The 65,989-nt window shown below is 43.7% G+C and overlaps 3 protein-coding genes and 1 pseudogene across 4 annotated transcripts; 2 read left to right on the plus strand and 2 right to left on the minus strand.

The window, feature by feature from the left end:
• Window positions 1-2,817: 2,817 nt before the first annotated feature.
• Window positions 2,818-3,909, plus strand: LOC149273634 (adenosine receptor A3-like). Its single transcript, XM_089506067.1, has one exon. The coding sequence runs from the start codon at window positions 2,818-2,820 to the stop codon at window positions 3,907-3,909; it is 1,092 nt and encodes a 363-aa protein (XP_089362193.1).
• Window positions 3,910-29,782: 25,873 nt separating this feature from the next.
• Window positions 29,783-30,621, plus strand: LOC149273635 (tumor protein p53-inducible nuclear protein 2 pseudogene; annotated as a pseudogene).
• A 6,820-nt stretch (window positions 30,622-37,441) lies between these two features.
• On the minus strand, window positions 37,442-52,508 carry LOC149273636 (nuclear receptor coactivator 6-like). Its single transcript, XM_089506068.1, has 17 exons — window positions 52,440-52,508; window positions 51,611-51,697; window positions 49,293-49,381; window positions 48,919-49,085; window positions 48,615-48,770; window positions 47,513-47,635; window positions 46,485-46,610; window positions 45,057-45,860; window positions 44,586-44,732; window positions 43,008-44,082; window positions 42,551-42,660; window positions 40,431-41,937; window positions 39,106-40,382; window positions 38,899-38,964; window positions 38,774-38,801; window positions 37,841-37,977; window positions 37,442-37,488 (listed from the first exon to the last, which is right to left on the minus strand). The coding sequence occupies exons 1-17, from the start codon at window positions 52,506-52,508 to the stop codon at window positions 37,442-37,444; spliced, it is 6,015 nt and encodes a 2,004-aa protein (XP_089362194.1).
• Window positions 52,509-55,222: 2,714 nt separating this feature from the next.
• On the minus strand, window positions 55,223-65,053 carry LOC149273637 (glutathione hydrolase 7-like). 2 transcript variants are annotated; one of them, XM_089506079.1, is made up of 15 exons: window positions 64,927-65,053; window positions 62,582-62,808; window positions 61,781-61,932; window positions 60,172-60,289; window positions 60,019-60,086; window positions 59,785-59,858; window positions 59,340-59,533; window positions 59,100-59,187; window positions 58,654-58,781; window positions 57,929-58,017; window positions 57,192-57,344; window positions 56,977-57,094; window positions 55,878-56,015; window positions 55,625-55,724; window positions 55,223-55,386 (listed from the first exon to the last, which is right to left on the minus strand). In XM_089506079.1, the coding sequence occupies exons 1-15, from the start codon at window positions 65,027-65,029 to the stop codon at window positions 55,223-55,225; spliced, it is 1,914 nt and encodes a 637-aa protein (XP_089362205.1). In that variant the 5' UTR covers window positions 65,030-65,053. The 2 variants fall into 2 exon arrangements, with proteins under 2 accessions (XP_089362205.1, XP_089362207.1); XM_089506081.1 differs by having other exon boundaries at window positions 55,223-55,351; window positions 55,608-55,724.
• Between the last annotated feature and the right edge of the window lie 936 nt (window positions 65,054-65,989).

The following is a 65,989-nucleotide window of genomic DNA, read 5'->3' on the forward strand; positions in this document are numbered from 1 at the left end:
TTTAATGCTTCTATCGCATCCTCTCTCCATCTTCTTTCATCCAAGCCTCACATATTAAGATCTTTAAGTCGTTCCTGATCATTTTTATCCTGCAAACCATTTAGTTTTAGATCTCTAGTTTGCTTTCCTGAAACACCTGATGGCGCACGATATCGTATGCAGATTGCCAAGCATCCTGGTTTCAGGCAGGTGGCAGAAGAAGAAGGAGAAGAATGTGGAAGAAGAAGAAGAATGAGAACAAGAAGAAGAAGGATGTGGAAGAAGGAGGATGTGGAAGAAGAAGAAGAAGAAGAAGAAGGAGAAGAATGTGGAAGAAGAAGAAGTAGAAGAATGTGGAAGAAAGGTGGTCCTGGACCTTGAATGCCATGCTGCCCTCATTGATACTTGAAACCAAACTACGCTCCTACAGTCGTTCAGGATGTGGCCATACGTATCTAGCCCGTGGCCAACAGCAAAGGTAAGTGACCCACCAGGCATTTGCCAGATGGCCCGTCTGGGGCTTATTTCAGGTATGAACCAGCAGGGAATGTGTTAATCATAAAAAAGGAAACGCATCACCGTGTACAAACTGAAATATTTCCTGGTGCCAAGCAAGGATATGATGTAAAATAAGGAAAATGTTTTTGCTTTGGTCCAAAGGTTATCCCTGACTAATAAAAGTATTGCGGATGTCGGTAAAATGCTTATCTGCCAGGCTTTTGTGCCAGTGTGTTTGTTAAATATGGGCGATTCTCTTTATTACCGAGTATTTCATTATTCTGTCACCCATTCACCTCATGAGCAGCCAGCCAGGGTAATAACGAAGCGTACCTATATTTAACAACACGGAGTGCGGTCCCTAAATGTTTGTATTACTGAGCCACGTGTGCAAAAAAAAAGATCTAAAACTGTACCTTTTACAGTTCGGTGCACTGACCTCACCGATTAAAGTGCGGTTTAACGTTAAAATAAGCACTATACATGTCTTAAAACCTGTCTGATTCCATAGGCAGGGCCACCATCGGCGGGGGGTACCACCTCTGCCTGGTTATGGGTATACCTAGGAACCCTCCGGGTGAAGCACTACTTCCCAGGGTCTCCAAATCTCTGGAGTGTGAGGTGGAGCTTAGCCATGACCACTCCCCACCCCACTCCACCCCACTCCCATACACTTCTAGGATACCTCGGCTAGCCACACCCCTCACTAAGCCACTCCCCCGTAAGAAGGACCTGACCTCCGAAGTCTCCAGGTATGCATATAGCGCCTAGGCAAGCAGGGTGGTCCTGCCCACCATGATCCGTCACGGGACCCTTCACTGGCTGGAGTGGGCGTGTCTTAATGACCTGGAGATTTCAGGTCGTGACCCGGAGAAGCTGAGCTTCACCTGGAGTCTCCAAGTAAAGCGAGTTCCCAGGTATGTCAATTACATACATTATGCTAAGACCCATAAAGGTGCTTCTTTAAAGGTGCTGTCCCACTTCAATTGCTCTTTTTAGCAAATTTAGCAGCTGTCATGCTGGCTAAGGCTCATGAGAGTAGTAGATGAAGATCCACAATCCACCATTTTGCAATCTTTGCAAAAAGACATGCTGGCTGAAGATCATGGAACATACGGTGTAACAAAGGCTGGGCATTAAACATTTAGGCTTTTGCTTTTTGTACAATCTATAGGTGCCTGTGATTTCATAAAGAACACTGAATCTCCGTACAAATGCAGCTATCATTAAGTCACTTTGTTCCTTAATGGGAACAGCATTTACCGTCCTAAAGCCCACAACATAATTAACACTCTCCTGAAGGTCATTAGGTGACTTTGTATAAACCCCTTTAAACCTTTGAGTAAGTCCTTGTCAGCTGCTCACGTTGGGTCAAAATATTTAACCCATTAAAATATCACTGCTATTAGGAGCTTCGGGGTTTTATTCATCCCTCAGAAGGTAACTGTTAAACACTTATCAATTAATGGTTAATTGCACATATGGGTTTAAAAGCCCATGGCATAGAGTCATTAACTGGATCGTTAATATTAACTGGTTGTATCCTGGATTAAATAATCAGATGGAGTTAGTGAGTCACGCTGAGCTCCTGTATAAAGATGATGATGAGCACATGAAATTGGAAATTCACATCTGTCTATTGAATGGACTAACTTTTATATACCCAAAAAATAGCTAGTAGGCAAGAGAAGGCAAAATGGATAAAGGCATATTTCATATAGATGAAACAGAGGAGGGGAGGAAAGGGGTGAATGATAGGAGGAGAAAGAAAGAAAGAAAAGGGGAGGGAAGGGTTAGAGGCGGAGGAGAAAAGAGAAACAACATTTCAATCTACCTCTTCCATTTGAACTTAAGACTACATAGCGCTCCTGCTGTATATCCTCCAAGAGAAAAATATGATTTTATCTGGCTCCTGTTTCTAGCCATACATCCATAGTTGGTGAGTTTTGTTTATTTGAGCATTGATTTCCTTTTTTTGTTTGTTGTTTCAATGCAAACACTCAACGGTCCTCTTGTTCCATGGGAAGGAACTGGGCTAATAATGCTCTTGAAACAGTGATTGCGCTAAACGTCTCCATAAACCTCTTATCAGCATGTAGTGTTTAGATTGCTTTCAATTAGACTCAGAAATGTCCTTGTTTGCTCTGTGCTCAAAATATTTACCTGTGGACGGATGCTTTCCAGTGCTACGTGCGTTGTTGATTAGCAGCTCTGGGATGTTGCTGGAGTTGGAATCCTTATGCTGTTTCTTTATGTCTCTAAACATCTTTAGGAGTTTTGGACAAGCACAGACTGGATGATGGATTTAACCCTCTGCGATTAATTCATTCAGCTTTTCCAATGCTTGGAAACACTTCTTCCACATGGAATTGCAGCCTTTGCAACTCGGCTCTTCTTGGGGATACCTTGAAGATTTCTCTCATGGTGTTACTTGTTGTGACCATCACCGTGGGCAATGTAGTGAGTCTTCTTGTGTTTTTGAGGACCAGACAGCTTAGGACATCTCAAGGCTTCTTAAAGACCTCTTTGGCTCTTGCGGATTTGGCTGTTGGGCTGCTGGTGGTGCCTTATTCTGTATACAGGGAGGTTATGAGAATTGTATATGGGATGGAGACAGGTGAGGAGGCATCCTCCAAATTCAACTCCCTGCTCCCCTGTTTCATCATGGGACCCCTATTTGCCGGCTGCACCTTTGTGTCCATTTCAACCATATTCTTGTTGTCGGTGGAAAGGAGCATTGCTGTGCTGAAACCTCTTCATAAAAGAATTGTGATCACCAGAAAGAGGACAGGATGCCTCATCATCTTCTCATGGATTGTCAGCTTCATTTTAGCCATGGCTCCCATGGTCTTCAGTCGAGGCATAACTTTAGAGTACAACTCCTGCAGCAAGATGTGTAACTATGTGTTCACCACTGACCAGCCCCAGGATCCCGGATGGAACATCATGCTCATCTTCCCAGCTTTTGACTTCTCCCTCTTGGGTGCCACTTTTGCAATCAACATCATCACGTTTACAGCCATCCGACAGTACTGCAAAGTGAGGAAGCAACTCGAGGTGGATGTTCAGAGCACCTGCAGTAAGGTGTCCTTCTCAGACATCACAGCAGCTAAAACTATTGGCATCCTCACATTCGCCTTTTCCGCTTCCTTCAGCCCCATTGCAGTATTTGTTGTGGGTAATGTTCTGGGATACCGTTGGTGTGAGTTCTCTTTTTACGCCTTCTGGATACTCACTTCCAACAGCTGCTGGAACGTAGTCATCTACAGTGCGAGGGACCTGAGATTCCGACAAGGCGTCCGGGAGCTGTTCAGCAAACAGGTGCTGATATCTCCAAAACACCAGTCGCAACCCCAGTGCCCTCCTAAAGAAGACAGCTCCTCCCAGTACGTTGCTGCCCTGAAGGAGATATTCCGGCCAGAAACTGCCTGACCCCAGTGACAATAATCTCCTTTTTCCAGTATATAAGGATGTGATACAGCATCTGGCACATTCCTAAACCGCGCGAGGCAGGATCTAATCACTCATCCCATTCCTGTTAGATGGGATCCAATCATTGCACTGACCTGCTACAAGGGATCCAGTCCGTGTCCCGGTCTTGCAACATGAGATCCAGTGAGGCAAGTGTTTGTTTTTCGGTTCTCACATGAGGTGTCCTGTTCAGGATAAAGTTACATCAATTCACTCGTATTCTGTGTTTAGTTTTTTTTAAAAGAGCAAAGGAAGATAAAACTGACCTTGATCTGAAGCTGGACACTCAACCCCCAAAGTGCCAGATGTTTATCTGACGGAGAAGCGTTTACATGTCCGACGGCTCGGCAGAAGTAGGAGAGATCCGTTTTGCTAGCGGAGCAGAGTACTCGGATATCGGTTTCATTCTGTTCTGTGCAGGAACTCTCTAAAGTCAGAAATATAATTGTGTTATTATTACCATAGGTAATTACCATTTCTATTGCCAAACAGTATTTGCAGCATCGAATTGAACTTTACGATATGGGAGATGATCATGGATACTTAACATTGTTTTTTTTACTAGTGCATGCTGTGTATGGTTTAAGAAGTGCTAACCCTTTAAATGCCGTTGTGTCTGAAATGTAAAATCTCCTGGGACAGAACAGATAAAGCACTGTCTGCGATTCTAGTGCCTTGTCCTTCTTCATCACGTCTTCTGTTGTTCCTGATATCTTTTTCTTATACCTCGATTTAACCTCTCCCTTTAAACTCTCTTATTGTTCCATATATAACGTCCCCTATAATCCATCCTATTGCTCTATATAACCACCCAGAGCTAGTCCTGTTACTCCACACACCATATCCCTGTAACCCCTTCAAACAAATACAAAAAGTCCCAATTTCACCTGGCTTAGTTAGACTCGTCACATACCCACCAAACACCATCAAAAAACACCTATCCCGTCACACTATATAGGGGGTCCCGTCACACTATATGGCCGGACAAAAAAAAAAAATTATATACAGAAAAGGGGAGTGCAAAACCTAAAACGCATAAAAGGAACCCAAATTTACAGGACTGCTGTCAACTGCGCCCATGCATTGCTCACAGGGCATTGCATATGTATTAAAGAGGTTCATCTAGGGTGTTAGTTGGTACAACGTATGACATCATAACACTTAGCCAAGCGTGTGCCATCATCATCCCAACCAAGAAAACTTGTCCATATTTTCTTGTTACTGTTAGACACCAGAGCAAAGTATAATTATCTCTAACACAACTCTAACCCAGATGTGTGCGTTTATAAACTCTCAAAGAGAAAAAAAGTGTTTTTTTTTAATATTTGTAATAAAAAAATGAACACTGCTAATATTTCTATACTCTGCAATGCAATCACAGCACCTCTCCACTGATAACGGATCCATGTAACCACTACTACGCCGTCAAAGACAATATATCCACACAGATTTTAGCTGCTGTTCCATTTAAACATTCATTTTACCATGCTCAGCAAATAAACCTTAGCAGATCTGTAATGTTATTCTCTACTCTTTTAATAAAAAAAAATGCAGAAGGATTTGAGAAGCTTTTCAAGTTTCAATGGCAACATCCTATAAGTGCCTGGATCTGTGTCACATGACAATTATGTCTTCCTGGTAAATATTATATACAAAGCAAAGTTTTACATGGTTAAGGAAACCACGCCAAGCACAGGAAGGCTCGGCGTGACATTATTAAGTCCTATGAACTTCTCATAAGGTAACATTTGACCGATAATAAATGTTATATAAAATGAAGCCTCGAGAGTAAGGGATTTAAATAAAATTATTATATACCCCCCATTCCTGGGAAGTGGGTAGGAGAATGCAATCAAGGGTATAGAAATTAATTTGCCCTTTCAACTTTAATAGATCTTCCATTTTTTTCCCTATGAAGGTTTAATCACAAAAAAACGACACAGGAACTATCGCAACATGGCACATGACAATTACATGTTCCTGCCACAAAAAAAATAAATCATGTCATGTAACATGCATATTGGAGCCCAGGTATATTACTGGGGTAAGAAAACAAGACGCTTGTCTCATTTAACTAATCTACTGAAATCAGGAAGCATACTTAAGTACACTTCCTGTATCTACTCAGTAGCACTTCTATTGAAGCCAGTGGGAGCAGCAGCCAATCACATGAATGCAACCTGAACAACATGTGCAAATTGTATACTGTCACCAGGTCACGTTGATTGTCCACGGGACTGGGCTTTAATCATTTAACATGTCGCTGGGTTACTTTTTTCTTATAAGACTCCTATGACAGGTCCACGTGCCCTTCTGACTGCGCAGTTTCTTGTAGTGTGAGTGCCTGTCCGGACGCGCTGATCCAGGACATCTGCCCCCCGTGGGACCCTCCGATTAGAGCATCAAAAACCCATCATCTGGAAAGCAGATGCAGAAAGAGCTTATTAGGGGCATTTGTTACCTGGATGGACTGCGAGGAGTAAGGATTATTTGTACCGCTAAATGGAGACGATTTGGGGCCAACTTTTTTGTAACAAGGCTGTTAACCATTGCTATGAAGCAATAGTTGGAGTTATTGGAAAGGGTTATATGGAACTATAAGAGAAGAGTTATAGGAAAGGGTAATATGGAGCAATAGGAGAGTTATATGGAGCCCTAGGGCCGTTTATAAGGAAGGGCTGTATGGAGTTTTGAGAAATAGTTGGAACTATCGGGAAGGGATATGTGGGGATCAGATATACGGCGCAATATAAGCATTTAGGGATAGGTCATATGGAGCAATTGGGCTAATTGTATGTAGATATAGGGGGGCTAAATGGAGGGGTTATAAGGAGTAATAGGCGGAGTTATCAGGAGGGGGTATAAAGAGCGACAGAAGTAGTTATGCGGGTATAGGGAGTAATAGGAAGCATAATAAGGGATACTGGGTAGTTGTGGGGTTAAATGGGTGGATAGGAGTTATAGGGGTTATATGATGCAATAGGAGGCACTATAGGGAGTGGTTACAGGGAGCTACACTAGGTGTTACACTGACGATTTACATCGAGCGATAGGATTTGTGTACTCTGTGCGGTTATCATGCAGAGGGATATTTTTAGATTTAACACATCTATGATGTGGAGATAATGGAAGGGAACGTGTTAACCTGCATCAGCATCTGGACCCGCTCAGTGGTACATAACAGCTTTCATCCTTATCTCAGCTTAATTAGCGTGCGCTCTGATTACCGGCAGTGCTCGGCAGCGTGCTGCCAACTTTAACCCATAGCACCCCATAATATTCATGAAGGATTTAAAGGGAGTTCAAAGACAACTATTTTTGAGGAGCTACACTATATATCAATTAATCTGTGGGCTTCCCAAACTGCATTATATATCTTCAAGACCAGAGGACATCTCGCAATCTATGTACGGTGTCTTCAGAAACGTCTCCGCCACCCCTTATGGATGTTGGAGGAGTGCGGAACATACAATCATTGGCTCCAGATAGTTACCCCTGGCAGGACCAGACTCATGATTGATGCGTTGGTGTTTTTTTATTATTTGGAATAAGCACTCATCGTGTGAAACGCGTCAGTCGTTTTTTATTGTTTCTTCCGGCACCGAGACCGAACAGGGAGACTCGCCGCAGAGGAAAGAGAGAGAGAGGGGCGCCGAGCGGGTACTGACAGCTTGGTAAGCGAAAACCACTCGGCGCCCCTTTCTCTCTCTTTCGCTTTAAAAAAAAAAAAAAAAAAAAGGGGCTTGCCTGGAGCGGTTGTCCCACTCGGCTCCATTGTCGGGCCGGCCCTGACCAAGGTATGCAGTATACTAGGGCTGCAACTAACGATTATTTTAATAATCAATTAGTTGGCCGATTATTTTTTCGATTAATCGATTAATCGGATAAAAAAACAATATGCAAATTTTTCGTTTATTTAAAATAATTTAATGAACTGGATGTTAAAAAACAACTTAAAATTTACATTAACATTCTTATTTTGTTATGATGTAATAAAAAACAATATTTTCAAAGTACAAAAACCCAAACACAATATTTATGAAACAAAATAACCCCAAACATTCTGAAAAGAGGTGGACTATTACTGTTCAAGAAACTTTGCCCCAGCCCTGGCACTCTGCACTCAGCACTCTGCACCCAGCCCTGGCACTTTGCACCCAGCACTTTGCACCCAGCCCTGGCACTTTGCACCCAGCACTTTGCCCCAGCACTTTGCACCCAGAACTTTGCCCCAGCACTTTGCACCCAGAACTTTGCACCCAGCCCTGGCACTTTGCACCCAGCACTTTGCACCCAGAACTTTGCACCCAGCCCTGGCACTTTGCACCCAGCACTTTGCACCCAGCCCTGGCACTTTGCACCCAGCACTTTGCACCCAGCCCTGGCACTTTGCACCCAGCACTGTGCCCCTGCACCCAGTCTCCAACTCTGCCCTGCACCCAGCCCTGCCCCCACACTCACACCCTGCACCCACTCTGCCCTGCACCCACACTCACACCCTGCCCTGCATCCCCACCCCCACTCTGCCCTGCACCCAGTCTCCCACTCTGCCCTGCACCCACACTCACACCCTGCATCCCCACCCCCACTCTGCCCTGCACCCAGTCTCCTGCCCTGCCCCCACACTCACACCCTGCTCCGTTGTTGGAGTGCTCCAACAACGAATCGATCACTCGATTAATCGATAACGGAAATCGTCGACGTCCTGCCTTGTATTAATGGAGCGTTTCCAGCACCTTGTAGAAAGTCTGCCACGAAGAATGAAGGCAAAATGAGGTCCAACCCGGCACTAGCGAAGTGGCCAGTGTGTATAGATTATATATAAGACTGGGTACGTCATCTGTACATCATCAAAAGGATAGAGAATGTAGATTTATATCAGAATCCTGTCCCCACTTCCAGACTTCCACATCCCCCTGAGCCCATTCATACCCTATACATGCCAACAACCCAGAAGCCTACTGGCTACACGGCTTGGATGCCCAATGTCTGGGAGACTAATGAGGCCAGGATTACCTCAGTAAAGCTATATACCCACGAAATAATGAAAAGTCTCATTTTATTCTCTCCTTTAACAAAAACTATTTCAATCTCTGAAGAAAATACCATCCAAAAAGCCTCATTTGCTGTCCCAGACTTCTCCTGTCATTTTGCGGCCAGTTGGTTACTATTCGGTACCTGTGTGCTGAGGAATAATAATGCATTCTGTTCATACAGTTTAATTTACAAACCAAATTCCGGCTGTTCTTTTGCACATTATGTGACTTTTTGGGTTGTCGAAGGCTGTGATACATTTCCCAATAAAAAAAAAAAACCCACGGATTTGGGTGGAAATGTGGGACTATCCATCGTAAAGTGGGACACTTTGGAGTTATGGTTCTAACCATACTTTACAGTGCAGGGCCCCATATGGCAGGTCTCAATAGGTTTATGCTCATTTAATTTCAGGTGTGGGCTGCAACTCTCAGGACCCTCAGCCACCTGACTAGACACAGGCAGATAAGGATCATGTGGGGCTTTACTTCATGCTATCTAATATGCTTCTTCCTCAAACATTTTCACCTACCTGAGGCTGCAGGTCTGTTTTACCTCAAGTGAACCCCTCTGTAGAATAGACCTCACTGCTTCCGGTAGCTCAGCGCCTTCGCCCCGCCCCCTGACTTACTTCCTTTTCCTGCCAGGGGTCTCTCACAGGTCACTTGCTGTGGCGTAAGGCTGCTTTTTTGTGTCATTATGTGACGTCAAGATCAACAATAACTTCACCCAGTGTTGAAGGGAACCATGGCAGCGGGGCTTTATACTCCATTTTGCCCCTTGTGGGGTCCTAGTGAGGCACAGGGGGTAAGTATATTAATGCTTGTGTTAACCTTTAATAGCCCAACTGAAGGGAGGTGACCCAGATCAATGGGAGGCTTATTTTCACCTGAATTTAAAAGCTGTGTCCAAAGCTATATGTGATAGGTTGATATTATGGACGAACGTTCTAATGCCATTCCAAGTTCTTTTTTAGTCCTAGCTGTGGTTTAGCTCATCCGTTCTTTGTAGATTAGGGACTAATTCACTAAACCATTTTCTTGCTAAGCTAAGAGGAATATGGGCCACAGATAAGTAGGATCTCTAGGAATTTTATTTGCCAAGCAGCTCTATGTATTCAGTGGTGGGGGGGGGACACACATTCTGGAAAAAACAAGCAGCCAATCGGTATGTGTGCTTTACCTTTTGTAATTATTATTCTAATTATTTATTTGTTATTTTATAATTATTATCTTTAAAGCGCCAACAATTCCTGCAGCACATTAGGGAAAGAGAGCCCGACTTGCAAGCTTACAATCTAAAGAAAGTTCTTACAAGGGGTGAATTTTGTAAATCACTTTATAATAAATCATCACTATTACCATAAATAAAATGGTGGTTTTAAGGAAAGGCATTGTATCTTATATGAAATTATACTTTTTGATGGCTCATGGAGGGCTGAGATATTGCACTGTGATGGAATAAGGTAGTTTACAGATATCTAAACATTCCAAATGTTACCTAACATCAAATACTTGTACGTGTGATGTCATCAAAATGTACGACCTAGAAGTGCTAGCCAAGAAATATTTAAAAATCCAACTGAATATTGAAGTTAGACACTAAGGTTATTGATTCGAATCTTGCTGCTAATCTCGCACCCTTAGTTCATAAACCCCATGGTACTGAACGTGGAAGATGCTGTTGGATCACGGCATGTTTCCAGCAGAGCCTCACTTACGGTGGTGAACTCAGGGTAAGTTGATATAAAACTACCCCTTTCCTCTCCTGTAAAGGTTAATGTCTCTTAACACTTTTATAAAAAAAAACTGTGGGTTTGCAACATTTCTTCAAATATTTCTGAATCTCCTCATACTGAACGTTCCAGCGTTGTGTTTATTATACGTGAGCATGCAGTGATCTGTCAAGTTACATCTCTTAAGTGTTTCTGCTCTGCAGAGGACGTTTTAACGGTGTATGTTGGAATAGTCTCATTGTCATTTAACCCACAAATCACTGTTAACATACAGTAATACAAATGCTTATAAAACTCCATTGGGGAGCCTAATCCCCATTTTTTGTAAATAACTTTTTGTCCATTTTGACCATTCTTTAATTCATTATTGAAAATATATAAACTTTAGACTAATGTGTCATATAAGTCCCCCTCCAGCCTCAGCTGAAAACAGCGTGTGTTAGTATGTACACTTCTTGCACATGCTCAGTAGCACTCCCATTGTAGTCTCTTAAAGAGCAGCCAATCACAAAGTACTTCAGTTTTCAAAAATATATGGTTTGATCAGGGTTAATTGAATTGACTGGCTTCAAAGATGTCACAAATAGGACATGCGGACATGATTACCAGATTTGAAAAAAATTATTGCCCTATAACATGCAAAAAAACATAAAAACATTGGGTATTTCTGAACTCAGGACAAATATTACAATCTATTTAGCGGGTTTTTTCATTAGCTTTTGTAGATGAGTAAAATATTTTTAAAATGAGAAGTTTTTTCAACGTTTCACCATATTTGATTATTTTTTGTTATAGTAAATTATATGATACAATCAAAAAAATTGGATCTAAAGAAAGCTATTCTTGTCCTGAAAAAGACAATATAATTTGTGTGGTTACACTATATGATTAGAAGTAAAGTACAGCGAAACACAAGCCCTGCAGAAATGTTAAAAAAAATTCTGTCACAAAGGGTTCAAAAAGAAAACAAAAAACCAGCCCAGACCTTAAAGGGTTAAAATAACATGAAATGGATCAGAAATCCACAGCACAGACAATGGTAATGTTATTAATCACTATTGTAGCTGGAATCTCTTCATAGGTGTACAGAGGCCCTTTATCACTCCCATCGCTCCTGTGTTCCAATGGCCCTTTATCACTCCCATCGCTCCTGTGTTCCAATTGCCCTTTATCACTCCCATCGCTCCTGTGTTCCAATGGCCCTTTATCACTCCCATCACTCCTGTGTTCCAATGGCCCTTTATCACTCCCATCACTCCTGTGTTCCAATGGCCCTTTATCACTCCCATCACTCCTGTGTTCCAATGGCCCTTTATCACTCCCATCACTCCTGTGTTCCAAGGGCATATTTTGCTCGTTAGTCCAAATTTAAAAGGCTAATTGATTGTTAGAAAACCCAATGTTCTTGTTTTCAATGTAAACAGCTAAGTGACCCCAAAATTTGAACGGTAGTGTATATGTGTGTGTGTGTGTGTATATATTATATATATACCTTTACTAAAGTCCTCATATGGACCGTCATACCCTGAAAATGCCCAATTACATTTAATAGCAGTGAACCAATTCAAAAAGTCTAATTTGCATTAAAACCTAGAATTGTAAAGCATATTTATTTCATTCTAATAAACTTATCCTGTCCTCCCCTACTTGCATGTTACTGTTTAAAGAACGCACTCTCCATTTTAAAACGTAGCTGTCTCCTTCACACGACTAAATTCCACTTTTTACGATTACCCGTAGCTTGGACTTTGCAATCAGTGTAATTGTTTTACAGATGTTTGACTATTTGACATCAGAAAATGGAAGCCCAGTGTTGTTCCTTTTGTGGTAAAAAACTACTAATTAAGATCCATTAATGACCTTGGCGGCTTTTCGTACCAACAGTCAGAGCTCAAAGGTGCTTTATGGTAAATATAATGCGGCTCAACAGCATGTTCGAAGAATAGAGACAATACTATGTTATAATACACTATTAGGACATACAGTTTGTATCAATAACCACTATAGATATTCAGCTTTTTTTAGTAATATACGATTAATGCATATATTCAGAGTTGTTCTTTTCCTTTTTTATATGTATATGTGTATTTTTTCCATGTGTATGTGTGTACTGCACAGAATATATATTAGAGTATATATATGTAGGTAATGGAAACCCCATTAGCTCCTTATTAAAGTTGTTAACAGTCTTGTCTAATATCTTTGTCGGCTGAATAACATATATTCTTGTAATGGAAGAATAGATACACAAACAAAACGTGCTATATCTGTTCTCATAGTCGTGCTATAACTTGTAATTAACCTTTCTACTTATAGTGGTAAAATTATGTAAGTAAAAAAAAAAAACCAAAAAACCTGTGTTTTCTATACTTTGGCTGGCCAAGACCATTAATGAATGAATGTAACAAGGGGCAGGAGCCTTTTAAAAAGCTGACAGTATAACTTTGGATGGCGCTGACAATATGTTGGGGGTTCAATTTTTTTAAAAAACAAACAAAAAAACCTAGATTATTCCTTTTTAAAAAGGGAATCGCAAAGCTGATTGACCTGACGGTTGTAGTTTGAACGCAATTAAATCTCATTGTTCCCAGTGTTAGAGTGAACGTTCATGTTATTGAACATTCTGACGAGGTGTGTGTCGAGTGCGGCAAGGAAAGCGCTCTGGCTCCCTCCAGTGGAAATCCTGAAAATTGCTTCTATGGTTCTTGTTGGAGTATTCTGGTCATATAATAATTTTACATTGATAAACAGAGCCAGATGGGGTTTATTCGGTAAACGGAGGGTTTGCAGGAGTTGGGGTTTTTAAATTCCTCTCTTAACTATTTAGCGTGAATGGCTAAGACCCAGCAAGAAGGGCTAAGCCGGCCCTGTATAATGTATAGGGAAGTCAAGGAGCTGAAATCCCAACTCTCCCTTTAGCGAATAGACGTAAGGGGCATAAGGCTGTTTTTTTAAGAATCCTGCGATAATAGTTAATGCAAAGCAGCTCACCTGAAAATTCTTGGTTCAGTGAATTAACCTATGATGTTGTATTAACAAAGGCTTGGTGACGGGCAGTACATTGTTGATTAAAAGTCATGCCGTTGCCATTTGGAGAAACAAAACAAAAAAAATACATTGTGTTGACACAATGTGTGTACCGTGATTAAGTGATCTATACAATGATACATTATATACAAAGCGGTGAGGGTGTGCCAGTGACACGCGGAGTAGACATTCTTGTGGCACAGCATGGGGTTAATGGTAGAGAGGATGACTTGGCTGCGCTTGGAGGAGACTCGGTCACGTGTCAGTCATTAGTATGGGAGAATCCTGTCTGGCCGCTCATCTGGGAACAGGACTAGCATGTCTGTCAAACCCTGTAATTATTGGGGAACGTATCCGGGTTTGGCACGGACAGGTGGCAGGGAGTGTATGCTGAGCGTGATGTGTCACCTTCGGCTTATGTCGCAAAGTCAAATGAACGGATACATGGAAACCAAGTAGAAGTTATGTAGAGAAATATGGTGAAAAGTGTATAAAGTGGCCTTATATGGTGTATTAGTAGGAGTTCTATAAGGTGTAATTGTATAGGTTTTATGGGAATGAGTTAAAGTAGGAGGAGTTATAGAGAGGGGTTATATGGACCAATATGTGTCGAATCTGGATAAGTTTGGGTTTTTGAAGCCATTGTGTTGTTGGGAGGAGGCGTTGTGTATAGTTGCAGGGCTATGTGGAGTTATTGGAGGAGATATTATAGGGTTAAATGTCGGAAGACATAGGTGGAGATTTCGAAAGGCATCTGAATAATGTCATTAAAGCTGTTTGCAGAAAAATAAAAAGCTAACAATGAAAATTCCCCTAGGCCATTACCACCTGCGTCTTATGTTTGAAAGGACTGTTTTTGTAGGAACTTGGCCTGCTCCTAGCCTATTTACATGAACCTGATGACACCAGAGTTTGAGTCGTGAAACAGAAGCCAAGAGCAAAGTGCGGGAGGAAGCCAAGGCCGTACAAAAAGATAATAGCTCCATAAGCACTGAGCAAGCTGATAAGCTGCAAATAGTATGCCAAACGGGAATAACTTAGCGACAGTAATGCCTCATAAACAAACCTTTCTGTTAAGATATATATATATATATATATATATATATATATATATATAAGTTAAATAATCAGAACCCCATATTATGGCATGTTTTTCTTGGTCTTGGACTAAAATGTATATTTATTTCACACTTTGAGGATAATCATGAAACCCAAACATGTTCTGATTTTATTCTGTTCTGTTAAACTATAATCATTTCCCATAAAACTGTGCCTCATTCTGTGTTTGAGACATGAAAGCATGCACTGATGTGTAATTGTGCGTGTGTGAGCATGGATGTGTAATTGTGTGTGTGATTGTGCATGTGAGCATGGATGAATAATTGTGTGTGTGTGTGAGCATGGATGTGTAATTGTGTGTATGTGAGCGTGAATGTGTAATTGTGTGTGTGTGTGTGTGTGCATGTGAGCATGGATGAATAATTGTGTGTATGTGAGCGTGAATGTGTAATTGTGTGTAAGTGGGGGTAAGAAGGAGTGTGTATTAGTGAGTATGAGTAAGTGTGTCTCATTTGTGTAAGTGTGTTTACATATGTTGGAATAGGGGGCAAGGGGCAATGATGGCACAGACTAGCTGTTGAAGTTGGGGGGCCCCGGGGCAATTTTCACACCAAGGCCCGGTGGTTTCTAGTTACGCCCCTGTTGCCGTACATACTGAAAAAGCTCATTTATCTGAGTAGTTCTAAGGTAATACCCGTAGGTATAAAGTAGGGGAAACTGACTACCTTGACTTAAAGAAGGATTTTTTACCTTGATAAAAGTCTAATTAAGTTATGTCATCTCCTGGAACAGAGACCATCGGTATTTGGATGGGTGGAAGAATGTGTTTTTCTGATTAAAAGATTGCGAATCCTGCCCTGTTGGCTTATGTTCATGTATGATTAGCATGTAATACAGTGTATTATATATCAGTACTTCCTGCAAGCTGATCATATGACTATATGCGCACTTTATGGTCACGCATCTTAAATGTTTTTTTAGTAAAAAATTCCTGGAATACTCGTGGGCTTTTTGTTTGTCGGCGTAAAAATAAACGCTCTATAGTTTTTTTTTTCTCTTGTGCCGTATGTGGGAGCTGCTATATGGTGCTCAATGTGGGTCTGCGCCAATAGAGGAGGAGAGATAAAGAGATGAAGGAGAAAAGCAAGGACTCAGGAGACTAGACGATTACGAGAACACCAAAATGCTTCTTCCCAATGCTTAGTAGAGCGTGCAAGGCAACAATGGTAATATGTTAGTGTGAGCGAGCGCTTGAATCAAGGAAAGAACAGGGTAAAACGGATAAAAACAACCTTAAAGATTTATCTATGTATCAAAATACAGTATATTCAAACATAATCATAAAATAATAATAGAAATGGCGTATAAATAGTATTATTGCTAGTTGATAAGGCGATTGTTGTTCTGATATGAAAAGAAGGATGATAAAGATGATGAGAACAAAGGGTCCAGCCCAAAGAGGGCTGTGTAAATAATATTGGGTGACATTAATCTCTAGCGCTAAAGGCTGTGGTTGCCGCCGTTCCAACACAGAGTGCGGAAGCTTCAACGTCCTATAGGGTTCTAATGCGATCCACCAAAGGATCATGGGAGATGGAGGTGCATTTGCATGAAATGCTCTGAGTGTACTTTTTTACATGTAGGAATTGTCTATGTGTGCGTGTAATATATATATGTGTGCGTATGTGAACATACAACATGTGTGAATGTGTCTGCGTGTGATGTGTTAGATGAACAGCACATTCCCAGCCGTGTTTATCTCTGGCAGACGCTGGATATTCGTTGCCTCCATGATATCCATCCATGTTACCCAATGCTGCACCTTATCGTCCATCTGTACAGGGGTCTGCGGGAGCTGTGGGGTTAAATATATACTCTAGGGGGTCAAAACAAGGTGATAAATGTTGACAGAGGTCTAAAGGGACTGTAATACCATCCCCTTCATAGCTTTCCGCCTGATTATATTCATATGTGAAGACTACCTGCGGCTGTTTGCCAATCAGCGGGATTCCTTTGGACCTTGGAAAGAAAAAAATCATATGCAGTCAATTTCTTCATCTTATCTGCCTTCTGCTCACCCACCGTTACAAACACTCCAAGAACCAATCAACAACTTAACAACAAGGAGCCTATAACGTAACGGGGAGAATCCTGTTGAAAGGAAGTTAGTAGATGAGTATGTTTCGATGTGTCTATGGATGATCCTCCATGTGGTGGATTGGACGTCTTGGGTCAACTATGTCTTTCAATATAATTTCAGCATCGTGGCACTGTAGGATCTTTTTTTTTAATGGACGTTTAAAGACATTTAGCAGTTAAATGTCTGGTTTGGACCAAAGACCAATGTTTGGTGAGCCGTAAAACCTAAATATCTCTTTCGTTCTCAGAAAAGCTTCGAAAACAATTACCTGTGACTGAGAGACTGTTTACCGAAGCTAATAATTTTTTTTTAGTATGTTACCTTTGCGTGTCTCGTGGTTGCTAAAGAAACCGCAGATAACAGGAGGCAAGGTGTCCATTAAATCTCCCTAAGACCGGTGGTTATTAACCTTGAACGCTGCTAGTGAGGCCGGTCCCTGGTATTTACAAGGGAAAATGTTTTGATAATTTTAACCACTTTCTGTCCTTATTATAATGATCTATACATGTGATCAGTTCCATAACACTGACGTGTCCTAAAGAGTTACCGATGAAAATGGAACGAGCGCTGTTCATCACAGTGGATGGATAATGATCGGATACTCTCTGTATGTTATTAATAACCCTTCAGGGCAGATTCCTTGTGTCAGCCGTATACATCTCTGTGGGCGACGCGTGAGAGATGACAGCAGAGTCATCTTCCCCAAAGACTATAAACACATTGCATAACCGTATTGTTTATGCCTTGGACAGGGATCGCAGAATCATGGGATGCATGTACGGTACATAGAAAACATGTAGTTATCATTTTTTAAATTGTCTGTTTCAGCCATAAGACCTAAAACGCTGTATAATTCTTCAAAGACCTTCCTAGAGTTTCTCTAAAGAAGCCCCTCAGACAAGTGATCCATATGACCCATCATACTCTTATTGCCCCATACACGTGTAGCCATTAAGGACGCTCCATGGTGCCTAACATGCCCCCGGCAATCTCTTTGACTTAACAGATGGAGGGGTTGATATGCCTTGTAGCCCCTTCTACTGCCCCGTACCAACCCCTCAGCTGGAAGATTTCACTCTTTATGCAATCGTTAACAAATTAGTGACTAATCACAAATTGAATCGGCAGTGACATCATAAATTACAGCGTGAAATGTCAGACGCATGTTGGAAAGTTAATCACATAGAAGTTAGTTGCTAATAACGTGTTGGGAACGGTTATATCCCGTCACATGTAATGGGTGAATACTTGGCTTTAACATGCGATGCACTGAGGAATGGGCAAGTTTATCAGACTTGGGCCTCTTGATTACTGATTATCAGGACCGGCTCACGCAGTGCTGTGTATGTAGCCAATGTAAAGCAACACGGTGACTGCAGATTATCAGGACCGGCTCAGACGGCGCAGGGTTTGTACCTAATGTACAGGGACCCCCTGACTGCAGATTATCAGGACCGGCTCAGACGGCGCAGGGTTTGTACCTAATGTACAGGGACCCCCTGACTGCAGATTATCAGGACCGGCTCAGACAGTGCTGGGTTTGTATTTAATGTACAGGGACCCCCTGACTGCAGATTATTAGGACCGGCTCAGACAGCGCTGGGTTTGTATCTAATGTAAAGCAGCTGGCCATATCTGGCTTTCTGTTGAGCACGGGCTGTGCCAGTTGAATTGTGCTTCTTGTGTTTGTTAAATGAGTGTTGCTATTATTGAAAGACAATAAATCTGGCACGGTGAAGGCAATAACTGCAATAAATGACTTCACCACAAGGAATTATTTAATCAGCCGCAGATACGCACGGTGTACCCCACCCTCCATGACGAGACATCACACACAATTAAACACCGCATGGGTGGAGGGCTATGGAGAGGGGGTTTGGATGGACATGTGAGACTGGGTAAAGGGGGAACAGTGTGAATGAAACCCAGTGATATCGCTATATATACACACACACACACACACACGAGATTGACAGAAATGAGCGCTTGTCCCCAAACGGGGGCACACAAGTTGTAAAACATGACTCAAAGGCCCAAGACATGTAAAGTATGTGGAGTCTCGGCAGATGCTTTATTTAAAGCCTTAAAGACGGCATAAAGTTTTTGTAATTTTTGTCTTGCATAATAAGCCATGTTTTTTATGTTTGGCTCCCTTTTTGCTGTTTTTCCCATGTTTTTTATGTTTACTCTGCTGCTTTCTGCGTGGCGGAGAGCCGGCGGGCATGCTGATTACGACCCGCTTGGCTAATTTGTGATAGAAAAAAAACATGTGCAGAAAAGTCAGCACAAAAAATGTTTCATCAGCTGAATTTCAGGTGTGCTGGGAAAGGCAAGATCCACATAAGAACTGGTTAAACCCCCTATTACATCGTAAGAAGTGGTTACGAGGGCCACCGGTCAGCAGGAGCATCATTTGGGAATTCCCTTTCTACCGGTGTCAGCAGTGATCCAGCGAAAGCATCGAACCCTGAGAAAATATAATTACAATTTAAAAAAAAAGACATCAGACATTGAGCTTTATGAAATTAAAAAAAAACAAAAAACAGGCGTGTTCCTGTGAGAGTAGTAGAAAAAAATAGAATAATAATAAAAAATAATTATAACAAATTATAAAATTAATTTTGAGCCCGGCTCAGGTTAAGTGTGGGGTGTTTCACTGTGAATGTCCCTAAACAGAATATGTGTATTAATATTATTTCAAACGAAAACCCTAATTGTCCTGAAAAAACACCAAAAGGGGAGCGGGGACGTTAACATAGTGACGGCAATTTAGGTTGAAAACAAAAGACACAAGTCCATCGAGTTCAACCCCGCTGCTGCTGACCCAGAATAGGGTGAAAAACCCACTTTGAAGCGATTTCCAGTTGTGCCTTAAAATGAGGAAAATTCCTTCCTGACCCCAAAAAAGCCTCTGATTTCTCACGGGATCCACAGTGTTGGATAAACAATAAAAGAAAAGCTCCGATCTTCAGGGTATTGGGGGCATTTGCTGTTTTTCCGGTTGTGTGCCCTGGAGCGTTTTTCTCTTTAAAACCGTCGAACTGCAACTCCCATTATGTTTAGCCATCCTGCTCTTTGTTTTCTTAACTCTTGAGGTGCCGTATTGCTACCCTCACAATGGTCCATATCCAGTTGTTATCCAAGATTAAAAGGGTTAAACCGCGTGACATCTGAATTCGTGAATTCTTTAGGCTGCCGAAGGAACCAAAGCCCAGAATCCCTCATTGTTTTTCTAAATATAAAGGGGGACTGTGTTTGTTATCGGTTGTGACGCTTGGTGTTTACGTTTTTATTACTGAAATCTGTTATTTTTGTTACACGTATGTATCATATATTCTTCCGGTTTCTATTGTTTACTCAATGCATTACTTGTTTTGTTCTGTTGACCCTTGTACAGCGCTGCGGAATATGATGGTGCTATATAAATGAATGACGCTTATACATCGGACATACACACGAGCCATGAAATTGCAGGCTGATATAAACACACAAGCGGTTACAATGTTTCTCTATAGTATTGCACTCGCTGCGCCAATCCACACTTCCTACCAATGACGAAACTGCAGAAGACGGAGCCCACCCCCCCCCTCTTTTTGGGGGCCAGTCTCCGCCCCCTCACCAATTGGGTGGCTGTGATGTCACAGGCCAGGCGGGGTTGGGGACCTGTGACGTAGCCGTCAGCTGTTGAAGCTGCTCTAATGATTGAGCAGTGAGATGAGCCGGCAGAGCCTGCACTGTATACGGCACTGTACACCTACCTCAAGCTGGGCTTCTGTATATTGACTTGGACTTTCTCTCTGTATACAGTGACTACTGCAAAAGAAGGTAAGGTTTACTATATATATATATATATATATATATATATATATATATATATACACACACCTGGATCTTAAACGTGACCGACTGACAGAATCTCTCCTGTCTTTCTCTCCGTACTGTATATACTAATACATATGTAATATAATATGTTATATAATGTATCTATTCCATACAGTGTATCGTAATGTTACAGAGAATGATGGGTTATATAGATATGCATAGATACACCATATTTTATCACAACGATATGTTTAATGTGTTTATTCGCCGATAGACGTGATAATTATATATTTGTAGGGTTAATTTGTAGGGTTACGTGTGACATCATCTTGCCGGTATTAACCCTTTAGAGGGCTCTGTGTTGGTGTTCCTGTGCTATGAATACCAATAGCTGCTGTTATGTGTGCTAATCTCATTACACCTACACTGCATCGGTGAAAGGGTCAGTCAGGAGCACATACAGCAGGTTCTGAAGGGTAAAGGGCCTGTTCCTACTGTACCATTAACCCTCTGAGCGCCGCCCAGGATAGATCTGAACACCATCGTGTTCAGAGGGCGAGATGACCCCTGGCACAGAAACGGTTAGACCGAGAGGCTGTAGCATGGTCTGTTTCTACGTCAAGTCTTTGTACTGGAGGTTCGACAAACAAAGGGCCAGTGAAAACAGGGGACCCTATTTAGGGACATTGTTGGCACAAAGCAAGCTGAAAATTAACCATTTCAGTGTCGGCCTTTTCCGCGAGCTTGCTGTGCAGAACCAGCTGTCGCTAGATGAAAAGGCCTTTTTTAAAGTGTAGGCTACAAGGTGCATCCGGCTCGTCTGACACTTGGTGGTCAGCAAATGACCTATTAGGTAACAATAGAGGCTAGTGATGGGGGGGGGGGACAGAGGGTAGGATCTCGGGGCAGCTTTATGTCTGATGTGTGTACATACATCAGCAAAAATGTGTTCTGGGTGACCGTCCCTTAAATTCAGGGGGGGGGATTTGGCTCATGTCACCCCTTATCTGTCCCCTAACTCCTTTATTCATCCTGCTGTATCTCCATCTCTTTGTCACGGCCTCTGATTCTCTCACTCCCTTCTTCTTGCTGTTCTCCTCTCCCTCTCTCCTTCCTTTGCTGTATACTATTTTTCTCCTGTCTCGATAGTTCATCCTTCTTCTCTTTGCCCCCCTCCCCCTCGCTCCTTTTCCATTTAGCCTCTCCCTCCTCTCACCATTTAGCCTCTCCTTGTCCCTGAGTGGGCTCTGCCTCTAATCTGTGTGTATCCGTGGCCTACTGACGTTAACACCCCACTCTTACGTAAAGGGGGATCCTTTCGTTAACGTGTTCTGTATGTTAATGGATCAGGAATGTGGGCTCCTTCAGCAGAGGAAGAGTTAACTTTTTTCGGATTGTGGATATTGCTGGAGCTGAAGGTTCTGGTTATTCGACCCGCTTGTCATCATTACCGGTTCCGCACATCCCCTCCTTCCTCTTCCAGGCTTGTCCCCACGTCTATCAATATGCAAATACTTAATCCAGGTCTGGTACATACCCCGGAGACTGTAAGGTGGGGGTGGGGAGTCATCTGGTGGAAAAAATTTGCCTGAGATTTCAGACCTTCTATGGAAATTCACGTTACTGCCAGGTGCCTTCCCTGCGCTTCACCCTCAGTGCCCAACACTAACCTTTCAAGTGATCCGGCTGGAACGGAGTGCCTTCCACTGCTAGCAGGTTAAAACTCTGTCCGAAACCCTATATTATCCATAGGTGACTTACAGTATGCACGGTGACACTGGGCCCCTATATAATCAGTATGTAACAGTATGCACGGTGATGCTGGGGCCCTATATTATCCGTATGTAACAGTGTACAGTATGCAGGGTGATGCTGGTGCCCTATATTATCAGTATATAACAGTATGCAGGGTGGCTCTCTGCCCCTATATTATCCGTATTTAACAGTGTACAGTATGCAAGGTGGCTCTCTGCCCTTTATATTATCCGTATGTAACAGTATACAGTATGCGGTGACAAAATAAAACAATAGATATAAAGATGGTTTCTCTGCATCTAAGCGAAGGGCCTCTAGAAAGTTAGAGCGGGTGCTGTTTTTAGAGCCAACTTTATTTATTAAGCCTATATAGTGAAAAATCCTTACCACCTATTTCTCCATCTACCCCTATAATCTCTCCCGTAGGTCCATATACAGCCAGCTATAACAACTATGCTACATATAACCCCCCCATTAATGCCTCATATTGTTCCACATAACAGAACCTTACAACTTATGGCACCATAAATCCTTCCTATTACTCCATATAACTCCTACCTATAACTTACTCTATTACTCCATATAACCCCTATCTATAACTTACTCTATTACTCCATATAACCCCTACCGATAACGTAACCTATTACTCCATATAACCCCTACCAATAACTTACTCTTACTCCATATAACCCCCACATATAACTTACTCTAATACTCCATACCTATAACTTACTCTATTACTCCATATAACCCCTACCTATAACGTAACCTATTACTCCATATAACCCCCACATATAACTTACTCTTACTCCATATAACCCCCACATATAACTTACTCTAATACTCCATACCTATAACTTACTCTATTACTCCATATAACCCCTACCTATAACGTAACCTATTACTCCATATAACCCCCACATATAACTTACTCTTACTCCATATAACCCCCACATATAACTTACTCTAATACTCCATACCTATAACTTACTCTATTACTCCATATAACCCCTACCTATAACGTAACCTATTACTCCATATAACCCCCACATATAACTTACTCTTACTCCATATAACCCCCACATATAACTTACTCTAATACTCCATACCTATAACTTACTCTATTACTCCATATAACCCCTACCGATAACGTAACCTATTACTCCATTTATCCCCATACCTAGAACGCCTTCTTTTGCTCCATAAGACACCCCCTATAGCACTTGTTGCCCCATGGATCCCATCCTTATGCCTTTAATATACAGTGTTACAGGGAAAGGGTTATGGGAAGCAGTGAGGGCAGCTACGGGGGTGTAGATACGAGTGAAGGAGAATTTATGAAAATCTATATGATGGGAATATAAGCATGTGTTATATGCATACACATGTTATTCGTCTGCATCATCTGTTTTCGTACTGTGCTATAGAGTATCATTGCCTTAGTAATTTGCTCAGTATATACACGGATCCTACCCGCTGAGGCTTGCAAATAGAAGGATCCGATGACAAGCGTCCAATTTGCATATGACATTGAACGTCACGCTCTCCCGTCTGTCCTCCGCTGAACTGTCGGGATGTGCTCAGAATAACCCCAGTGTTTATCGTCTGCTCCCTGCCATCCCAAATAAAGCTGTTTACCTTCTAACCCCTTCCGCTGGGGCAGTACCACGGGAAAGGCGTCACCCCTATCCATCCCGAAAAACGTCTGCCACAGGGGCGCGGATCACGGCGCAATGTGTATTCCCAGGATCTGTCTGCTGTGGATAATCCTGTGTTATATTTGGTGCATAACAAATAGAGACCCCAATACATATACAAAATAAGGTTAAATAGGGAAAAATTATTACTTTCCCAGAGTACAGCAGCACCCAGAATTCCATACAATATACAATGGGGCGGATATACTTGGTGTATATGGCAGGTCTCGTTAGGTATGGTATAATGGTGGTTAAGGGGTGAACTCCAGCTTTTCATATTTCCGTTGCTAGAACCGGAATTCTCAGCCCTCGGAGGCTCTTGAGCCGTTGTCGTGTGGGTCAGATCCGTCTTCGCGTTTGACGATTCTTTGACGTGAATGAGGATCGTTCCGTTTTGTTGTGTGGCTGTTGTCGTGTTGCTGTGATTGTCAATATCTAGTCAAAGCTCTTTGTGGCGTTTCAGTTGTGTTTATACACGCGGGATAACTGTTACAGACAAACATCGACTAGAACACCAGAAGGCCGTCCATCTCAGAAAAGAGCTGCTTCCCCCGTTAAAAGGCTCCATGTCCCACCAAATGCATGTTCATCTTGGGGTTTATTTACTAAACGGTGAGTTGAGAGGAGAGTTGTGTTTTCAGCTCGTTGGCTTCCCTATACATTCTGAAGGTTCAAACCCAAGTGAGCTTCTACTGCAGGGAGAGCTTGGCTGACCCCGTTTAACGTATAGCTATACATTACACAGGGCCAGCCCAACCCTTCTTTCTTTAGAAACCTGGTAGACGTGGCCCATCGTAACGACTAGCGAAGGGATGAGTTAGAGCCAGTGCTTACACCTTGTGTAAGGAGCACCCACAATTATTTTCCAGTGTGGAGGACGGATGGCTTCTGTACCAATATTAAAAAACAAAAAGATGCTCTGCCGCTGACCCGACATGCTCTGCCGCTGACCCGACATGCTCTGCCGCTGACCCGACATGCTCTGCCGCTGACCCGACATGCTCTGCCGCTGACCCGACATGCTCTGCCGCTGACCTAATTTCTAGAACCTTAAGGGGTTTTTCTAAGAAAGCTTTCTAGTAAATTATGCATCGAGATGCATCAGGTCTACTTTCAGGAGAAGCTCATCATGGTTGGCCTACCATAATACGTAGCGAGGCTCATGATGATTGTAATGAGCAATTCTAATGTGGAGCAATCGCTATGGAAACCAGTAGAATGTTCATAATGATTGCTCCAGAGTTGGCATCTAAGCACTTTTTCCATATAATAAGCACTTAGATAAATCTAGCACGGTTCTAATCAGCCCAACGTCAGGTATGTTCTACCGAGCAGATAGCGTACAGTACTAGACTTTCGGTGTCTCGGTTGGGTGCCAGACCTCAGTACATAACGTTCTGCTCCTAATCTCCTTATAAACGCCAGGATTCCCTGTCTTCCTTTCTAAATGTGGCCTGGGAACAAGATGCCCGGTGTGGGATGGTGCAGGGCATCCATAATCCTCCCTGGGGTGGGGAAGACGGAGAATTCTGACACTTTAAAAATAGCTTCCTATAAACGTTTCACCCCAGCAGCGAAAACCTTATTCCGCGGGACGTCCGGTAGAGGTTAAATCGTGCGTTTCTATGATATAAAAAGAAGAGCCTATGTGTGCTAATCTCTAAACCCTGGGCCTGCAAAACTCGCAATCTAACAAATGGACGGCAAGCCTACAAGGTGACCTTCTCAAGGTCAGAGGACGTCAAGTTAGAGATCCTCAGGCTGACTTCTGTCTCTGCATGCAGGTATGTAAGGCTGCTCTATACGTGTGGACGCTGTTGGAGTCGTATAGCCGAGCCGTGTATCGCTTCTGTGTGACGCTGTATGTAACGTGATATCCGCCTGCACCGGGAAGCTGTGCCTATGGAAGAAAACATGATCTAGGTTTCTGCGTAGTTCAGTACGTTGTTGTGCAAGGATGTCGCTATTTATTCCTATAACGTTTCGCCATGGATGGCTGTGGATGATGGGAATTATAACGAATGCTGTTTCTTGGCCCACGGTGTAGTGTATTGATTTACATACAGCTTCTGGCTTGAATATGGTTGTTGTTGCCCTGGGCCCACACTGTGCGCCCCCCCGGGGTGTATCCCACAGATATTTGCCCCCTAAAGATCTTCACATACCAGTTGAGTGAGCGCTGGCACGCGCATGCATATTTGTCATTGTGTGTATGGAACGTGAGCTCCTGCCATTGTCTGAGTGAAAATGCAAAAGGTTCAAGATGCACGGCAATCATTAACCCTTACTGTGCCACAGTAGGGAAAAAGGTCGGCCCCGAAGGGCCTTAATTATTTAAAAAAAACCAAACCATGGCGTTCTGGAAGTAAAAAGCAAAGGTCGGCTTATTTACCTGTAATTTATTTATGCCGGTAGATTCCATACAGAATTAATATTGATTTAACCCACATAATGCAGTTCGGTACAGGAGGCCCTGCTCTACTAAATACTGAGAATATTAAAAAGAAATGAAAAGGCCGGTTTGTGGGATTTCTCGGATTGCACCGGGGTAGGCTGGAGCTTGGCAGGGATTTGAATGTCACAAAGCTAAATCTCTCTGCACCATCCATGACATTACTAATGATCATCCAGACTAGTCCAGACTTGTTCCTATGGACTATATAAAAAGCAACGCAAGGTCTGGACCTGATACACAATCTGAGATCTCGATTCCCTTCCATCGCCTAATTTTGGGTGTGGGGCTGACCCCATGATTTCTCGCACCCATCGCTCCCTTCCTATGTGCAGTGAGACCCCGGTGATGTTCCTCCAGACCCGCGGCGCTCTAGCAACTGCTTAGGGGCCTATAGTATAGAGCCAGCCTTGGGCCCCCCGTGTAATAAAAGTAGTTTAAGGACTTAGTGTTTACTTTATCCAAAGTACCCCATAACATGCAGGCCTGGACATCACAGCCGTTGTTGGGTAGGCTGGAGAATAGCAGGACATCTGCTGCTTTATGAAATCCACATGCAAACACTCAACGGAACGCAGTGACCCCAGACCGAGTCCGAGAGAGTAAGAAGTCTAGCGAGCCAACTATAACGTTACTAAACCTAAAAAGTGACCAGGAGGGCTATAGAAGAGTAACCCGTTATATTATCTATAGGTACCGTGTATATATGTATGTGTATATATGGTGTGTGTGTATATATATATGTATGTATGGGTAGGCAGGGTGGAGATATAGCTTTTTTCCGTCGGCTGCTGGTGTGTCCTGTTAATCCTGGCCGGTTCTGGGTCATTACTCATGCGCTAATCTCAAAGAAGGCTCCGTATTACATGTGATGGGGGAGGGTTGTCCTGCTGTGTAAGAGTTAATCCGAAAAGGGAGGCAGCAGTGACTTGTTTTAACCCTTTCTGTACTCCCTGCACTGGGTAAAAGGTCACATCTAACAGGGAACATGTCTTTGGGTGTGGAAATATCTCCGCTCTGTTGCATAATGTCGATGTTGTCCAGCCAGGGCGCCTTAATGTCACCTCTCCGTTGGCATTGAGATCGATGCTTTATTATGCATTTCGTAGAAACTCGATTGTGAGAGCAGATAAGAACTAGTTGGCTGTCGGTTCCCAGGAATTCTCGTACGAAAGCTTTCTTCGGAACATCCCCTGAAGCGTTTCGGGACGTTCTGTTTTATTCTATGAATGTGCTGAAAGTTCTTCTTCATTAAAGCACCTTTTAATTCGGTTCCAACTTCCATAATTGGACCAGGTTTACTCCCAAGGACACCGGGCGGTGGAAATTGAGGATTTGACTCCTGTCTTTCCACATTGAGGACTGAATCACGGTCCTCCTCTACTATACAGGCCAGGTTGTCCAACTGTTGGTTCAAGTAGATAAAAAACTTCTCCCCTATCGTGTGTTTCCTCCAAAGATAAACATTTTTCTTCCTGAGATAATATTGTGCGAGATCAAGTAGCCGTACTGCAGGAGAGCAGGCTGCCGGGACGTAAACAAGACCTACAGATGGGATTCTGTGACACACACACCACTCGTTCCATGACGCTATATTCCATAGAGAGGGAATTCATAGGAGGACATTTTCTTTATTGACGAGCCATTATGTCTTCTCCTTTTATCGCAGGGCTATTCTATCCAAGCCATACAGAAGCCTGATGTTTACAAATCCATCCGCTGGACTCTGCTGACCCCTCCAGACTTACAGAGCCCCCTTGTTTACAACCCTCCCATTATCCCCGCCAGAGGTTCTAGCAACCCCAGCAGCTCCTAACCATGTTCCAGCGTTTCACCCGACTCTTCTTCAGCGAGGGACCAGCCGACGAACCCAAAGAACCCAATGCTTTTGTGGCGGAGGAAGAAGATGATGGCTGGCTCATTATTGATATCCCAGGTTAGCTAATAACCTCTACCTTCCTATGGGAATAAACTTAATGACATGTTCGCTTTGCCGTGGGTATTTTTGATGTGGGCATTTGCTTTCTTCTGCTACATTTTCTGTGAGCGGCCATCTTGTTCTCCACCAGCCAGGTGCGTGGGAGCGTTTGTGATCACAGCTTATGTATAGCATTCCTTAACGAAAGGGTCTTGGCGCCAAAGCTGGTTAATGTGTAACTTGGGATAACACAAGCTACTGGCAGCCTGGCGCTCCTGGAACAAAATGGCTGCCCTAGGGACAAAATGGCTGCTATGAGCAGTGGTCTACAAGCACTTTCGTGTATATGTAGAAGAAAGCAGCAGATGTTCACATCCAGATAATTGGTGGCTCGGGACACTATTCATTTAATATCACGTTACATGCCTGGGTATTATATTAATTTAAAATATACCTTCAGAACATCCTGATTCCCAACCGAAGGGCTCTGCCATATATCATCCCAGAGGGTCTCCTCTTACAGACACTTTATATTGTTCTGTGGAAGACCAACACGCACGATTGTATATATCCCTGTTCCTAGTGCAGACGTGCCTGTCTGACAGACCAGGGAAGGGATTTAAGGTTTCTGCAGAATTAATATACTGTGCCTCAACCGAGAGAGAGTCTAAAGACTCTACGGACAGACGTGCAAATCTCAGATCTCATGGGCTGCTGCCAGGGCAGGATTGAAAGATATCTCTGCTTAAGCATCCTCAGATTAATTCAGATGACTATCCCGTTGGCTGACACACCTTAAATGACCTTGAGTGAGGTCTAGGTCCTATTTTAAAATGTTGGGTCTACTAGCGTGTGTAGCTTTTTTCCTTGGTTGTTCACTAATGGGTTACTAAGGAGTTAATAACCCCAATATGGTGAAGTTATTTCCTAAACTAATAATGCCTTCCTTATCATTTTTCCCATCCTACCCCTCTCCTTGGAAATGTATGCGTGTGATCCCCATCTTTCTCTTTACCTATGGCATGGATTACCCTTACCCTTACTTTGACACCCACACCACCCCACATCAGATACCTACACCTCAGGAGAGGATGATGGGACAATTGGCCAAGGAGACAGTAGGACTCCCAGCCCTTTGCCCCACTCTCTAGCTGAGAGGATTGGCTGGTCCATCCCACCCCACCCATCCCACTCGATGGACGAGAGCTGGTTTGTTACCCCTCCCCCCTGTTTCACCGCAGAGGGTTCGGGCCATGCCGTGGTGGGAAGTAGTCCGCTGGAAGACCTCCTAATAGAACACCCAAGCATGTCGGTTTACATCACAAGCGGAAGCATCGTGGTGGAGCCAGACACTTCCGAGATAACCAGAGACAGGTAAGAACGAGACTAAGCTGTAAGTAGTATAACAGGGTGTCAGATAGACGTGTAGTAGGGTGTCACAACGCCTCGGTTTACAAAAAGGTGCCAGAGATGGCAGTAGACTTTAAAAGAACGTTATTAACGGGGAAGAGAATGCTGCATTATGTAGAAGCGAGAGAATTAGACCATTCTGATGGTCAGCTTATTATAATAACATCAATAATAAATTAAGATTTGCTACTATGGAAATGATGCATCTTTGCTAACGCAGGAGGCTATGTTAGAGAGTTTATCAGTTGCTCAGTGGCTTCTGTTGGTGAAAGTGGCCACTAGGAATCTTTGATGAAACGAGGAATTGGTTACTATTCAGATAATATGCGGGCAAAGATTTAAAAAGCTGCTCACCTATCATGTCACCTTTTCAGGTCCCCGTCCAAAACCAGAGTGGAGCGACGCACACCTCACCATGCCACGTCCGTCTCTGCCAAAGCTGCCATCTTGGGGAAAGTTGGCCAGGCCGCCCGTCTGCAGCGCGCCAAGGCAGCGGTGGACAGACGCAAACTCAGCCGCAAGAGTCTGCAGAGGCAAAACTTGGCACGGCATTTCAATGAGCGCACTGCCATCAAGCATCGCACCTTCCTGTGCCAGCCACGGCAGCGCCAGTGCAACCACTGAACTTGTTCCTGCTGCTTACAGGAACATGGGCATTATCCCTAACCCCAATTCTCCTGTCATGCCTCATGGGTTGGCATTACCGTATCTTGCCTCTACCGCCCTCATATCCCATATTCATGGTCACCTTTGTTCTCTCTTCCTTTTCCATCCTATTGCTTGGGATTCTGCAAGTAACCAAAACAGAGGTTCTAGCTTGGGTTAGGAGAATCTGTCTACTTACTGGTAGACATCTTTAAATGAGTCTCCATTAACAGTATTGGCTGTAGGATGTAACCTGGACTAGGGCTGTTCCATTTGGTAAGTGAACTACTACTGCCCAGCTGCCTAAGGGGCTGGCAAAGGATTTAGTCCAACAGCATCTCAAACCTATGGAACAGGTTCACACCGTCCTAAATGTTCAGCGTCTGTATATGTTTCTGTACGCAGGTGGATCCATCAAAAGCCTAGAACTGATTGATCCAACTGGGCGCTTGAGGAGATCTTACAAACCAGCCCTGGTGATGAGGCCTGAGGTATTCTCTCTCTCCTCTGAGCTGGCAGGATTGTGAAGTCTTGTCCCAACAGCAACCTCACCAGCCAGACCCCTCATGCAAATTGTTAAAGTGACGCATCGCTTCATTTGCATACGAGGTCTGTGGTCACACGGGTGAAACAGAATCCAGTACAGTAAAGCACAGTAAGCAACCTATGGTGTTAGCAGACGTCTAAGCAAATGTATACATTCACAGAGGACATATTTTGAATCTGTTGACCCCCCCGGCTTTCTGATGGCTTCCAGCCCAGTTTGCAATGGAAAGAAAATCATCTACAAACGTGGCCCGGGGTAATCAGAACAGGGCAGTTTCAAGCTACTCTAGAACGATACATTTGCAGTTCTACGGGTTGTTTAATGTGCTCTACGTACCAGTCTCTTGCTATGTATACATAAGATGTCTTCTCCTCGCCTGTTCTTCCTCTTGATCTTTTCTCCATGTTCCCACACTCCTTCTTTCCCATTAGCCTCTTCCTGTTGGGTATTACTCCAGACAGTACAGTTAAAGTATTAATACGTCCACAGAAATCACCCACCAGCACTGGAGTGTCCGAGCGCGTATGTTTAAGTTATATAGTGCACTGTTTCTGCAAACGCTTGGCAGAAACTCTTTGAAACGATGAGGTCTTCAGTTTAAAACCTCGGTTGTGGATTTTTTGTTAAAAGGTGCTATTGCTTCTAATCAAGCTTGCTGGTTGCCATCATTAAAACGCCCCCCCCCCATAGCCCCCTGAGAGTTACAGATTCCACTGCATAGTGTTTGGGCAAAAATGAAGGGATGCGAGATAGAAATGAAGACCACTGTTTAGAGTGTGCGTGGTGGAGGGGAAATCCTGTGTAGGTGCTAGTGAGGGCTGCAATGATTCGCAAAAGGAGAAAGGGGGCTGTAGGTTGAGGATGGCAAGCGTAAGTCGTAACAAAAGGGTGTAAGGCATGGAATGCAGGAACATGACGATGTAACGAATGGGGGGGGTACTTTCTAAGGATCAGGTTGAAAATGAAAATGAGATTGCAAAGCTGGGTTGCTACAGAGGTGGAGACCTTCTTCACCTCAAACACAAGTCAAAAAAATCCTACTATCATTTTATGGTTATTGCCACCATTTGATTAATTTTATTACTATAATTTGTTTTAAACAAAATAATTTCCCGATTTAAACTTTAACTCCTTGTTAAGCATTTAATTTGGCGCCACGCTGCCCATGTTCTTTCCTGCACTTCCTAAATCAGTTTGGTCAGTTTGAGCCTTTTTTTTTATACTTTCCTGCCATCCCGAACTGGTAAGAGAGCCGCGTTTATCTTAGTTTTGTTGGGAATTCTGGTGAGGAGAGCGGTGAGAAGAAACAATGTGGCAGCCCAGGTCATGTGTAGGATTTTGGGAGTTCTGCGCTGGAGCATTGCAAGCCCTCAGCTAGCACCTCGATCATATGTTTACGGAAGCTCAGATGATTTCTGGGTTTTGGGATACGGGGTAACCCGATTGTCTATCGCTGTACCAACATGTCCTGATAATCTGAAGGGAGCAGGCCACGGTACTTCATGGAAAACCCAGTGTTTGTAGTCAGGGAGTTCTGGAAGACATAGGAACGCTGCCAACAGTCCCATCTTGGTCAAAATAGTCTTGACAGCGGAACTCGGGTTCCTCTGGCCAGCTGTGCCGTCCAAACTTTTGACCGTAGGATCTTCTGGTCACTATGCATGGGCGATTCCAATTTGGTGGTGAAACAAGTATTTTTCATATGTGGGTGTGTGGAGGGTAGCTGTGTTCAGCCCTACAGATGTATTGTTTAGAAGAACCTTGGTAAAGGCACCACTATTAATATATTGTATTGATGAATTATCACTTTAATGTTTATGTGAAACACAGTGAAGCGAATAATATTCTTGGTAGCTGATGAACACCACGCATTAGTCCTGATTTGGGGTTTTTGTACTGAAGAAAGGTTTTTACCACCGTCTTTAACTTCACCTCGGCTTCTAGAACCCTTAAAATGCTCAGTATATTCAGCATGACCCCGATGCCCCCCCCCCACTATTTCCAGTTATGACTCTTCAGATGTGTATATGAACACTAAAAAAAAAAGGTGCTTACAACTGTAACGACGTGTAAATAATTACGATCATTTTAAAAGCATGTGTGAGTATTCGGTGTATTAGCATTTTTTTTTTTGCACAACCTGTGTGTTCCGTTTTAAAGCGTAAATGGGTTTTTTTGTTTTTTTTTTAAAGGTTTGGATAAATATGGAAGTTGAACATATTTTTCTAAGGTTTGTGAGCATGTGTGGACAATTTCAAAACTCAGTGTGCACTCAGGGACCCTAACTGCTATTGAAAAGGTCTTTCTGTATCTGCATGTCTTTTTTTTTTTTTATTTTTTTTATTTATCATATAAAAATTGCTTCCATAGACTTTAAGCAGCAAAATTGATCATGACATCTTAAAAAAACGTCAATGCTTTGCTTTTTTTTTTTTAAACGCTTCTTGCACTTAAACACTAATAACAAAAAAAACAAAACACTTAATTTAAATGATTATCACATTGGAAATTAAAGATGAGTTCTTGGTGATTTCAGAGGACAGCTTGAAATCACCGTCAAGGAAATCCATAGATTACAGAGATAATCTTAGATTATCTAAATGTGATCTACGGAACGTAGATTGCTGTCCCTTTAATTAAAAGATTCGGAGAATACTCTGCTAATATCATAACTTTAGTGAGAATAGGAAATTGGCTAGATTTTTGTGATCGGAAAACACATTTGGAAAGTTCTTTGTGCTTTTTTTTTTTGTATAACGTGCTTCAAGACACAAACTTTGGGTTTGAAACATGTTGTTAGATTTAAAATCAGGAAATAATAATCTATTTTTCCGGGCTGTTTTGGGGATACATTAGGAGATAAAACTAAAAAAAATAAAAAATCATTATCTTAATTCACAAGCAATTAACCTGTTTAATTTGTTATTGTGTCTGAATATGTCCCCAAAAAGTATGAATTAATAGAACATGCTAAGAGTGGAGAGAGTTTATTGGTTTATGACAACTATCTGCACCAATCAAACTGCTCCGTTTTGGAAAGATCCATGTGCGGGCCGATTGGAGGGGGGACTTCATAGTTGTAATGATATTATTGAACATTTATAATAACTATCCTTCATACCAAAATAGCATTTTAATACCAGAATGCTGGCAGGAGTAAACCAGCGTGTACAATAAGCAGAGGTCACTGTTCATTGATTGTAAGATGATTACTTAAAAGTATAACTCACAATGGTGCTGTTTCATCTGTTAAATACGTCATCCCTGCCAATCGATACTTTACTTTGAAGTACGTTTATTGCTAATTTTCTTAAATGTGTAATATAAACCTGATAGGATAATAGAAAATATGTCTTATTTTGGGTGCTAAATGTGATGAACAAAAAAAAAAATAATAATTTTAGTATGTCAAGAGCTGAATGACATTTTAGTATAGAATTTCACGAATAAATAGTAAACTATATCCTGTTAGAAAAAGCAGCTAATATCCTGTTTTGTACGATGAAATCTGTTGCAGCAATATTAGAATTATATATATATATATATATATATATATATATATATATGCACACCTATATATGCATATATAAAAGCTGTATGTTAAATGCATGTGCCTTTATCATTTTTATTTTGCATGTTGGGTTTTTAAGTGCTGAATGGTAAATAAATTTTAAAATATTTGTGATCTTTCTTAGGGGAGTTGAGGAAAAAAATAATAACTATAAGCGATATGTAAAATAAAACGGAGGATTCGCCGCCCTTAGCTTTTAAGAGGGTCGGTCATAAAAGCGCTGTTCTGCATCCATAGAAATGTACGTTCTAACATTAAATACTTTAGCAAATCATTTATTTTCCCAAAAGCTTTAATTACGGAGGGAAAAAAATTATTGAAAAGCATTTTTGTTCGGTTGCTATGTTGCTTTCTAACCTCTCTGGCCTCTTGTCTTGTAGCACCGCTGCCTAAATTTAGGCTTTCCTGAAGGAAGTAAAAAGTAGCAGAATTTGACACGCTAGAGCGTTTCTTAGCCCGGTTTTAAACAGTTCTAAGAATGATGTTTACAGAAAGCTGGAACATCGCCTTTAACTAATGGGTTAAATAAATCAATACACGCCATTGCTTCTAGTTGCATATATATATATATAATTTTTTTTTGCAATAAATATGTCCTTCTCCTCTGGGACAATCCTTAATTATGAAATATTTTAGTAAATCCAGATGTTTAACCCTTTAGGACACTCCCAGCCCCTTGTGTAGTGTATGTGTATATATATATATATATATATATATATATATATATATATATATATATATATCCGAGTGTGTGCGTGTGGGTAGCTGGTATTTCAGTATTAAAGCATAGTGCAATTAAAAACATTTCACCCCTTAAATGTCTGGTGGTGAAGCCTTTTTATCCATCGTATGCCTTACAATAGCGAAACATCTTTAGGGAACTAGCAAGAAATATTTAGCGGGCGAGACCAGAATACGGCCCTTTCCCTACGCTTAGGGAATCACCTTCTTGCACTGAAAGGGTTACGATACTTTTTTTTTTTCTTTTTAAAAATGTATTATTTAATCCTTTCATTGCCAAAGGATCGTTATTTTTCTCATTTAGCGTGTTTTTGATGATTTTTGGGGCGTGTTAGCATGTGCGTAAGGTGATTCCTTGTCGTTTGTGGGTATCAGATAGTTGTGTCCAGCAGATAAATGATGGCAGTACGGCTGTGAGCAGTTTCTCTTTATGTTTTGGAGGGTGTCTGTTATATTGTAACTTGTGTCCTTGACTGAAGAAAAAAAAAAAAATTTAAAATGATAAAATGCAAAGAATAAAAAATAAAAAAATACTTAAAGCATTGCATGGTCTGTGTCTTGAATTGGGGGGGAATCAATATTATTTTATAAAGTATCTGGGATTGGTAGATACATTCAATGGTGTATTTTGGCCTAGGGGCCACGTTATTGCTCTACTGCCTGCTCAGTGGCCCAGTTGGGCAAATGAGAGCCATTGTATCTGGTACCTGCTCACCACAGAAGACAAGCGCTGCCCGATGCCAAGTATGTCCGTCGGGGGGGGGGGGGGGGCTGGAAGCAACGCCTGCGGCCAGGCCTAGGGCTGTTCCCCTGCCTAAAAACCCAGGATCATCCCAGGGGTCTCCAAGAAACATGCGAAAGAATTAAGTGCCAGGGTCATCCACTAAGCCATTCCTGGCGGAAAAACAATATCCCGTTTATTAGATTAAAGTACATTACAAGTAGTAGTTACAAAAAACAGCCTTCAGATTCTGGGTTTCAATCCCCAAAAAAGCTGACTTCATTGGGAGGGGAGAAGAAAAAAAAAACCAAAACCAAGAAGCAAATATTTTAAAAACATCCATGTATTTGTTACAAACATTGTATCCACTGGTCCAATTCTACAACAAATTAACCATACGAGTGTTAAAAATATGTACACCGTTACAGCCGCTTGGCTGCGGCCTCAGTAAATCGTCTGCTCTATAAATACAGTACTTTTTACGACACAAAATAAGTGAAGTTTTATTTATCTATTAAATTTCACAAAAGGGGGAGTGGGGTGTCTGCGCGCGCCGTGTAACGTATACACACGCGCATGCTCTGTGGTCTCGTTTTATTCGGGTATTATTTAAGACACTTTACAGTTGCAGTCAAGGGAGTTCTATAAAAAAAGGACTGGGAATCCGTAAAAATAATTTTCCCCTTGCCTTGCGGTAAAGTTTCTGGCGGCTTTAAAGAAAAAAATTTAAAGAAAATTCACATTTAAATAATAATAATTAGAAAAAAAAATCCTAGCGTTTCCCCATTCCATCTCTGTCTAAGGAACTAATTAACCAGCTCTGTGAAGTGCGAGGAGGATCTACTAAGGGACACTTGTAGCACTTAACTGCAGCTCCCATGACGCTCAGCCACCAAACTGCAATTCAAAGAAAGAAAGAACGAGAAAAAAAAAAAAGCTCTAAGATTGTTGCCCCTACACTTCTGTGATTAAAGCTATTGATACCCATGTGCACCGACCAAGTAATGGTTAACTTCACGAAGGGGTTAAGCACTGGATCAATAACAATATTTAAAAATATCTAAATTTATAATAATTAAAATTACCTTCACGGAAACAAAAACAAAAAAACTGTACAATAATTTTAAGCTCCCATAGATAAAAAAATAGAGATCTATCGCAGCGCACGCACATATATAGAGGTCAGAGGGTATGAAAAAGAGAATGGGGGGGCAAAAATCTACTTGGATTTCCTCCGTTTGGGTTGAGGGGGGCTGGCTCCGGATTCTGCAAGGGGACAAAAAGATGCATCGATTAATAAGCAGCACCGTGCGGAGGGTTAAAGTATTTTTTTTACAGGATTTATTTATATTTATTAACAATTTGCAGGCTGCTCCTAGAGGAATGTATTATTTGGTGAATGGGGGGTTCTTACGATGGGCCGAGGAGTAAGAGGTAACCCCCAAATCACAACAAGAAGACTAAGGGGATTATAACGAGAAATCCAGCTGCCTGGTATAACATGTTTTTCTGTGACCCCATATACATTAGGGATGCTCTATAAGACCTATTATACCCGCTCGAAGTGATGCTACTTTTTGCCCGTCCGCCTCTGGCCGGAAATCATATTTAATCTCACCTTTGGTGGAGCCGGAGGCTGAGCTGGGACGGGCAGAGCGCTTCCGCTGACCACCTTCTACTGTTTCCTGGGAGGCCGGAGACTCGTCGACTTTGGAATTCCTGCGACTCGGGGGCCTGGACCTTTCCGCTGGCTCGCTGGGAAGCACAAAAACGAATTACAACACTAGAACTCAAGTAACAAGCGAACACAGACAAAGGTAACCATGAATATAACAGACCGGTGTAACTGGCGAGCTGATCACCTGGTCCAAACCACAAACTTTTCCATACACATGGGTTCCTCCAGTACTAATACGTACACCTCCATACGCCCAGGGGCAAGAGGAGAGAGAGACAGAGAGCGAGAGAGAGAGGGGAGGGGGGAAGACGGGGAGAGAGAGAGAGAGGGGAGGGGGAGAGAGAGAGAGAGAGAGGGGAAGGGGGAGAGAGAGAGGGGAAGGGGGAGAGAGAGAGGGGGAGGGGGAGAGAGAGAGAGAGAGGAGGGGGAGTGTGTGTGTGTGTGTAGAAAAGGCTATGGGAAAAGGGCAAAATTACACTAATAATGAGTATGTATCTTTAGTGACCTAGAGGTATTAATAAGTCGGATCATCTTGCGAGATGCTTAATAACTAATGACATTTTATGTGTTTATGGGTGTCTTCTTAATACACACACACACATATACATACATATATATATATATATATATATATATATATATATATATATATACACACACACACACATACTATAAACATCTCCCCATGTGTTTTAACTCTGCAGAGGATATTTGTATAATATGTTAAATAATAATATCTTAAATCTATACCTGAAGAACAGAGTCTTGCAATTATACGCAATAAAATTTGCTTATTCTTTCTACGGCCAACACAGTACAGCGCTATACTCTACTGATGCTCTAGTGAGATGATGCGGGGTATTCCCTGCTTACCTTTCAGTGGTCTCTGGTGGGTCTGCCTCTGTAAAAAGAACACAGAGATGATCTATTGTGTGACAAAAAATGAGGGTTTTCAAACTAGTGCAGCGAAAGGAGTGCAGACGGCCAGAAAATATTACCTGCTTTTTCTGGAACGCTCTCCTTGTCACGTACAGCCGCTTCTTCCTGACTGGCGCACTGGGAAGCTTGTTATAAACAGAACATATGGGCATGAAGATTGTAAACAAGGATTTTGTCTACAAATCGCCCCCCCCCCCCAAAGTGTTACTTTATAATAGAACATAATATATAAAAAAGAAATACTCGCCATTAAAAAAGAGCCATACCTTTTTCTGGATGTTGTTCTGTTGGGTTGTCTTCCGAGCAGATGCCAGCCTGCTCTGTAAAGGCGACGTTCCGGCTCCCGTTTTCCCCCTCTAATGCCGGATGAATGTCGGATGGGGAAGCCATGATGTCTGCTGGAGGACTATTTGCAGGGCACGTTGGATCCAAAGAGAGCGTGGGAGTGTGGCTGATCTCTGAAACGGGCTGACTGGCTAGTGAGGGTGGCACGACAGGGTTCCCGGCGTCTGTGCCAACGGTGTGTGGGCTTTCAACATCTGTAGGGAGTTTATCTTCTGCGGATCCATCTTTGTTACCTGTCTTGACGAGCAGGAGCTGACTGAACTTGTCTAATGTGCACTGATCACTGGACGGCGCGGATGAACTTCTCTTGCCACTAACAGAGGGACATTGGCTGCTGTCAGGAACCGGGGGTGGTGTGGGTTGTAAAGATTTAGGAGAGCGCAGGTCAGGAGGTGCGCTTGACTGAGCGTTGGCGTCTTCCAAGCCGCTTTCCTTAACCTGCGCGTGGGCAGGAAACGCGGGAAGAAGTGATGGGGACGATGCGAGTTGGGAAGTGGTCTGCATCTGGTTAGAATGAACTGGTCGAGTGGTAGATGTGCTGGAGGTAACATTGGAAGGTGAGGCAGAGGAAGGTTGACCAGGAGGGAACTGAATATTCTGTGATATATGCAAGGGTCCAACAACTGTGACGGACTGAGACATCATGTTAGTATTCTGAGCCACGGAAGGCTGTGGCATGTTGCCTTGAGATCCTTTCATGACTTGGATGATAGAGGAGGAATTGAAGAACACCGGAGTGATAAACTGAGGTCGTGCACTAGATGTAGTACTTTGCTGAGCCTCGGATACCATGGCCTTGTTACCCATATTGGGCATATTCACTACTGTGGGCACCAAGGTTTGTTGAAGGTGAGAGGTCATGGGGGCAGACACGCTGGCAGAGGGAGTGATAGGATTCGATGTCACAAAGACAGTTATCTGGTTTGGAGGCATAGAACTGGAAAGTGAGGTCGGTCCACCAGTTCTCTTAAGCTGGGAAGCAGGAAGGTTCATTGAAACATTAGAATTGACGTCCAGTGCATCTGGCCTTGCTAGTGTTGTGCATGGCTCTGTATTTGGGGCTGGGTTAGGGCCACCTGTGACTTCCGTACCAAACACATCACTTGACAGTGCAGGGAGATCTGCTATTTTCGAGTCTTCTGTGGACATCTGGTGAGGGGAGCGTTCATTTAATTGACCAGTGGGTTTACTGGTGAGACTGGGGCCATTTGAATGTTGAGATTGTGAGGCACCTGAATGATGAGACTGGGAGACATTTGAATGGTCAAGTAATTGACTCAATGATGTTGGAGCATCTCTCATGGCGTGGGAGATACCAGTTTTGTTGTCTTCTGCAGTGTAAGCTTTACTTGCATCCATGGACTGGGAATCTTTTCTGGCCGATTCCTCAGGGGACGGCAGCTTCTTCTCTTGGTGAACAGTGTTGATGTCCAGAGAGCCTTGTTCCTTTCCACCCATCTGCATTGCCTGAGTGGAACTCTCTTGCGTTACTGACGGACTCTCTCTGGTATCGTCTGCAGGGTTGTTTGTAGTTGGCATACAGACTGGTGGGTACTGCCCAATTGTAGATCCAAGGGTTGGATTCTGAACTGAAGTCTGCCCAGCTAACGCATTTCTTTGCATCTCCATGCTGTGCAGCAGTCCAGGGTTCTGTTGTACTCCGAGCACCATCTTGGCTGCCTTAGAGTTCTGCCTGCCGGGGCTTGGTGTGGTTTTGCGACTGGAAGCAGGGCTCGAACGTCTGCTGTTGCTTGGGCTTGCCCTTTTGCTTCCCCCAGAATTGGACTGTTTAGTTCCCCCGTTATCCACCTTGTTTATGTGTTGACCAAAACTAGACTGGTTGTTTACAGTCAACCCTGGAGGAGCTTGTCCGATGGCTTTTAATGTTGTTGGGTTCAAACCTTGTTGATCAAACCCCCTGTTTAACGTTGGCCTGGGGGGCAATGGAATATTAATCTGAGGAGGGAAGAGGCCGGCAATAGAGGCATTGAGTCTTTCCGGAGACAAACTAATCTCGGAAGGCTCTGTACTAGGAGGACGATTGTTGGGTGTTTGTGGATAGTATGGTCTAGGACTTGCCCGGTTTGGTGTCTTGGGCCGTGATGTCTGTGATGGAGTCTGCACACTTTGGAAATGGTGGCCATGAGATCCGGGCATGGCGTTAGAGTGCTGCTGTTGCTGGGGACTTGCGCCTTGTACCATCGACATTGACGAAGAGGCTCCTGGCTTGGATCCAGCCATCATAAGCTGGTTCTGGGAAAGAAGTAAATGAGGGGCCATGTTGCTTTGCGGTCCAGGCGTTGCAGGAAGTTCTGGAACATCCGGAAGAGATGATGCAGACGAACCCTCACCAAGGGGTGATCCAGACTGATTCTGGCCACTCTCCGGGAAGCTCATCTTCCTTCCACTGTTTGCCAAAGACACATTGGCTGCCATAGGCATTCTTTGCTTGTCCGGTGAAGGTGGTACGGGGCCAGAACCCTGCAAACTCACCATCACGGGCATATTAGCACCTTGCTGCATGGGCATCCTCTGTGCATCAGAGTTCATTGTCGGTCTAGGGTTGAACACCCCTTGCTGTCCGGGAAGCCTCATTGGTTTCTGCTCTTGCTGCATCATGAGCATCATCATCATCTGTTGGGGAGGTGTAGGCTGCTGAGCCTGGCCACCCTGGCCCTGCTGCTGTCCCAGCTGCATTAGCTGGGGAGGAATCTGCTGTAGCTGCCTTTGCTCGAGCGACTGAGCTGGATAACCTGCAACCAAACAGGACATTTACTACTGAAAGCGCTATAAAATAGTTGCCAAATTTTTTTACTCACAAAGCGGAGACCTGCAATGGATTGGAATTTGTGTATTAGAGCACAATAATAATAATAATAATTTTAAAACAGAAAAAAAAATCTGACCTATAGTGCAGTGCTACGGAATACAACGGTGCTACCTAAAATGACTAAATAATAATTGTTGAATTTTTTTCTATTAACGACACTGCAACAATACAGGTAAAGAGCAAGCGATTTTGTATAGCAAACAGACTGAATTTTCATTTACAAGGTAAAACTCCTCTGTTAAGGTAAGTAACGGGCAATATGTGCAAAATAATACTTTCCCTTTGTTTTTCTCTTTTTTGTGTTACAGACAGGAGAATTTGCACACATCTCACTGAATGTAAAGCATTTTTCCCAGGCAGTAGTTGTCCAGTGAATTCAACAACAGCCAAGTACAAGAACAACGGGAATTATTCGGGACTCGCCTAAAGGCTGCACCGCAAGAGCCCACTAAGGCTTCATGTGTGTGATATGCAGTTTCACTTCATCGGAAATCAGAAAGAGTATATTACAGAGTTAAACGATTGTGAAGTCTCACCTGGTGGCCTGTTTGCAAATTCTGAAAGTTTCTGGCCACCATCTAGGGAACCTCCTTGATCTCCTGCTATTAAATTTTGGTCAGAGTCATCCATGCGCGCCTCGGTGGAGCTGTAGTGAAGGTAGAGAAGAAGGCATTGATAGTCAAAGTGGTTTGTTTTCCTCCACAAACATTGGTCCTCAAACAGAGAAAAGGTGCTGTACACCCGTCCCATTCCAAAAACTCATTGAAAATGCTTGAAATTGCCATAGTTTTCTGCAATTTGCATTACAAGAGCCAGTGTATATTTTGTACTAAGAACCGTTAGGCGATGGCCTGCTCTGGAAACGCATACCGAGATTACGCCGCTTTTTGGGCTTCTGTATTACTTTCAGGGACTAAAAACTAATCGTGACAAAATCAGCAAATCATAGCGATTTGGGCAACAAGGATTCTAAATAAAATATGTTAAGCGTACCTCATCTGTTCTTCCCCTTGCGGATTCTTTTTCTTCCGCGGAGGCTTCTTCTTCTTGGGTTTGGCCGCATTGGCGTTGTTCTGCTTGCTGTTCACACCAAAGTGTCCGGCCGAGATATCACTCTGCAGGAGGTTGACCAGCAAGGGGCTGGTCAGCGTGACATCTTTATTGACCGGAAAACTTGGATTTTGTCCGCAGGCCATCTGGCTCCCATTGCCGCTTTGAGAAAACGGAGAGCTGAAAGGTAGACCGTGACCAGCAAAGTGTTGCCCGAGTCCACTGTTGCCCGGCATATTTTGCATGTGCTGGGCTGCCATGTTGCCAGTCTGCTGCATGGAGAGGTCTGGCATCATGGATGTTAAGTCCCCACCAGCTTGATTGGCCGTCTCTCCAAGTGGTTGCTGTAGATGTTGTCCAGGAACTGTCTGCCTGAGAACCTGACCCTGCATATTCATCCCTTGTGGTGGATTAGTGTTTACCGAGCCCTGCTGAGAAACTGCTTGTCCTGAGAACTGAACCATATTGTTGGTCATGTTTGGCGCTTGTCCTCTTATTATCGAACTAGGCCCTGACATGACACCTGCTTGGTTCTGGGTGTTGAAACCCTGTTTACCCTGTATAATCTGCTCCACGGCAGGGTTCTGCTGCATTAAGGCTTGACCTTGGGATGTCATCAGCTGGTTGTGAGAAGAAATCATTGGTTTGGGTGGCGTCACTCTCTGAGGCGCTTGGCCTATGTTCTGGTTTTGAGATGTTCCCATCATTTGTCCTTGGGTCATGAGAGGTGTCCGAGAAAGTACCAGCTGACCCTGTGTGTTCAGAGGGGCCTGCCCCTGAAGGCTAACCATTTGACCTTGGGAGGGAATGATTTGCTGATGCATACCCATTAACTGGGATGGTGGTCCTTGCTGGCCCTGTGCGTGAAGGCCAGTAACACTGACCTGGCTCACCCCACTCGCACTCGTCTGCTGGTTACTCAGGTTGTTATGAAGAGCCATCATGTTGGTCTGCATAAGATTAGGACCCCCATTTGTACCTTGCATCTGATTGTGGGATGATCCGTTTGCCTGACCACCTACAAAACAGAACAATAACAATTAAAGTGATTGTTATTGTGTTTGTACACAATACACAACACAGTAAACTCCAGAACAGCCTCAACAAAACCCCAAGGATAATTGTAAATTGATAATACAATCCCACATACTATTTTCTTGGTCGCAGGGGTCACTCTAGGGGTCCCGATTGAAAACTTGTGAGCCCCTTTAATACCGCTAGGTGCTAGTAATACCTGCAGCTTGTTGGGTTTTCAGAGCTTTTGAAACTTGGGTACGAGGGAGAAAGTGTCACGGAACAAGGTAGGGAATTCCACAGAAGGGGTGCACAGCACGGGGCGGAGTGAGAAGAGCTGATCCCCCCTCAAACCATGGAATCCGCCAAGGAAGACCCCAACTCAGCTTGCGTAGGTGGCACAACTCAACAACTGAGATTGCATGTCCAGGGACCAGAGCATAGGAAGGACTCGCGATAGTCTGCTACATACTAAGAACTCTGATGTTATATTTCTAGCCTGCATACCTGTTCCCTGTCCAGTACCGTTCCCTTGCTGCTGCAATGCCGTGCCATTGACTGGCGATCCTGCCATGCTTGGAGGGGTTTGGCCCGCAACAAAGTTTACGTTTCCCTGTGCTGACGGGAACCCTGGGGGAAGCCTTTTTGGGACTCCTAAGACCAAAACAAAAAGTCATTTTGTGACATAACAGAAAACACTAATGATACTACACAAGACCACGACCAAAGAAACAATTCACAATTAAAACAGCAATACGTCATGATCTATAGGCTCAGATAAAAGAAAAGTGAGGTAGCGGAGTGATGGAGCAGAATCCCAGACACGAAGACAGTTCTCACCAAACAATACCACCACTACTGAACTACTACTACTACTACTCAAAGTTTAGCTTAAGTCTATACAAAACTATTTCAATAAAATCCAAAGACTATATAAGCTATAAACGTATCCTTCTCATCTGGTTACAGTTGCCGTACCTGAATGCATTCCCTGTGGACCCTGATTCTGCATCATAAAGTTTCCGGGCGAAGTCCCCTGGGGCATCATCCCGCCGCGGCCGGGGGAGCTCACTGGCTGCTGCTGGAAGCTCTGCTGCATCCCGCTGCCCGGAGCACCGCGTGGTCCCATTGCTTGCTGCTGCTGCTGCGTTTGGTTCACTGTGGGGGAGGACGCCGGGGAGCTTTGTTGAAAAGACGAAGGTGAAGAGGCCGGGGACTTGCTGGTGAGGTGAGGCTGCTGCAGAGGAGTTGGAGCCCTGGCTGGATTACCCTGCAGAGGTTTCATCGGGGTCGCGTTAAACTGATTTGGGTTGGAAATGGATGAGAAGTTAGCGTGCGCCTGAGACGCCTGCTGGCTGCCAAATGGATAGGGGGGAGGAGGATGTGAGGGGGTCTGCACCGTAGACAGGGAAGGTCTCTGCTGGAACTGCTGTTGCTGCTGCATGGGACCTCCACTCAAGGGAGACTTTTTCCACCCTTGGTTGAGGGTCACCGCTCCCATAGCTCCCTGAGCGGGAGGAGGCTGCAGTGCTCCAGAAGCTAACTGGTTCCAACCTGGGGGAACTGGGACTTGCGCAGGGGTTGCAAAAGAGGGGCGCAGCCCCTGGGCAATCTGTTGATGTTGGGGTAGCCGAGCTTGTTGCTGAAACTGTTGGAAATTGGCAGGATTAATGGGTCTGTTAGCTACAGCTGCCTGCATGGGATGCAGTTGGGGTGCCATTGAGCCAGATGGATGGCCCTGCTGCTGAACCGTCATGCCGGATGTTAGGGGATCCATAGCGTCTGTTGGGTACAGAACAAAATGAGAGGTGGCATGAGCGTCCGTAGCATAAAAAAAAAAACCAAGCAGTTTCTTTATTTTTACTTTCATGTCTTTTGGCAAGGTGAATCACAGACATTCAGGATACTAGAATATTAATATATGTAAACTACATAGTTCATAGCATCACATCGGACCTCCTGTCCACCTTGGCTTATCTATATCCTTTTTTTTATCAGTTACTGTTATCAAAATTCATAGCAATCCTTCTCTACATTAAAATGCAAAATGCCTGACCCTGTTCAACGGGGTCATCATCAAAATATTAAATGATTACAAGGTAATAGGAGAAATGATAACCCCCTGCAAGAAGGAAGATTCTCCAGACTACGGTTCACCAAAATATTGATCACTTGATGGATGGACATATTATTTACACTACATTTATTTATACCGCACCAGTGCAATAGAGTCAGTAAAATAAACCGACACAAAAGAGGGCCCTGCTCCCGTGAGCTTACAATCTAGTCATGGATAGAAATGTAATAAAATATATACATACACACACACTATATGGCGATTTAATCATCGTGATTCCCAACAGTAACCTCAATGTTATTCCTATTAGTACATGTGGGTTTGTGTACCTTGTTGGGAAGGTCTAGGGGTCCGTGGCTGCATTTCGGAACTGCCGCTGGCAGCCATCATAGCAGAAGATACATGAGGACCCTGGGACATCATAGGTGCTGCTGGATTGTTCATCCTGATCAGGCCTGGACAACAGAAACATAAGGGGCTTGTACCAGACCATTAACTATTATGTTCTAGTAATGTTATGGAGCATCAATGATCTCACATGCGATTTTTTCCTCTAGCGCTAGTAGATTCCTGCACCATAACAGATAAAATGAAGCTGGTTATGTGTAGCTGTGTCCCCAGCATAGGTTTTCAACTAGATGCAAGTTAGAACCCAAAATCGAAAGGGGGCGTAAAATACTTCATCCAATAAAAGTATTCTGTGTACTCGTTTAATTCTCCTTTCTCTATCCGGCACAGCCACACTTCTTTGATTGTCTTTATAAGAAGGCTCCGTCAACAACTTGAAATAAAATCCACACCAGAGTCCAATTCGCAAAGGACTCCAGTGTATTTTACACACATGCGTTCAAACTTTCCTCTCCCTTCCTTACTCAATTAAAACGAAACCCTAAGGAGTTCAGTGATCTGCGTGCGGTAAAATGCACTGGAATCCAAGAAAAATAGACTGGCGTGTCCCTTTAACCTTTTCGCCACACTCACATCTGTCACCACCAATTCCAAATCTCAGACCATGCGCGCCCTGCCTCCACTTCTCACCAAGATGCCAAAACCTTTATCGCTATTCCCCAGTCTCTGGGAAGGGCACAAGCGCTTCCCAAGTTTTCAATCTCCAACTAATGTGCTGAGCCATCATCTCTACCCCCTGAAAAAGACTCCCATTTCTAAACCTTTCTTCTTGGTCTCTGACCGAGGCGGCTACTCTTTGATCTCTTTCCCTGTGTCTAATACGGTTCTTGCGCCGCCATTTGTCTAACTTTCTGAGAAAGACGCCCTTGGCTACACATCCAAGAGAGCCGTTCCACCAGCTCAAGCACAACGCGCGAAAGGAAACGGGAGACCCTTTTGTGTTACCCACCTGTCCCGCTTTGCATAGCAAACCCAGCATCCATTCTCATTGTGTTGTTGGCTCCCAAGGGCCCATTCATCCGCACTTCTTGACCTCTATTTTGAGATAGTGCCAAGTTAATAGCGCCTTCCCCTGGAAGAAAAAATATGTTTAAGGGGTTATGTGACAAGTAATAATGAAATGACAGACTTAACTGATCTCCATCTACGAACTGGTGCTTGCCTGCTAAAGATTCCATTATCCATACCTGCACCTGTACACACGTTACTCTGCGATCTGAAACTTTCTAAGCAAACACAGAATGACAGCAGATATAGGAACCCCCCCCCCCCCCACTCGACTGCCTACAGTATAAAGTATTTTTATGGCCATCGCATAACCACAGAAAAAGGGGAAAGAGTGTCTGGCTTTCTCCCCGATCCTGCTTGTCTTATGTCGGCCAAGAAAAAATGTCGGTGCGCTAAGCTAGTCTCAGGCTCAAATAATACAAACGTATAATATGAGGCCTACCAAACAGTGTGAGCGCGCTGCAAATACAGTGTATTGGCTGTACAATGTATACGAAAAACAAAATACTGTCTGCGCTTATGTCGGCCAGACTATCCGCAATGCAGCCTGTCCTACCCTACAGCGGCGACATGCTGAGCGAGGCATTACATGAGCAGAATCTTCTAGTTTCCAGAATCTGCGCGAGCGCACCTAATGTCCACTAACTACGCACGAGGGGACCGATGCAGACCTAAGTCAGGTCTGAGGACCACCCCCCTTGCACCGGGGTAAGGACATCAATCATGACCTGCTACTTATCCAACAACCAGACATCACTTAAATCCTTCAGCCTGAACAACAATGAACGTGTAACATGGTATTTTGTAAGCCTCCATAAAATAATTCCCGATAACTCCAACAACTTGCCGGGCCCATCATTTATCTAAAGGCCTCCTTTAGGACTTTACAGCACTCTCTCAACACATCCACCACACGCAGCTTACCCTCAGAGTGTCCCCTCTAACATTACATGTGGTTCCCTTTACTAATAGAGGGAGGGATTCCGCAAAACTCCCCCCTCCGCCATATGCATTTTTTCAAAGGCCGGGTCTCGTCAGTGTACCTTCTATCTGGACAGACAGAATTCCTAGATCCCGCAGCTGCTGGTTGTTACTCTGAGCGAGGAGCCGCAGTCTCTCGGCCGCTTCTCTCGGGATGTTGAATGTGACCCGGACGCTGTTCCACGGCTCCACCTTCTGAACCTTCAGATGGCTGGACTCTAAAGTGGGAAATAAAAAGCATCCTGAACCAGTTGATAATATTGGGGGTATAAAGGGTAGATACTGAGCCGAAGGACGTGAAGAGTGCGTTTTAAGGTGCATTTAAGGAACCTGTGAATGAGGAAATACAGGGGCATCTTTCCATACCCATGCTAATTAGGTTGGGCACGTTATGCAGGATCTTCGTTAGCTTCTCCTTAAAGTCTTCGTCTCCGATATTTCCTTTGAAAGCCAAAAAGATGGTAGAGTCTTTTCCTTCCTGTCTGAGTTCATCTTCTATACCGGAGTCATTGTCTCCATCGAGTTCGATCTCACTAGAGGATGGAAGTTTGTGTGGTTCTTCAGGCTCAGAGAGATGCTGGGAGACCATAGCTGGGTGCACTAGAGAGCGGTGTTCAGGGTACTCTAGATGAGAAAAGAGCAAAACATTGTGACCCTGAACCTCCCAGATACAATCCAACGCAATCCTTTTCATGAAGGCCAACTCACCAAACACAGCTCCAAAATCTTCTTCACCCTACGTTTCTACATAGTTCCCGTTCTTGAGTCGGAAGGCACAGGTAGACATCTTCAGAGCGACGTTCCCCACCGCGTCTTCCAACCTAACATTCTAACGGAAGAGTCAATAAAACACAAATGTTATGAACCGGCCCAAACACGCAGGCCGGGATTAATCTGATACGAGGATGAAAGACGACTAGATGTACCGTGCAGAAACCAGAAGGTGTTAGAATCGGTCTCCATCCTCGTGTTGGTTTAGAAGCGGAGATGATTTTATTAAACGACGGTTCATCACAAACAGTAATTTACCTTTTTATAGACTAAACAGCATATGTTCTATTCCTCTATAAACTATACATTTTATAGGAGATTATATGCTGGGGTTTGTTCACCAAAACAGAAGTTTGCCGCTTAAACTCGCTGACTTCCCTATGCATTATGGATGGCCAACCAGGCAGAGATACTCTTGTCCCCGTAAAATGTACAGTTAACACCTTCACGGCCGAGGGTACCATAACAAGTCGGTCTTATGAGACGTAATTGCATGTAATCACAGAGATATCATGACTATGTCTAGCCCAGTAACCAGCATGCGACAGATAATGGACAGTATAGCAGCAAAGAAGTGCTGCAGAGTGTTTCACATACAAGAAGCTGGCCGGATTCTCTAGTATTTAATTAGAAGAAACAGATATATATATATATAACTATATATATAGCTGATATGCGTGTATATTAAAATAAGTAAATACCAGTAACTTTCCGGTAATGCACAGCACGCGTTATAAACGTAGATTTTACCCTACTCATCCTCTATCCCAGCGTGCTGATCAGTGATCGCACATTGTTGATTTTAAAGGACACTAGTATAATTTTTTAGGCCGCATAGCTTAGATAATAAAGCATTAATATAGTTTACTCTTGGCGCTTGAAACGTAGAACCTGACGGCGGATCAGACACATTCTGCCAGATGTAAGACTCAGGCCGTAATCAGTCCTCAGTCTCGTCTTAGATCGCTTTATGCCTATATGCTTAAGTTCCAAAAGAAAGATCATTTACAGGTCCCCGTACCGTGCCGTTTCTACATTCCCACTGCGTCCGTCCGACAGCAAAAAAGCACAGAATTTCCCATTTTATTTAAACATTTACTTAAATACGCTGGTGTGCTCCGACTGAATAAATTATGATAATTCACCAGAGTACACGATGCATATAAAAGGCATGGCCTTTAATCTTACACTCGCACAAACGATAGCAAATTAAGGCTAAATGGGGTTTTTCCGTTTAAATGGATACCAGTGGGAAGCAAGTCATTCGCTGAGCATTTACATGAATAACAAAGCCAACCATTAAACATTTATTTACATAACAAACCCTGGATATAAGGTTTCTACTCCTCTAACAAATACAAAGCGATACATATTACAAATAAGACCCAACAAGAACGCCTTGCCTTATATATATATATATATATATATATATATTGTTTCTGCAAGTCAAATTATTACATGATATACTACATGTTATGTCCCGTCTACCCATTGTACAGCACTACGGAATATGATGGTGCTATATAAAACAATAAATAATAATATATATATCAATTTGGGGGCACGGGTGTATCTATATAACACATGTAAATAGTGTATAGACATCTAAGAAAATGTATCTATGTAAATTACACACGTGTAGAAGATATGTGTGTACATTATATATAATATATATATATATATATATATACACACACACACACGCCAATACAAGCACTTACAGTAATTTAAATAATTAAGCGCTTAGATTTTTATATTCATAATTATATGATACCCCCCATTGTACAGGGCTACGGAATATGATAGCGCTAAACAATAATAATAACAACAACATATAGACCGTATTGCACATAGCTAATGCAGACTGGTGTACTCATATACTAGTATATATAAAAAAAAGCACATACAACCACCGGGGGGAAAAAAAAACATTCCGTTTATTGTCTTAAGGACACCCTGCCCGCACGTTTCGTCCCCGGTTTCCCTATCCCTTACCGAACACTCAGCTCCTTCCGTTCCCGGGAACAACGAACGGCAGCGAGGCCCAGGATATACCACTACGAGCTTTCAGTGGGGGGTGATGACCTCAGAGGTAGAAGGAGGTGGAGCGAAACAAAGAGCCCAACTTTGACGCGCACCCCTACCCGAATGGTAGAGTCCTGCCGACCAATCGGCGGAGGCCTGGTGCGTCACACGGTTCAGCACTGGAGAGCGCTGTACCTTAGTAGGAGGGAAATGCCAGTGAATGGGCGGGGCTTAATGTGAAGGCGTGTTAGCGGTCGCTTACCTTCAGGCTCGGGGAGGGACGGTGACACCCAGTGACCTCTACGGTAGAGGCTTCGTGGATGCGGGGTGTGGGGGAGCTGTGAGCCACCTAAGCGTGCGCAGGAACCTCATATAGCGCATTATAGTGAATATGTAACTCTTTCTATACATGGTTATTTAAGGCGGAAGTGACTCTAGATAGAACGCGTTCATACCTCCCAAGTGTCCCGATTTTGGCCTCACATGCCCCCATCCCTCTTTCCTACCCTGATGCCTCTCTTTTCTAGGAGCTCAGAATGTTTGCTGGTTATGGGGGTATCAGAGGGTTCTACAGCCATAAAAGTAACAATAATGTGTTTATAAACAGCAGGGAATTAAGTTGTGTAAATAAAATACATTCTTCCTCTTATCGCCTTACCCAATTATATAAATATCTACACCCCCCTCAAAGGTGTCCCTCCTTGGCCGTTGGAAATGTCGGGAGGTATGGACCCGCCAGGTAGGACACCACCACGATCACCCTCAGCCAGCTGGAGTTTAGTTTGATGCCGGATAAATGCAGTTTATGAGGGGGGATACAAGATACAGGGAACTAAAGAATCTGGGGGTCTCTACACCTCAGGACTGTACGTTTTGACCCCTGTCACGTAACTCTCGATATTTCCAGTGGACACAGATTCCCCCTGAAGAAGAGACCCCTAAGGTTCTGTAGCTTTACTCCTTCTTCTATGTTGACCCAATACAAGGTATCAGCTAAAGACTCCATTTTCATTGGGGTGACCCCACTACATGCGTAACCATGGACGTTATTGTGACATGTAGGGCTCTAGGGCACGGTGATCCCCCCATACCTTCCCAAAGAGGGATATTTTGGAGATATCCTGACCCGAAAGAGGTAATGGGCTGTGGCGAGACTCCATCGCTTCAAAAACTTATCTTTATTTATCACGGCTTGCCATCTGAAGGGTCTCAAGTCATTAACTTAGCATCAGGTGACATTGTGTGCTTTACCACAGGTGTTTTCAGAAGAAGCTCCCCAGTGGAAGATGTCCTGAAACAAAGAGCAACATTGATCTTGGGGCCGTTACTACTTATTTAGGCTTCAGTGACGTCCTAATAACACAAAAGCCTTTTGCATGGGGATGAGCCAAAAAAAGGCCTAAATATACCCAACCTGCCAAAAATAAGCTGCTTCAGTGACATCATATTAGAAGCATGGCAGTTGATGACATCACAACAACGCAATTAGGTTTCCAGATTCAGTACAGAACGCCATCGAGCTCCTCTCTCTCGCAGCACAGATCCATAAACATATATAGCAGACACGCAAAACCAAAAAAAGGTAATTTTAGGCAAGAACTACACAATTTTTAAACAGTGAATTCAATTTATTATATAATGCATGTTGTGAAGCACAGCGATTCCCTGGGGTCAGAGGGAAAAATCATTTTAACCCCTTCCGAGATGCTAACAACCAACCAAGAGCAAGGAGCTAAAGAGAGCAGCTCGACGCACCAGACCTAAAATGAATAAACAGTGTGTGCGTTCCCTGACCGGTCCGGAAAGAGTGTACATTTGGCACAAAGTATGCTACGCAACACGTATACCTCCTAGCAAAACATTGGCAGCCACGGAGTTAAAGATCTATCTGCCCAATGACAGGCTGGTTGGGACAAACAGAGGGGCACTAGACGTGGAATTTACCCTCTAATCACCCAAATCTGTGCTGGAAGAAGCCCCGGGACGTGGAGTGTGCCGATAATCCCCGGGCATAGACACCAAAGCAGGGTATTTGATGTGTGTGGGGGGGCACCTATATAAGAGTCCTAATGCTCCAGAACCTACATTGTGGACCACATACTACTCATCTTATTAAATACCTCCCGAGGGTCTTCTTCTCGGCTCCAGTTCCATGCGATGTTTCTGTACATTGTAGGGTTTAGAGTTACACGGTAAGGATGAAAACATACAACATCCCATCAAGTTCAGCCTCTCCAGGTTATCTCTGCATTAACCCCTTAAGGACAACGGGTTGTCATTAAACCCATGAAGAACAAGGCATTGTACAGGATATCATAGCACTAGAAAGGGTGCAGAGGCGGGCTACAAAATTAATAAAAGGAATGGAGCACTGTAGTTATGAAGAAAGGTTAACTAATTTAAATCTGTTTAGTTTAGAAAAACGTCGCCTAAGAGGGGATATGATAACATTATATAAATATATTCGGGGCCAATACAAACCATTGTGTGGAAATCTGTTCATAAACAGGACTATGCATAGGACACGTGGTCATGCGTTCAGACTGGAAGAAAGGAGATTTAGACTAAAGCAGAGGAAAGGGTTTTTTACAGTAAGGACAATAAGGATGTGGAATTCTCTGCCTGCAGAGGTAGTTTTATCGGAGTCTGTACAGACGTTTAAACTGCAACTGGATGGATACCTGGAAAAACATAATATTCAGGGATATAATCTTTAATTATGGGGAAACAGCTTATTGATCCAAGGAGAAATCTGACTGCCATTTTGGGGTCAAGAAGGAATTTTTTTCCCTGGTTAGTGCAAAATTGGAAAGAGCGAAACCGGGGGGTTTTTTTGCCTTCTTTTGGATCAACAGCAACAAATTAACAGATATAGGAAAGGCTGAACTTGATGGACGCATGTCTTTTTTCAGCCTATATAACTATGTAACTATGTAACTATGTACGGGCTGTGTCATGAAGGGGTTAAAAGCTTCGCCCCCTGTAAGCGTTTCAATTTTGTCCAGGGGGCCAGCCCCAATCCGTCTGTATGTGATTAATTAATTATTTGCGGTTATAATAGTGAGGATGCCATTTTTTTTATTTTTTTTTTAAAGGAAACAGCTTTTACTCTAGAAGTTACGAGCTGCTTTCTCAGGTTGGTCGCCGACCGCCACTTATTCATTCTCTGTTTCTCATTCTCCTGTCTCGTTTTTTTATATGAACCATCAACGTCAAGCGAGCATTTAAATAAGACCATAAACCCTGCACTTCTCACTTGGCTCTTTTGGAAATATTTTCTCAAATATGGGTATTTTGGGGGGGGAAAAGAATATTTTAATCAAAAAGGTATAACAATAATATCCAGTATACTGTTACTCTCTCAAGCGCCATTAAGTGGGCAGTGCTTTATTAGGTTGCCTTTTTTTTACCCTTCTTGTACATTGTGATAAATCAGATTCTAGTTATTATTCCTCCCCAATAAGTTATTGATTGATTTTTTTAAGTTATTACCCCTCTAATGTGTCAGCGAATTTGTTCAGATGGCCTTCATAATGGTGGTGGAGAAGAATTTGTAAGTAAATTGAATTCATTCAATTTTGTGCCATCTTCTCTTGCGGAGATCGCTGCTTGATGGTATATCACTGTTAGATTTGAGTATAAGAACATCGGTCACCCTACTACTGACCATTTAAATACTTCATGTGGCCCTCGTGGAGACTGATCCCCAAGAAAGTCACCATCATTAGTAAAGTTGAATCATGTGGGTGACTAGTCTGCATATATCATGTGACCATGGAAAAAAACAATGTCCCTGCAAAAAAACCTTCATTATATTCAGGAAGAACCATTCCTCGAGCGTCTCTTAATGAGGACAATTACAAGCTCACGATGTTTATAAAATGGTGGCAGCTTCTGCGTCTTTGCTCCGTGGGTCCCTGATTCCAATAATGAGATCGTTGCTCCTCCGAGAGCCGTGGACCAGTGACAGGAACGGCGTCCTGCGCATCAGGTGGCCCCTGGACTCGAGTCCTTCTGTGACATTCTCCGGGAGGTCGCCTGATGTCACAACACAACAAAATATCAGGTTTTGTTTAGAGTTGGTAAACTGGGAATTTGGAACAACTATGGCAACAACTTTGAGGCGTAGTTATACAGAATACAGAGCAAAGAACCCTAAACAAGTTTGTCCTTCATAGGCATCCTGAGGTTCTGCGTCGAGATCCTGTCACTGGGTTTAGGAGAGAGGCGATACAAAATAACGGCACAACAAACTCAACAACAAAAAAGTTCTCACCATCCACTTGCAGGAGGTTTGACTGGAGATCGGGGTGCAGCCTCGGCTGCGACACGCTATCACTTAGGTTCTTGTTAAAGGACAGAACATTCAACAAAACCTAGAAGAAGACGGTTATTGGTCAAATAACACGACTGAGAAGGGTAAGAAGGATGACGGGAAGCGAGGGATGGTGTCCAGTAACGTGAAAGGTTGGTATCAAAGTGATGATCATTCAAAAACATGAAACCGTTCCACGTGTTTTCTGTCCTACCTGGGCAATCCCGGTGAGAGCTCGTTCTCCGTTTGACCCCCCGAGAGACAAGTATGTTCCGCAAAGTCCCTGAGCGGGACGCACAAGCGTGGGCAGAAGAAACGACAGGGGCCTCTTGCCTGGTTCAACGTTATTCCTCTGGTGGGGGAAAAAAACACACATAATAAGTTATGATGCTGTAAGTCTGAAAGCCCCCCCGTTTGTTAAAAGGTGTGGAAAGAGGTTCCATCTTCTCATCTTTTATGAACATTCTCAGGTTTCGATGAAATCATGAGGGGCAGCGCATGGGCAGCCGCATAATCATGGGAATCATAGATAATGGCGCCATCATGGATGCAATATCTGGTTCTAGCCGCTATGCTTGTTAAGGCCAACAGATTTAGCAAGCTGACCCACAAAAAGGTAAATTCCCCCGATGCTTTCCCTTTTGCAGAGGAAAAATTCTGTCTGTGTGTAAAGGGAAGGGCATTTTACATCAAAAACCGTAAAAAGAAAAACTAGATATTAATAACTAACAGCTAATAAGATCTGTATCTGAGCCATTGTTTTACAGGCCGTTCCATTTTGATAAAACATTAACTGCGTTCTCAAGCGTGAAATAAACCTGATCTGCCATTTTCTTCTTTCCTGACTATCTTTAAGTATTTAAATGTTTCTGTCATACCCCCGTCTGTCACGGCTTTCTTCCAGGCTATATACGTTAAGATCCTTTAACCTTTCCGGGTAGGTTTTATCCTGTAATCCATGAACCAGTTCAGTAGGCCTTCTCTGAACCTCTATATCAGGGGGTTCTCAAACTGCGGCCCTCCAGCTGCTGCAGGACTACATCTCCCATAATGCTCCTTCAGCTAAGGGGCTGGCTGAGGAGTATGGGAGATGTAGTCCTGCAGCAGCTGGAGGGCCGCAGTTTGAGAACCCCTGCTCTATATCCTTCTGGAGATACGGTCTCCAGGACTGTGATTTTGGTTCATCTTCAGGACACAACTTGTTCCGGCAAGCCTCAGGTGCCAAACCAAGAGCCCCAATCTGACCAGGAAGAAACGACCCAAAGGAGACAAACAAGTGAAGTCCCGCTGTTTGCCCAAATCTAAAGACTTACAGGGCTGGAAGAAGACTGGTCGGCGCTTCTATTGGGCCAGAAGAAATCTAGAATCTGACTATTCAGGAGGATGCCAGACGGTGTCATAATCCCGCTTCCAAACGGCCGATTCAGGGAACTGTTAAGAAAGAGCAGAAGGAGGGAGGTTCTTTACTTTCTAGACAATGGAGATAATGAAGGACGTACGTCCCACCTGACCACCACCTGTTCCTCACCTGACCACCGCCACGATGAAATCATCCGGACCCACCACCAGAGCCTGACTCGCAGAAGGACCGACGTCCATGGCGTAGCAGTGCATGTAATGCTGAGTGGGAGCCGCAGAGGATTCATTAATTTGCTGCCGAAGGAAACTGGTCTCAGACTTACTGAAAAAGGATAGTTGAACACTTTTATTAGATATTTTACCAATATATACAGTTCTGGGGAAGCTTTTGTAAATATATATATATATATATATATAACTTGGTATATAGTATTATATAATGTCAACAATATTCTTGGTGAGTTATGCAGGATTTTGTTTTCTTGCAAATAAGTTCACCCTATTCTGGAACTTTCTGGGAATTGATCACTGAAATCTGTATTGGTAAATAATGGCCGTTAGGGGGAGCAATTTCTCCTTTATATTTAATTTATAATCCATTCCCAAACACACATTTCACATTTCTTTACTTCTTTTTATTGGAAACCGTAACCAGACAGTAAATTAACCGGTTGCCACAAAAAAGGGGCCAGTAACAGTGGGAACATTATTATATGGGTTCATTAATTGTAATAAAATGCAACAAAATGTAAAAAAAAAAACCCACAAATATAAGAACCCATCAGAACTCCCTTTTAAAATGAATATAATTAGTTTGTGGTACTAAGATTGGCAAGTAAAGTGTGTATATAAAATAAAGGTATAATATCTGTAAATAAATGATTAGGACATCGGGTGTACCATCACCTCAGTAGCTCTTTTATGAAGCCGACCAAGCTTGGATCGTACGAGGGGTCCCCCAGGGTGCTGGCAGTAGCCAGAGCAATCTTCAGGGTCTGTTGAGAAGAGGAGAAGGTTGGCCACGGGGTAATGTAAAGCTGCATGTTTTGCCAGAATCGCTCCTATGATTATCACGCAACAGGTAAAACAATATCTATGGCTTTATAACACGCCGGCGCCCTATGGTATGGTCCAGCAGGCGGTTGGCCTTCAATGCTTGCTCATCTCTTGTCGGTTCCTACAGGTTCTAGGCTCTGTGTGGCTTCTCCACTCTCTATGCAGAGCCGCTAGGTGCTGTGCCCATCACCGTGTATCACTAGTGGTGCTAGTCTCTGGATTCTTGCTTATTCTCCGAGGAGCTAGCTGCTTTTCCTCGAGGTGACCATCAAAGCCCTGGACCTTGTTAATTGTGGGAGAGCCTGTATTCCTTTTAAGTTTCCTGCCCATCCCGCGGTTCAATATCCCTTCTCGTTTCCTTTAGTTCTATGATAGTTCTTTGCTTCGACTCAAACCCTTATGTATTTGCATAGGTCAAATCCCGCAACTGACCAAGTTACAGACTTCAAATGTAGCCCGAGGTTCAAATACTATATAAATAAATATTACTTAAACTGGGGGATACCGTGATCAAATGTCTTTTTCGCCCATCATACCAGAAACCCAGTAGAGAAACAACAAGGTCCCAAACTCACCTCAGCAATCCAGTGCAAGGAGCTAGATCTGGGGGTGTGCTTGGTTAAATTTGCCCCATCCAGGATGTTGAGGGCAGTTATTAGAGCAGGACCTGCGTGTGGAGCAGGAGGGGCAAACACCAGATGACCTGTGGAGGTAGAACTAGGATCTGATACAATGTCTTTACCTTATATTATTACAATATTGAAATAATTTATTCCCAAATATCCGACATTTTATATGTGCCGCGTGTTGTGCAACCCTGTGATGTATGTGCCATGTCATCATCGCCTGATAAATCACAGGAGCCTAGAAGACAATCCTCCAACAGAGACGTTCCCCTGGCTCCTAGAACACCAGGATGATGCAAAATCTCTCTCTCCCAAAGTCTACAAATATACATCTAACCTTAAAAGGAGAAAAAAAATTAAAAAAATGCCTATTTATAGAGATCTGGGGAGGATACCTTGATATATAGTTTGCACAGGCTTCTGTATGGAGACGCTATAGTTGCTTAAATCATCATCAATGAATACTCCACCGTACATGTTCACCTGCAGACAGAGGGATGGAACAATAAGAACCTTTAAGATGTAGGGTCTTCTGTGTTAATAGAATGGTCTACGTTCTCTGCCCCGGAGTTGTTATTTTCCAGTTTCTTTAGAAGAACCGGTGTCATTTCCTCAAAGAAAATGGTCCTACCCACCTCGGCAACCATCTCCTCCGTCAGATTGCCCATATAGAAAGCCTCCACTCCTCTCGCTGCCACGTCGTCCAAAACTGCCGCCAGGTCAAGCCTTGTGGCAAACGTCCCTGCGGTCAGGGGCTGTCCGTACGGGAGGAACGCTTCTCGAAATGTGCTGGAGAGGTTTTGGTCTTTTACATCATTGATGGCCTTGGCTAAAATAGCGAAGACCACAAATTAATAGATTTTTTTTTTTTTTTAAACAAATTCATTTTTTCCTTAAACTTTTGGTTAAATAAAAATTGGTCAGTTTCTATATCTTTATGAGTATAGTTATTTATTTTAATGCCTTTCCTAAATTAGACTGTTGAATGTCTAGTATAGTAGAAAGAGGAAACGTAAACCTACCTGGGAACGCTTATTAAAATAAGGACCTGTATTTAATCTGATTATAAATATTATTTACCTAAATCGTAGGTCACATTGAATCCACGACGGGCAATTTCCGCCACCTTGGTGATTATGTCTTGCCAGGGTAGTCTGTAACAAAGACAAACAGGACTTAATGAAATAACGAGGTGGAATGATCGGGGGTAACTAACCAGTACGAGCTTCCAGCTCTCTGATGGACGTAGAGTCATGAGTGATACCAGCATGCTGGTTACTATGGATTATCCCCATCCGTCTCCCAAATACTCACTTTCCATACATCTCATGAGCTTTGGCCAGACCCTTCAGCATCCCAGGAACCCCAACCAGAATCCCGGGCTGAAGGACACACAAAGAGGTGATCACGGGTCCAACAACTGAAATGTCTGGCATAACCACCCCCATTACAGGAGGTCAACCATACCTTTTCTCTCCAGTACTGTCTCACCAGCTCTTCGTGGATTCCAGAGGGGGCAGTCTCTCGGAAATCAATAACATCTGTCACATTCTTTCTGATATCATGGATCAACATCACTCCTCCTCTACGACAAACAAAAATCAGACGATATTATCATTATCATTTGTTTACATAGCGCCGCCGTATTCCGCAGAGCTGTAAAATGGCTAAACAGGACATAACATCACGATTGTGACTTCTTGAAACAAAAGGGAGGAAGGGCCCTGCTCCAAAGAGTTTACAATAAACGTCCAAACCGGTTCTGGAAACAATTATTTCATCGCGAAAAAGTTTGTCTCGTTTCTGATTTTTTGCCGGCGCCACTTAATTGTCATGTGACACAAAAGCAAGAACTGATAGGCTGTTGCCATAGAAGCTAAAATATACTTCTTAAAAGTTAATTTAAGAATGTTCATTAAATGTTGTTCTTCAGTAGACATTCTCCTGGGTTTTGTGCCCTTTAGGAGCTTTTATCACCTAAAACAGCTGCATCTTGTAATAATAGTTAATGCCAACCAAAAGATTTAGTGCTTCTATATAATTAGCTCTACCTGCTAAATCCAGTCTGTGGGTAAGGATTTGAAAGTTGAGATCCTTGTGTGTTAAATCTTCTTAAGTTTCCATTTAACTCATTTCACTAGTAGGTGAGAGTACGGCATAGAGACGTCTATTGTCCTACTGCTCAAAAATAACCGGTAACCAAATGTAAATTGGTCCTAAATCCTTGAAAAGTGATAATTACGAGTGTCTGCTGTACCCAAAAACATCGGTGACCTGATGTGCCGATGTGGTTTTCAAAGACTTTGGCGCTGGGCTCAGATGGAGAACAAGGACATTTTTCTGGGTCAGAAACAGAAGCTCAACTGGCCACCTAGAACATGGTACGGAGACGTATACATTGGTGGACTTGATTTGTCCAGAAGGCTCAACCCTAAAACATTAGATACCAAGTAAATACCGCAAGCTGCGCTGGCAGCTAAGAGGTTATTGGAAGGTTATCTGATACGTCAATGGCTTCATCACTCATGCCTTTAAAGTGTGTTTCTCAGCTAAAGGTCTATTGAAACCTCTCATAAGGTGACCTATTGTGTTGAAGTAAAAGAATCCAAAGCCAAAATACTAAAGCCTATAATGTAGAGGAGGGAATAGTAATCACAATAACATACACATATAAAGCGTGTTAATGTGTCATTCAGCACCGCGTGTAAGGAGATACATTGTATGTCCTGCCCGTTCCTCAACTAGTTAGAGTTATCATCGCTTCCAACTGTCTGAGCCGCCATATCTTGGGAGGGCCGTCATCTAAATAGATTGGATACGTTTCTTTCATGTCTTATTTTGACTGGAAACACAGGGTCCCACCCAGAATCCCTGGCCACAAGAGATGGGAAAAGACAATCTTTGGGTCTGCCAACAGAAATATTCATATTATTTAGTGATTTATATAGCACCATCATCTTCTGTAGCGCTGTACAATGAGATTTGGCATTACACCAAATAGTACATTATATAAGACCACAAAACCTATAGCCGGACATTCTCTCTCCGGTATAATCCACCCTGCCTCCGTACTTACCCCCCAATGCCAGACGTATGCGGATTAACAATCCCCAGACACAGGGTGGTGGCAATGGCTGCATCCACGGAGCTACCTCTCTCCTCCAAAATCTTTATGCCCAAAGCGGTGCAACTGGACGCGTCGCTCACCACTGCTCCCTGGTGGAAGATCTGTGAAGGGGCAACAAGAGTAATAATAATTAGGACCCAGTTGCCCAGTATGGACACAGTAGGATCCTGTACGGCCGGACACCAGCTTCCACAGAGAAGACCAGAAGGTGGCAGGTGGGGGCAGGGGACGGCTAGCACCTTCTGGCCCGGAGGACAGGTAAAGCCAAGTGACACACTGGCAAACATTTGTATGCACACTTACGCAAACGTACACATTCACATTAACACACAAACTGTACAGGTGCTTACACATACTTACACTAACATATGCTTACTCATACTCATTAATACACATTTACACACTCATGCTAACACACACTCTCACATCACTTCCACATCCACATTCATGCGCACACACTTCCACATCCATGCTAACACACAAACATTTACACATACACATCCATGCTAACACACAAGCATTTACACATACACATCCATGCTAACACACAAGCATTTACACATACACATCCATGCTAACACACACTTACACAAACCTACACACTCTAACACACAGACAAGTTCACACATTGCCAGTCCGACCTGGAGCGGCCCGGTCAAGTGGGCAACTAAAGGGGCTTTTTTGTATAATGTATACGATCACACAAAATACGGTTAAGCTTTGCAATCTCCTGCTGCGGCGTTCTCTTACCTGAGGATCCCCGAAATAGATTTGCATGATGAGCGCGATGGTGACCCCCATGGCAAACGTGATACAAGCTGTGATGATGACGGTGAGACCATCCTGGCGGCAGATGCAATCTGAAGTGAAGGGGTCTTTGACGGTCTCTCTGAGGGGGGAAGCGTCCTGACTCCCCATTTCAGAAGACGAGGAGGGAAGCCGCTGGAGCCGGGCAGACTTGAGGAAGGCGTCTGGGTCTGCAGGAAGAGTAGAAGGACAGCAGATGGTTAAACGTTCCTCCTCACCTGTCCTGAAAGCGCTATGTGAATATACGACGCTTCTGGGAGCGATTTGTGGCAAACGTGGAAGACCTGAGTCTATAAACCCCGTAAACGCACAGCTCGGAACTTTCCTCTCCTGAAGACGCCTCTGTTCCCAAAACCAGAAAACCGAGACAAGCAAACGTCCTCAGCAGCTATATCACATTCCCTCCGTAATCCCCGGGGTTAACCCATTCAATGATTCTATACGCAGAGCGGTGTATCTGTATTATACGCAGAGCGGTGTATCTGTATTATACGCAGAGCGGTGTATCTGTATTATACGCAGAGCGGTGTATCTGTATTATACGCAGAGCGGCGTGTATCTGTATTATACGCGGAGCAGTGTATCTGTATTATACGCGGAGCGGTGTATCTGTATTATACGCGGAGCGGTGTATCTGTATTATACGCGGAGCGGTGTATCTGTATTATACGCGGAGCGGTGTATCTGTATTATACGCGGAGCGGTGTATCTGTATTATACGCGGAGCGGTGTGCGTCTGTATATTATGACTGTACATTCCATTCATTCCAGTGTATTTTATGTAGTAATAAAAGAATATAGCGGGGCTGGCAGGGCAGACACGAGGATGTTGGCACGGGCTGCGGGTCCTGTGGTGACGCAGTCGGGACAGAGATGTACAGATAGGGCACATAGTCAGAAAGTCAGCACCAGGGAAGTGCAGCGGATTATTAGAGCGTCACCCTCTATGCCCGGCTCCAGTGTAAGGTAAGACTGCTGTGATTCCCCCTTTATGGGGCGTTAGATCAGCGCCCCCCGCAGGAGGCCGGACTCCTACACGCTATCTTTGGGATAAACTGAAGCCATTAACAATCACTCTCAGGCAGCAACATCCAGCTAGAGACAGAATCTGCCCCATCTAGCCTTACATTCAGGATAGCTTTATGCCGATCCCGGAGGCTGAGAGTGATGTGAGCAGTAGTCCAAGTAAAGATGCAGGCAGGCTATGTGTTGATAGCTGACAGATGAATGCATGTTATTTATATTACATACGTGATGCGTAAAGACACAGAAAGTGGAACATACGAGGTGAAGTGGTACACGGCTACCTATATAATAACTAGTACATGCAGAAGAGGACTGGTCCGCGGGACAGGGAGAGAGAACTGAAAACACGAGAGTTGGTACATGGGATGGACAGACAGATTCCCCGGTACATGGGATGGACAGACAGATTCCCCGGTATATGGGATGGACAGACAGATTCCCCGGTACACGGGATGGACAGACAGATTCCCCGGTATATGGGATGGACAGACAGATTCCCCGGTACATGGGATGGACAGACAGATTCCCCGGTATATGGGATGGACAGACAGATTCCCCGGTACACGGGATGGACAGACAGATTCCCCGGTATATGGGATGGACAGACAGATTCCCCGGTACATGGGATGGACAGACAGATTCCCCGGTATATGGGATGGACAGACAGATTCCCCGGTATATGGGATGGACAGACAGATTCCCCGGTATATGGGATGGACAGACAGATTCCCCGGTACATGGGATGGACAGACAGATTCCCCGGTATATGGGATGGACAGACAGATTCCCCGGTACACGGGATGGACAGACAGATTCCCCGGTATATGGGATGGACAGACAGATTCCCCGGTACATGGGATGGACAGACAGATTCCCCGGTATATGGGATGGACAGACAGATTCCCCGGTACACGGGATGGACAGACAGATTCCCCGGTACACGGGATGGACAGACAGATTTCCCGGTACACGGGATGGACAGACAGATTCCCCGGTACATGGGATGGACAGACAGATTTCCCGGTACACGGGATGGACAGACAGATTTCCCGGTACACGGGATGGACAGACAGATTCCCCGGTACATGTGATGGACAGCAGATGCCCTGGTATATGGGACGGACAGACAGATGCCCTGACAGAGGGATGGGTGATAATGCGCGGCTGGCCATATGTTGGACGCCGAACACCATTCCCTTGCCAGGTATGCACCGGCCCGGCTGACACCCTGCTGTATGAGGCCCCCTTGCCCCTTGCATTACCCGAGTCATGCTCCCCCAGGAAGGTGTCCTCCTCCCCGACACGCGGCCCGGGCTCCCCCCCGGCCTCCTCCTCGGGTAGACGGGGGAAGCTGGTTATACTCATATAATCCACCGGGGAGTACGAGCCCAACGAGCGTCCCGGGGCCTGCTCCGCCATCTTCGCCGGCCCCTGACGTCACGAACACAGACGTATATAGACACAGGGGTGGTGGGGTGACGTCACGAGAGAGGGAAAGGGTCTGGTGCTGTTCGCTAAACCCTCTTCTTTAGGGATGTATATGACGTCATGCGCCGAGGGTTCAGAGCGAGTGTTCGCCCATTGGCTGCCTGCGTCGCCATGGTTACATCAGAAATGTGGGACACGGCGTAAGAGCATCAGTGCGGTCGGTGGGACTGACTGCGCCAACGAACCGGGACTGAGGGCGAAATCAGGGCATTCACCTCAAATGTACCTCCGTGGTGCCCAGGGGCCTTTTTCCTCCCCTGATGCCCCTCTTCTCTAGAAGCCCAGAATGTTTGCTGGGTGTGAGGGCATCACAGGGTTCCACAGCCCCAATAATGTGTATATAATAATAACGTGTATAACTACTGTATATATAGTAATGATGTGTATAGAAACAGCAGATATTTGTTTATAAACTAAATTGTGTAAATAAAAAACATAATTTTTTTTCTAAGTGGCCTTTTTCAATTCCATAAATAGCTATAAATGAGTCAGAAAGTAAAAAAAGAAGAGTCTTGGTAGAGAATTGCCCCTTAACTGTCTGTAGCTGCACCCCCTTAAACAATTGCCCCCTTTCCGACCACCTGTTACCCTCCCGTACATAACCAATAAAGCAGCGCGTTCAGATAAAATCACTGACCGTGCCGGATGTGTCGCGGTGGTCGTGGCACTTTTTTTAAGTCCAGCCGCCGGCTTGTGACCTAAGTGCTGCCGGCGGCCGGACATGCGCGGCCCCCCTACTCTCTTATGTATAGGGTGACAATAGCCTGGCTTTAAACCTCTATCCAAACACCTTGAATATATTCCTTGAAGCATGAACTGAAGAGCTTACAGTCACTT

This window comes from Sceloporus occidentalis, unplaced genomic scaffold (assembly GCF_023333645.1).
Source record: "Sceloporus occidentalis isolate IW3139 unplaced genomic scaffold, rSceOcc1.0.p SCAF_362, whole genome shotgun sequence".
NCBI lineage: Eukaryota > Metazoa > Chordata > Lepidosauria > Squamata > Phrynosomatidae > Sceloporus > Sceloporus occidentalis.

What these genes read in the sequence shown, in the direction of transcription:
- LOC149273634 (XM_089506067.1), top strand. Translation starts at nt 2,818, where the DNA reads ATGCTTGGAAACACTTCTTCCACATGGAATTGCAGCCTTTGCAACTCG.
- LOC149273637 (XM_089506079.1), bottom strand. Translation starts at nt 65,029, where the DNA reads ATGAGTATAACCAGCTTCCCCCGTCTACCCGAGGAGGAGGCCGGGGGG. An exon ending in CCTTGCACTGGATTGCTGAG is followed by an intron (nt 58,018 to 58,653) that starts GTGAGTTTGGGA and finishes TCTTCTCAACAG; the next exon opens with ACCCTGAAGATTGCTCTGGC. An exon ending in TTCATAAAAGAGCTACTGAG is followed by an intron (nt 57,345 to 57,928) that starts GTGATGGTACAC and finishes ATCCTTTTTCAG; the next exon opens with TAAGTCTGAGACCAGTTTCC.
- LOC149273636 (XM_089506068.1), bottom strand. Translation starts at nt 52,508, where the DNA reads ATGGAGTCTCGCCACAGCCCATTACCTCTTTCGGGTCAGGATATCTCC. An exon ending in CAAGGGGAAGAACAGATGAG is followed by an intron (nt 42,661 to 43,007) that starts GTACGCTTAACA and finishes CCTTCACTACAG; the next exon opens with CTCCACCGAGGCGCGCATGG. An exon ending in ATTTGCAAACAGGCCACCAG is followed by an intron (nt 41,938 to 42,550) that starts GTGAGACTTCAC and finishes GTTTGGTTGCAG; the next exon opens with GTTATCCAGCTCAGTCGCTC.